General features: G+C 50.5%; 2 protein-coding genes across 3 annotated transcripts; one reads left to right on the forward strand and one right to left on the reverse strand.

Annotated features, from left to right (window-relative positions):
• The first annotated feature begins 15,673 nt into the window (after nt 1-15,673).
• Tmem106c (transmembrane protein 106C) lies at nt 15,674-21,590 on the forward strand. The gene is made up of 8 exons (XM_057792069.1): nt 15,674-15,778; nt 16,264-16,457; nt 17,885-17,948; nt 18,538-18,697; nt 18,788-18,928; nt 19,351-19,400; nt 19,857-19,910; nt 20,876-21,590. Exons 2-8 carry the CDS (start codon nt 16,274-16,276, stop codon nt 20,970-20,972), a joined length of 750 nt encoding a protein of 249 aa, XP_057648052.1. The 5' UTR covers nt 15,674-15,778; nt 16,264-16,273; the 3' UTR covers nt 20,973-21,590.
• Nucleotides 21,591-27,183: 5,593 nt separating this feature from the next.
• On the reverse strand, nt 27,184-56,199 carry Col2a1 (collagen type II alpha 1 chain). Of its 2 annotated transcripts, XM_057791539.1 has the most exons (54): nt 56,077-56,199; nt 52,177-52,380; nt 50,812-50,828; nt 50,406-50,438; nt 50,283-50,315; nt 50,126-50,179; nt 49,900-50,001; nt 48,903-48,980; nt 48,250-48,294; nt 48,094-48,147; nt 47,678-47,731; nt 46,945-46,998; nt 46,582-46,635; nt 46,403-46,456; nt 46,069-46,113; nt 45,456-45,509; nt 42,809-42,853; nt 42,373-42,426; nt 40,854-40,952; nt 40,509-40,553; nt 40,320-40,418; nt 40,111-40,164; nt 39,644-39,751; nt 39,224-39,277; nt 39,039-39,137; nt 38,834-38,887; nt 38,275-38,373; nt 37,852-37,905; nt 37,418-37,471; nt 37,071-37,124; nt 36,820-36,873; nt 36,567-36,611; nt 36,305-36,403; nt 35,904-36,011; nt 35,508-35,561; nt 35,008-35,061; nt 34,593-34,646; nt 34,222-34,275; nt 33,817-33,924; nt 33,305-33,358; nt 32,866-32,919; nt 32,087-32,248; nt 31,810-31,917; nt 31,459-31,566; nt 31,188-31,241; nt 30,951-31,058; nt 30,724-30,777; nt 30,511-30,618; nt 30,221-30,274; nt 29,672-29,779; nt 29,082-29,370; nt 28,546-28,733; nt 28,019-28,261; nt 27,184-27,582 (listed from the first exon to the last, which is right to left on the reverse strand). In XM_057791539.1, the coding sequence occupies exons 1-54, from the start codon at nt 56,159-56,161 to the stop codon at nt 27,436-27,438; spliced, it is 4,461 nt and encodes a 1,486-aa protein (XP_057647522.1). In that variant the 5' UTR covers nt 56,162-56,199; the 3' UTR covers nt 27,184-27,435. The 2 variants fall into 2 exon arrangements, with proteins under 2 accessions (XP_057647522.1, XP_057647523.1); XM_057791540.1 differs by lacking the exon at nt 52,177-52,380 and having other exon boundaries at nt 56,077-56,161.
• Nucleotides 56,200-69,654: the final 13,455 nt, after the last annotated feature.

A 69,654-nucleotide genomic window follows, 5' to 3' on the forward strand; every position in this document is an offset into this window, starting at 1 on the left:
GCGTTTTTTACATGTTGTTTAAGGGACTCTATTGCTTTCAAAAAGTCAGTCTTTTCCTCTTCTCCTGTGTTAGGGTGTTCAAGTCCTTGTGTTGTAAGATCATTGGGTTCTGGTGTTTTCATGTTGTTTTTCAGATTGTTGGGTGAATTCTTGCCTTGGCGTCTGCCCATCTCCTCTTACCGATGCTATCTATTGGGTTTGATTTAATTGTAGAGGGGCAATCTGCTCTCAGTGCAGGCTTCACTGTTTCTTGCCCGCACTATCCTGCATCCAGTGCCTCCGCTGCCCAGGCCTGCCTGCCGGTGCCTCCGCCGCCCGGAACTGTCTGTGCGCCGATGCTTCCGCCGCCTAGGCCTGCCTGCCGGTGCCTCCGCCACCTGGGCCTGCCTGCGCGCTGGAGCTTCCCCCGCCTAGGCCTGCCTGCCGGGCCTGCCTGCCGGTGCCTCCGCCACCCGGGCCCGCCTGCACGCCGGTGCCTCCGCCGCCCGGACTTGCCTGCGTGCTGGTGCCTCCGCCGCCCGGGCCTGCCTGCGCGCCAGTGCTTCTGCCGCCTAGGCCTGCCTGCCGGTGCCTCCGCCACCCGGGCCTGCCTGCCGGTGCCTCCGCCGCCCGGAACTGTCTGTGCGCCGGTGCTTCCGCCGCCTAGGCCTGCCTGCCGGTGCCTCCGCCACCTGGGCCTGCCTGCACACCGGAGCTTCCACCGCCTAGGCCTGCCTGCCGGGCCTTACTGCCGGTGCCTCCGCCACCCGGACTTCCTGATGGAGCTTTTATACTTCAGCATGGGAGACCCTAGGGAGGGTGAAAGAACCACGTGCCTCCCCTGAGGGTGCAGGCAACAGAAGAGGGACCTGGCCTTCCTGGAGTGGGAAGAAGTTGAGGATGACTCCAGAGATTGACAGGGAAAAGAGACTGCAGCCAGTTGTAGCCCAGGAGGCAGAAGGACAGAGCCCTTAGGGTGGAGAGCTGCTAGGCCACGGCTGCCATTTCACCAGTCCCGTCTCCCTCCAAGGCTGATACCTCCCGGAATAAAAGTCACCACAGAAAATGTTTATGCCAGATGTGTGCTGATGCCCTCACCTACCAAATGTCTGTGGAGCTCTGCCAGATGTGACTACAGTCTTTCCCCCATTTGGCCCCTCTGTCCCCACCAGGAAGGACAGTTGTGAGCCTAGGAACAAAAAGAGCTCGCCATCCCAGCTCTTCTGCTGGCTACCTGGGCAACCATTGCTAAGTTACAGCTCACCTGTGCATCCTGCTGACTACCTGGGCAACCATTGCTAAGTTACAGCTCACCTGTGCATCCATTTCCTTCTTTAGGGAATGTTGGTTATAATTTCTATCACAGGGTTGTTCTGGGGCTAATAGAGATTAAGTCATAGGAGGTACCCAGCTTTGTGTCTGGGGGGGGTCATAAAGTCAGTAATGGGGTCATGTCCAGAGCTCCAACACTGAACACTTGAGGACAAGTGACAAGTGTCACTCATCTCTGTACCAGTACGGTAGCATCACCCTGTAGTAGGGCCTCCAATAAGCCTGTTCTGAAATGAACTACACTTAATAGAAGACCATGGGAAGGTGACATCTGGCAGCTTCCTCTGTGACCTTACAAGAACAAGGTCCTTAGTTCCTAGCCCCAGGATTAAGCTTCCTGCTCCATACCCAGGTCTATGGACCTCAGAGCTTGCTTGTGTTAGTTCTCTTTGCTGTGACCAAATGCCTGTAAGGAATGGTTTAGGGAAGGGTGCGTTTATTTTGCCCCACAGTTCGAGGAGAGAGTCCAGTGTGGAGGGGAAGGAGAGGAGTGGGAGGCAGCTGGTCCCTTGTCTTCCTCCAATCCGGAAGCAGAGAGAGAGGTGTGGGGGAGGGGAGGGGATGGACACTAATGCTCAGCTGGCTTTCTCCTTTTAATTCAGTCCAGGACCTCAGCCCTTGGGATGGTACCGCTCACAGGCAGGTTGGTCCTCTCACTCAGTTAAATCCCTCTGGAAGCATCCTCACAGACACACGCCGAGGTGTCTCTCCCAGAGGATTTTAAATCCAGTCAAATTGACAATGAAGATGACCCATTTCTCTTCCCTCACTTCTCGTGGGCTGGACACATCCTCAGAGTGCCACGTTTAAGCTGGAGCAGAGAGCCAGGGGAGGAGGGACCTCAGAAGGGAGGATAGCTTGGAGCTGGGGAGGGGGTACCTCAGGGTGGGGGAGGAGGGTTAAGTGAGGCAGAGTGGTTTCTGGGAACAGAATCCAGCACCGGGTCTGGGGACAGATGGCTGAGAAAACAAAAACAAAACAAAACAAAACAAAAAAGCAGCCAGGACACTCTTCTTCATCAGGAGACAGCAGTAAATGTCCAGGGCAACAACACAGACAGGGCTGATGCAGGCCTTGGAGGGGGTGACTTTTAAGACAAAGGGTAGAGCTTGCTGCATGCTGCTAAAGATGGCTGGGAGGCAGCAGGATCGTGGTGACATAAAGGAGAACGGAGTTCACCCTCTCCCTTGCATGCTCTGCTCACCTTGGACCTGGACTAGGTCCCAGCCTTTGGTCCTGCCCCTCCCCAGACTGAATGGAGGGGAAGCACCAGGAGGGTGTGTGGAGGAGGAACCTGCCTTTGCTCTGGAAATAGAAAACCGGCACTGTAACTGAGTAACTTCTGGAGAAGAGGGCAAGGCATTGGCAGGATCTGCAGTAAGGAAAATAATCTATCCTGCTTGGGGAGAGAGGTAGATAGGAGGTGGGGGGTGGAGACCTGGTCTGCAGGGCCAAGCAGGGAGCTTCGCAGTCTCTCCCACCACTAGACAACAGCAATGATTCCCAGAAGATACATGGCATTGCCACAGGGAAGCAGGCACTCAGAGCCACAGACCTAGGTATGGAGCAGGGAGTTGGTCCTGGGGCTGGGAACTGAGGTCTCTGTCCTTGTAAGGTCACAGAGGAAGCTGCCAGACGCTATCTTCTCCATGACCTTCTGTTGAGTGTAGTTCATTTCGGCGTGGGCTTACTGGAGGCTCTACAACAGGCTGATGCCTGTGAGGTACAGGGACGAGGGAGACTTGTCACTGTCCTCAAGTGTTCAGTGTCGGAGCTCTGGACATGATCCCACCAAGGCCAGCAAGATCATAGCTGGTGCTTGCTCCAAACTGCAGCCAAGCCCACAACACACAGACAGGCAGGTGGCAGAATGGGGCCAGGCCCCAGCTAGCCTGAGAGAGACAGAGTAGGCCTGTACACCAAGATCCAGAAGGAACTTCCCAACTCCTAAACCCCATTTCCCTTCCAACTCTGACCACATACACCAGGCAGTCTCCCTCACTCCCAGCCTGCCCAGTAGGCCCTGGCTACCCCAGCTCCTCTAACTTCTCTCCCGAGGTTTGAAGGCTTGAAGCACACCGACCCCAACAGGCACACCCCACACTCTACATCGCAGGCCCCTCCGCCCTGAAATGTCAGTTTTCAGAATGTTTTTAAAAATACCTTATCCTATTATCATTGCACGTAAGTATGACACAGCCCACACATGAAGGTCAGAGGGCAGTTTGCAGGAAGTGACTTCTCTCTGCCTCTACCACGAAGGTTCCGGGAATCAACCTCTGGCTGTCAGCCTTGGCAGTAAGCACTTTTAACCAGTGAGCCTGAGTTCAATTTTCTCACAAAACTTAGAGTTTGAGTCATCGAATGAGCATTGCTAATTGTGCGTGTGGTGTGGAGGTGTGGATAGGAATTGAATCTAAGATCTCTGCTTGGCAAGTACTCTCTACCACTTAGTTTTTTTTTTTTCCTTTAACTTTATATTCCAAGACAACACAACGTCTCCCTGAGGTCCCAGGATAGCCTTGAACTAGCTCTACAGCTCTGGCTGGCCTTGAAGCCTGCAGTGCTCATGCTTCAGCCTCCTAAGTAGTACAGACGGCAGGGACCAGAGGCTCTACTCCAGCAAGTCTCTCCAGGATGCCAGGAGCCAGAGCAGGCCCTGTTCTGGGTTCAGTCCCAGCTGCACTTATGTCTTCTGGGCAGGGTTGTGAGGGAAAGAAGGTACCAGTCTGAAGGAGGGAAGAAAGGTGAGAGCTACTGACCCAAGAAGTTTCCATGAAAGTGGAACATGAAGGAGCAAACCGGTGAGAGGCAGAGGGAGTGAGTGCCCTCACAAAGCAGTTTCTTAGCCATGAACTCGAAATTAAATCCTGTGGTCAACAGAAGCCAGAACTGCCCAGAAGGAGGAGAAGGGCTGGGAACCTATTGTCACCAGGTGTTAGAGGGATAAGGCGGCAGCCCTGGTAACAAGGGGTCAACCCAGGGCACGAGAAGCCGGCTTGCCTAGGAAGGGCAGCCAGGACCGTACAGTACCCATCCCTGCTCCCAGGGCGTCTGGCACAGAAACACAGGCTGTTGGTAGGTGAACTGTATGCGTTGTGGATGTGTGAGAGAGAAGGGGTCATGCTGGTCCAAGGAAGTACCAAGTTCCTACACCAGCTGCCCACTCAGCCTCCTCCCTCCCTCCCTCTTCACTCCTCCCTCCCAAACCGATGGGAACAAAGATGCTGAGAAAGTTTCCAGCTATAAAAACTGGAGAGAACAATCAAGAACAAAGATCAAGGCTTCAGATTTTCCATGACATTGGCACAGGGGCGGGGACACCATGCCTACCTGGCACAGTCCCCACCCCCGGTGCCTTCTGGGAAACAGGAAACTGTCATGTGCACGTGGCCATGCCTGCCTCCCCGAGGACGACCTGGAAGGAAGTGTGTGCCCTAGACTTCTGAATGGATCTTCCTATTTCAAGGTCACTCAGCCCCAATTCCTTCTGTCTCTTTGAAGTCAGGTGCAGGGGCCAGGGAGCCCGCACAGAAGACCCCTAAAGGCAGTAGGGTGCAGAGGTCAAGAATCAAGAGGAGAGAAGGAAGGGAGCAGAAGACCCAGGACAGGGGGAGGAGGCATGGACTTTGGGTAGGTGGAGTTGTAAGAATATTAAGAAAGGCAGAACTGGACTCTGTAAGAGGTCAAAGGGCAGCTAGAACATGACTGCTTCTGGGGTGGGGTTGACACTCTGAAGTCAATCTATTGGTCCTCTCTCAGGCACGGGGAGGCGTACCCTCCGCCAAAAGCACACGGTGCCACATCCATTAGTGACACTTTTCAGCGTGAGACAAACACTTTTGTCAACAAGGTCTACCAATAGAAGAACACACAGTCTGGTGTGGTGGCGCAGGCCTTTAATTCCAGTACCCGGGAGGCAGAGGCAGGGCAATCTCTCTGAGTTCAAGTCCTGATCTGCAGAGTAAGTTCCAGGACAGCCATGGCTACACAGAGAATCTCTCTCTCTCTCTCTCACACACACACACACACACACACACACACCACAAATAACCCTAATTCTACTACATTTGGTTATATGTTCCCAAGCAATGTAACTATATCTCTAAATAACAGAGGAAGAAATGCAGAAAGATAAATGGTAAAGTCTTGTAGTGGAGACGCAGATTCAGATTAGAAGAGAGGATTTTATACTTGAATCTTTTATCAGCCCTAGGTGCTCAGTGCACACACAGCCCTGGGCGCTCAGTGCACACTCACAGCCCTGGGCGCTCAGTGCACACACGGGCGCTCAGTGCACACACACAGCCCCGAGCACTCAGTGCACACACACAGCCCTGGGCGCTCAGTGCACACACACAGCCCTGGGTGCTCAGTGCACACACAGCTCTGGGCACTCAGTGCACACTCACAGCCCTGGGTGCTCAGCACGCACGCACACAGCCCTGGGCGCTCAGTGCACACACACAGACCTGGGCACTCAGTGACACACACAGCCCCGGGTGCTCAGTGACCTGGGCGCTCAGTGCACACTCACAGCCCTGGGCGCTCAGTGGCCTGGGTGCTCAGTGCACACACAGAGCCCTGGGTGCTCAGCGCACATACACAGCCCCAGGCACCCAGTGCACACACACACAGCCCTGGACTTTCTTAGCTGTTTCAGCCTATACCCAAGCACTCTCAGGTACCAATCCCATTCCTGATCAACCCCAACTTCTCTTGTTTCCTAGCCTCCATTGTCTCTTCCCTAGGCCTCCACCCTTTCTTGCTAGGTGCTCACCAAGCAGGAGAGATGACAGTTTGGGGTTAAGGGTAATTGTGTCCAGAGCCCGGCCTGCACTGGAGCTAACTCTAGACTTTTGTTTGACAGACAAGGTGTCCTAGGTCACCAGTCAATGCTAACTATGACTCGCTCCTGCCACTTACTCGTTGGTTGGTCTTATTTTAATTTAAGCCCCAGTTTCCTCATCTATAAGATGGGAATAATAAGGCCATTGTGAAACCCAATTGTTGTAATAAGAGCGGCGGCGGGGCTGCGTCCCGCCACCCAGCTAGCTTTACCCGAAAATAATTACATGGAAACTATTCTTTTGATCACTGCCTGGCCCATTAGCTCCAGCCTCTTATTGGCTAGCTCTTACATATTGATCTAACCCATTTCTAATATTCTGTGTAGTACCACGAGCTGGCTTACCAGGAAAGATCTTAACCTGCGTCTGTCTGGAGTGGGAGAATCATGGCGACTCACTCACTCGGCTTCTTTCTCCCAGCATTCTCTTCTGTTTACTCCGCCTATCTAAATTCTACCCTATCAGAGGCCAAGCAGTTTCTTTATTAATTAACCAATGAAAGCAACAGATAAGATACAAGACCCACCTCCATCACCCAATGATGACAATATCTAAGAAACTCTAAATGTTTTGAAGGATAAACAAGGAAATGACAATCTCTAGTCAGCGTGTGCCTATGGGATAAGAGGAATGAAGACAAGGATTTCCGGGATGAGGTAATGGTTGATCTCGACCTGGGTGGTAGAGCATGGGTGTTTCATTTGTGATGTTCACTGTGAAAGCAGAGCACGTGTGTATGAAATATATATGTATAGTTTAAAAAGCAAGAAAACGTACTTTCTTTGGAAACTTCACACGTGAAGTCTAAGTGCAAAATAGTATCAGGAAGCAAAGAGTCCCTTGTTTGTTCCCTCTGGGAGTCTCTAGAATGCTTGATTTTTGCCCAGCTTCCCAGGGTGGAGAGTCGCAGGATTGTAGCCTGAATTAGCTGAGTAGCAAGGATCGGCTGAGTTAAGCTGTTTCAAATTCAAAGGCTGTTTTCCTTGCTGGGTCTTGCCTGGCAAGGTAGTAGGGCTTGAGGGGTGTAGACCTCTGAGACACTAAGAAGGCTGTCAATCCGCTCCAATTTGTGTCATTTTCCCCAGGGCTAGTCCCCAGGACAGACTGCTGGGCATCCCTCTTCCACCCTGACTGGCTGGCTGAGCTTGTCCTGCTGCCCACTGCCCACCACCCCAGATTTTCCAATAGCCCCTGCTCTGTCCTCAGGGTCAGCTGCCCCCGCTCTGTACACTTCTTGCTGCACTGTCCTCCCCTCTTTTTGCCAGGGGTCCTCAGACGAAGATCCCCAGCACCCCCATATTAGGTTGCCCTAGACTGTGAAGAACTCACGACTCACAGCGTCTCAAGGCTTCTGAAGTTTGGTTGTACAAGGTCCACACCCACTTTCTCCACCCTAGCCAACAGGCTTTCTCCAGCCAACGGAGGCTGTCCCTAGAAGACTCAAAATGTGGAGGGCAGGCCCTCCTGGCACCCTGGCCGGAGACCCCATGCTGGGTCCCCCACACTGGCACCAAAGAGCCCTCAGGGCTGAGCCCACCCTGCCATCAGAGGCCACAGGAATGTCCATGTGGGCCAGCCAGGGCCTGCTTGGTGACTGTCCTCTCCCTCCCCCACAGCTGACTCCCCCCTCTGTCTCTCCCTGACTCTGCTTCTGTTTGACTATGTGATTTGGTTTCTCTCCCATCCTGGGTTTTCTGTGGACCTCTGTGTCCACGGTCCATCCCAGCCATCCTCCTGTGGGGTGGCCAGAGATTCTGATCCAGGCCCTTGGCCTGGGTCCCTGCCGGTTCATTAAGTCTACCCCTTAGAAAGTGACTGAGGAGAAGGTTTCCTCAGACAACCCCAAAGTCCAGCGCTGTGATGAAGAGCAAGGGAAAGAGGGAAGAGGAAGCCAATGAACCTGAGGGAGGAGGATAGAGAACAGGGGAAGCTGAGGGGAAGTTTTACGCTGTTAGCTGCATGAAGAGCCACTGGGCCAGGTGGGGGTTGCCTGAGGCCTTACAGAATGAGAGTAGACAAGGAAGTTCTGGGGAAAGACAGGGTCTTGGTTAAATACCTGTGGTTTGAGGCCTAGATTCTGACAATCAGTTCTTCCCGGTGTCTAACCTCAGTCTCGTCTACCTTTTCCCTCATATACTCCAAGTGCAAGCACTTTGGTTCACAAGCAACCCCACAAAGTGCTTGCAGAGGCCCAGAGTCTTTCTCCTGTCCTAGGAAGTCAGTGTCCCTCTATCACCACCAGGGACCAAGCTGTGGGCAGAGACAGCTCGAGCCATGCAGACAACCTTCCTTTCACATGCTCATTTATGATTCTCTTCCCGCCTCTCCACCCCTTCCCCACCAGCTGCTTAAAATATTTCTCAAATAGAAAAATCTAACCGCAGCTGGAAACAAACCCCAAAGTTAGTCTGGAACGTGGGAGCTGGCAAGGCAAGTTGCCCTGGGCTTTAGCTGGCTGTGGGAGGAAGGGCCTCTGCCTTGGAGACAGGCCTCCTGTAGGGCTGGGCAGGTGGTACCCAGGCCAGAGAGGGCAAAAGACCCATCTCCACTTCCACAAACAGCCAGCAGAGACGCCAGGCGACAGGTCCTGTACCCGGCTGCAGAGGACACAGCTGGCTTCATAAAAGAGTAATGGGCATAACAAGGAGGTTAGGGCTTAGCTGCAGACTCTTCGATGGCAGCTGGCATTAGGGCTTGTTCACAACCCAGGAGACCTTGGTCTAAGCATTTCTAAATATAATGGTTCATTTTAAGTCCTAGCGTGGTAGAGACAGGCAAATCCTCGGAGCTCACTGGCCAGCCAATCCAGCCAATCAGTGAGCTGCAGGGTCAATGAAGTCTCTATCCTTAGAAATAAATACAGTATGGTAGAGAAGGATACCAATATTGACCTCTGTTGACCTCTGTCACTCACAGTTCACACCTACTCATGTGCTTGGACACTGACACATACAAGGAAATAACAAAACCTTATCTATGGCTGGTCGGATCCTCAAACCCACTGGACTTGAGGATCAAGCACATCTGAAACAAAGTTCTTGTTATTATTCCCCCAAGCAATACAGTATAACAATTACTTATACTGCACTATATATTATGTACAGTCTAGAGATAGTTACAAGTATGCATAGGATATACATGGGCTATATGCAATAACCATACCATTTTACATTTTACCTTTAGGACACGAGCATCCTCGGGTTTTGCTGCCTGCAATCCAGACACCACCCCTGAGCATGCCGAGGGCCTGCTGTACAAGCAGCCCGAAATCTCAGAGTGAAAGATCCCCAGGGAAGGTCTGTACCAGACTTTCTTTTGGGCCATCAACCAGCTCCCAATTCATGACATGGACACCTCTTTTTTTGTTTGTTTGTTGTTTTTGTTTTTATTTTCCAAAACAGGGTTTCTCTGTAGCTTTGGAGCCTATGCTGGAACTAGCTCTTGTAGACCAGGTTTGTTTTGAACTCACAGAGATCCATCTGCCTCTGCCTCCTGAGTGCTGGGATTAAAGGCGTGCACCACCACCACCTGGATCGACATGGAGACTTCTTATTAGTTTTGAATGCTCTGCCTAGCTTAGGCTCGTTTCTGGCTAGTTGTTTTTAACTTAAATTAACCTGTTTCTCTTTATCTATCTTCTGCCTCTGGGCTTTTTACCTTTCTTCTGTGTATCTTTCACGGCTTCTCTATGGCTGGCTGGCTGATGCTGACTACTTGCACTGGGCATGTCTCTCATTCTCTCCTCCTCCTCTTGTTCTTCCTTCCAACCCTAGATTTTTCCTTCTATTTATTCTCTCTGCCTACCAGTCTTGCCTATCCTTTCTTCTGCCTAGCTATTGACCATTCAGCTCTTTATTAGACCAATCAGCTGCCTTAGGCAGGCAAGGTGAAACAAATGCAAGACATTTTACATAATTAAACACACATCCTTGCATCGTTAAACAATCGCAGCCTAAACAAAAGTAACACGTCTTTACACAGTTAAAGTCATATTCTGCAGCATAAACAAATTTAACACATCTTTGCCCAATTAAAATAATATTCCACAATAAGGATCAGCATCTTTCCCTAGGTCTTCGTGGAGAAAATAACAGCTGCATCTGACCACACAGTGAGTCTTCTGAGCTCTACCCACAGGCAAATTTAGAGAGATGAAGCAGAGACAGGACCCAAAGTGCATCTTCCAATGTAAGGTGTCGGGCAATAGGAGCGCTATCCTCACAGTGCCCCAGGGCCCATATAGGATGCTGGTCCGAGGAAGATGCCCAGGCGAGTGGAGCCCCTGGGATTTGTACCTCCTTTCTCTGGTATCCCGGCCTTTTCTTGTCTTGTTTGGGATGGTTGGGCCAGCAGATTAGCCACACAGCTCTAAACCTCAGGACTCAGGAGAGAGTGTCCTGGGCCAGGAGATAGAGTCCATCCCCAACCCCGCAAGCATTCCTCTTCTGTCCCCCGTGACCTTTCTTGGGATCTCTAGAACCTCTGGACACATACCCTTTTAGATCTGAAACCTCCAGGAACTCTGGATGGGCAGTGTCCTGAGACACCTGGGAGCCAGCTGCAAGTGCTCTACCTGATGGATACCCAAGACTAACCCCCAAATTGTGGCAGAACTGTCAGGATGCTAGCCTGGCTGACTTTGTGGGTGCCTTAGATGCGAGTGTCTATGGACCTGTTGGTGGACAATTAACAGAGTGAAAATAGTTGCCCTTTCTTTCATGCCTACTGAGGGGCAGGCGCTGCTCTAAAAGCTTTTGTGGATTAATTTTTTATGGTTTCAACAACTGTCCCCAAGAGGATATCAAGATATGGAAAGGGTTCAGGACAGTGAGGGTCATGTAGCTGGTGGCTTGCTGGGCCAGCACTCACATCTAGGTCTCCAGGTCCACTTTTGACGCTGGCTGTCTGCTGCCTTTTTGTTGTTGTTGCTGTTTTTGCTTTGTTTTGTTTTCCAAGACAGGGTTTCCCAGTAGCTATGGAGCCAGTCCTATTTGGTTTTGGGGGGAGGGTTTGTTTCGGTTTTTTTGAGACAGGGTTTCTCTGTGTAACTGTACTCTGTGTAGCTATCCTGGAACTCGCTCTGTAAATCAGGCTGGCCTTGAACTCACAGAGATCCACCTTTCTCTGCCCGAATGCAGGGATTAAAGGTGTGTGCCATCACTGCCAGGCACGCCTGTTGCCTTTTGAGTGAGGTGCCTGGATGTGTCCTGTTCCTCACTGTGTCTCAGGGCCTAACCTAAGGCTGGTTCTCAGTATGAGAGCCAGAGCTCTCAGGCCCCTGGCAGACAGAGTTGACCTTGACTAGTTCAAGATAGAAGGTGTAAGCGGTAGGGGTGGATTTACAGAATTGCTCATGTCCAGGACTCTGTGCAAATAACCTCCCCATGGCTCATGACATCATGGGTAAAGGAATTCGAGCCGTTTTCCAGTTCTGGATTGACTAGATCCCAGCAGTAGCCTCCAGCTGCAAGAATCAACCTGTTTCAAGGTAGACTTGCCAGCGGCACCAAAATCCCTTCCTACCCCACTGTGCCAGACAGACGAAGCCAGCCTGCGACCTGCAGCTGCAGGCAAGTCTGTGTTGTGTGCTTCCTCAATCTGACTACGCTGCTTCCTTTCTGTGGAGGGGTACACTGCCAATCCTCTTGAGGATTTTGTGGGAGTCTCAAGGGGCAGTCTACTAGCCTCCTGCGCCCCCTGGTGGAAGGAACAAGGAACGACGGGTCCTCCTCTTCTCTGCAGTCTTGACTCCCTCTGCCTGCCCTCAATCCCATCTCTTTTTACTTCCATTCATTTACCCTTGATTCACTTCTTGTTCAGTGGCTTCCAAGAACACAAATGCGACAGGGATGCTGTGTGTAAGCGTGACACTGTCCATGTTCCAAGATTCTCTCTCTTACATGCATACACATGCACACGCACACACATGCACACAAACACACACACACACACTGACTTATTCATTCCTATTCTTTGCCTCACTCTACAGGAGATTCAAGGGCCATCATCCCAGGCCTTAAAGACATACAGTCTGGCTGATTAACAGGATGCCACAGAGCTAGAGTTCCTAGAGGGCCAGGATCAACGCAGACTGACCAGATGTCACAACAGCAACCCTGGACAGAAAGCTCAGTGTGCCCCAGGCTAAACAAGAGGGGTCTTTCTATAGCCTGCCTCCTGGGGTCTAAAAAAAAGGCCCAGAATTTGAGTGACCTTGGGAAAGGAGAGTTGACCTCAAATAATCAAGGAGTTTTAAACTCCAAGCTACACTTGGGGGTGGTTCTGAATTGGGCTTCTAGTTAAATACGATTTCTGCTGGGTTCCCAAGGTTGGGGAGGGATTTCTAACACCCCTTGTAGCTAGGATACTCATGGGACACCCCTGAGCTAGATCTGTGACGGCATTTGCAAGTGGGGCCTCCTTCTTAGTACTGATAGCTCTCTCGAGGCTGCGGAAGCTGGCAGCAGACTGACTGAGCTTGGCTTAGGTGGGGGCTTGGATGTGTTATCAGTTCCTTGATAGCGTTCCTTCCTTTCCTACCACCACAGCTGGGGCGTCAGCTTCCCTGTTCCCCAGCTGCTTCCCACCCCATGTCTAAGGCTGCAGAGTTCTTAAGTACAAAGGATTCTCTCCTTTCTTCATGTGCGCTCTCTCTCTCCCTTGCCTTAACAAACTGCCCTTGGCCTTCACTATGGAGACACATGAGCCCAGGCCTCAGAGCTCTGGCTCACGTGAGGAAAATGACAGCACAGACAACTGAAAAGGATTTACGTGCCGCTTTAGTCTGTGTGTGCCACAGTGGCTTCAGCAGAGGCGCTAAGGCTGCCAAGTAGGCAGGCCCCTCAGTAAAGCCCACCCGCGAGGAAGCAGTGGGCCTATTGTTTCCTCTGACTGCCATTTAATCTTCCACAGGTTTCCCATCTATGGATAAACAAGAGGGGCAGAATGAAGTACCCTGAAGGATGCTTCTGAGTGAAAGTCCTTAGCTTCCATCAGTGCAGGGGGACATTAACAGCATCTTGCTTGAGTAGTGGGGGTGGGGGAGATGGGGGGGTCAGGGCTGTGCCCTCCCTCTTCTAGGGCCTCTAGAAAGAGCAGCATTATGGACTCTTGCTATCCTCAGTCTGTAGGGCTAGGTCCCATCATGGTTGTGGAGAAACTGGGAAGGCTGGGAGCTCAGAGATGCTCGGGTGGCCCCACTCAGCCCTGGCTACCCGAGAGCCCCAGTGAGCTCACGTCTACAGCGACTCCGCTACTCATAAATCGATCGGATGGTGAGACAGATCTGGAAGCTAGACACAGGTGAGAAGCGATGGCTGTCTCCTGAGGAATGTGCTGGCCAATTAAGACTTCCACAGAGGGCTCAAGAAGATACAGGGACTACTCCCTCAGGCCACGCTGGCCAGCCTCCAGGCTGGGTAGTTGTGCGAGGATTTACTAAGGGCCTACTGCACACCTGGATTCCAGGTGTGAGTTACCATTGACCCAGGTGTGTGGTATGTCTGCCCAAGCCACACTTTTAGTAGCAGACCATCAAAGAGCCTTGGGGTTCTACTGGTGATTCCCCAAACTACCTTTCTTGCCCACTAATCCAAGCCCTGCCTCTTCCTGACCATAGGTTTTGTGCTGTCAGCCTTTCTCCCCATTGTGGAGCAGCCCCAGGTCTCAGTGTCCTAGGTCTTCTTCCTCTCTAGCTGGCAGGTCCAGCTGCTACCGTCTGCTTCTCCCCGTTCTCACCATAATTCCCGTCCGTGGTGTGGACGTCAGGTTTGTCTGCAAGTTAGCACCAGCAGGGTGTCCAGTAGAGGCTACACATGGGGACACCTTTGTGAGGATGGGCTTCTTAGAGGTATCATTTGATCTCTTGGTAGAGAATACGGTTATTCTACAGTGAATTACTTACCAGAGTCTTCTTGTAGGAAAGCCTAGGCCAGGCAGGGTTGGAATCCTCTCTCTTGAAGGGCAGGTGTTCTAAGAGCCAAAGGGGACAGAGCTTAGGAACTATGTGGTCTGGCCTACACTGTGTGGCTAAGGCAGTCTGTACATACCCCGTCTTTGGCTGGGTATGGTGACACATACCTTTAACCCCAGCACTAGGGAGGCAGAGGCAGGAGGATCTCTAAGTTTGAGGCCAGTCTGGTCTACAGAGCAAGTTCCAGGACAGCCAGAGGTACAAGAGAAGTCCTGTCTGGAAAAACAAAACAGCAAACAAAACAGAATAGAACAAAACAAACGAACAAAAAACCTGAAAACCAAAACCAGTCATCCAAACAAACCAAGACTTTGCTCTTTATTTGCAAAGTTTCTGCATTTGTTAGGATTCTGTCCCACTGTGAAGACATGAAGACCCAGGAGCCAGGTATTCTTTCAGGGACTAGACTTCTTTTGTCCTTCTGTCTGACACTCCTCATGGCCTCATGGTCACAATACAGCTGCTCTAATCTCTAATATCAAGCTCCAAGTGCAAGTAGGAACTGTCAGAGGATCCCTTGAGTCTCCACCTCCTTTAAGGGTGTCTCCTAAATTCTATACTCTTACCCCTCATTGGCCAGAACAGCAATACACGATCAGCCAACTGCAAATGGGAACTGAGCTGTGTGTTCATTTCTCCCAACATCATCAGACTTACTGAAGAAACATATAGTGGCATAAAAATTTCAAAGAAAGAGCTGTGTAAAGACATTTCAGAGAATGGCTGAGGACCAAAGGTAGAAGTGGGGTGGTGGCTGTTGCTTTCACACTACAGGCTCATACTAACGGTGGTCAACAGATAAGGTCTAGACAGTTACAGGAACCACCCACAATTCCTGCAGTGACATAAGGAGGTATGGGAGACGGGGTCTCTCACTCATCCACTTTTAGGACATCAAAACAAGTCTTCTCTTTCTATGTTTTGGTTTAAAAGGGGTCTCACTTTACTGTGTGACCTCAAACTGCGGCAAGCTAGTCTTGAACTTGTGGCGATCCTGCCTCATCTTTAGCCCTCTTCACCTGTTTCATTCGCTGTTATGGCCCTTTAGCTTTGGGAGGCTCTCTCGAACCCTTTATGTCCATCACACCTTTTTTTGTGGATGGTAGTCCTGAAATCGGACCAGCTTGCAATACTGAGCTTTGGGCTTCATTCCCGTGACTAGCTAGCAAGACTCTGGTGAAAGCTTCCATGGGTCTGCATATGCTCTTAGGCATTGAGATCCTCGCCAGAACCTACTCGGAGAGTAGGTTTCTTTACTCTCCGAGTCCCTGTGCTGTGGGAATGGCTTCGGCCACAGGAGACGCCGTCCTCCGCCTGCACAGAAGCGCTCGGATCCTGAAGCTCTAGCGAGCTTTCCCTAGCGTTTCTCGGGCGCAGAGGAGCATCGCCCCTCCCCCACCCGCCCACGAGCAACTCCACTGCTCTCTGCCGTTCTCTATCGGCAGCTAGCTGCACTGCAGCTGCGCGGCAGGAGGGGGCGCACCAGAGCTCAGAGCGCAGGCGCAGGCGCTCGGCCGCGTCCTCCTGCGACCAGCTTTGCCATTGTGCGCCTGCGCACCGGGAGGCGTGCGGAAGAGTTGCTGGAGCGGGCAGGTGGAGGGAGGAGTGGTCCCAACAGTAACTGGCCGGAGTTGGTGCGCCTCAGGTTCGGGGGCACCCGCGTTCCCCCGGCCCGGGAGACGTGAACGCGTTCGGAACGTGGCTTTTTACGGGGGGCGTGACCTGAGCCTGCCTCCCCAGTTGGGAGTGGAGGAGAGGGATCGCTGGGGCCTTTTATTAATTTGGTGCCTGTTTGTTTATCCGGAATGTAGCCTGTTCGCCCTTCAGAGTTTGCAAACAGGGAGGAAGGCGGCGAGGCTGGACCACTGGGGAGCTGGGTTTCCCAGGCAGTGAGGGGTGGCCTGATCCAGTGAGGGCCGGTCCCAGTTCCTTGCTACCTGCGGGGGGAGGAGGGTGGACGGCACGGGACACTTGCAAAATGAGGGCCGCAGTAGAAATTACAGGCCACATTTAGAATAGCAACTTGTCACTTAGTATTTTACATTTCTTGTAGAAGTGATTTTTTTTTTCCTATAGTGGCCGGTATAGACACTAACACGCGCTCATTTACTGCTCCCCCTTTCCATGTAGGAAATGACACATGGGGTCTCAGCATTCCTCTTCTGCCCATACATTTTGTCACCGAAAGAAGGCTGGCAATCCGGAGGACTTGCAGGCTGAGAGAGAGCAGGAGGAAGCCATCGCTCAGTTCCCCTATGTGGAATTCACTGGGAGAAATAGCGTCACCTGTCACACCTGCCAAGGAGCGGGCTACGTCCCAGCAGGTGAGAACTGTCAACTATCCTGGAGAGCTCTGGTGTCTGCTTCCGCCAGCCCTCCCTCTGTAGTCACAAGACTGCCCTGAATTGTCGCCAGCCAGCCCGACTGACCTGATACTCTTGGGCAGATTGCAGGCTTCTCTTGATCATATATTTGGAACATTCGTCACTTCTACTATATAATTGCTTCCTTGGTTTCTTTTCCAGTAACTGTGATAAAATGCCCTGACGGAGCAGTGTAGAAGAGGAAGGGTTTTTTTTTCTGCTTCACAGCTCCAGGTCATAGTTCATTACGGAGGGGAAGTCAGGACAGCGGAATTTAAGATTGCCGGCCACATTGTAGTCATAGGAAGCCGAGAACAAGGGATGCTTGTACTCAGTTTCCCCCTTCCTTTTCATCCAATGGAAGATCCAGCCTATGAAAGGGGTGCCACCCACATTTAAGGAGGGTCCTTCCAATTTCGGTAACCCCGTTAAGAAAATCACTCACAGACGTGCCTGCTGGCCAACCTGATCTAATCTAGGCAGTGCCTCACTGAGACTTCCCAGGTTCCTAACACAGATCAGCACTATCATCCTGGCCCCTCTCTGGTTTCAAACATTTACTTCTCTGCTGTGGGATTTGTCGACAAGGCTGTTTTTCTATTGCTCTTGTTCATAAGGAGTGGCACAGCATTGTAGAGGAACAGTCCTAGAAGCTTCTTTACAAAAAAAGGCACCGGTCGCTCAGTAGCCTGAGGTCAACAGAATACCAGGAGGTGGGGAGAGAGGACAGGCTCAGGAGTGGAGCCTGGGTTATCTCTAGGAACAGCTGTTACTAAATTGACCCAGGGGTTGGGAGTCCCAGAGTTAGAGTTATTAAGAACCTTGGAAGCCGTGTACTCCAGGGTGCCAAATGAAAAGTGAAGAAATGGCCGGGCGGTGGTGGCGCACGCCTTTAATCCCAGCACTCAGGAGGCAGAGGCAGGCGGATCTCTGTGAGTTCGAGACCAGCGTGGTCTACAAGAGCTAGTTCCAGGACAGGCTCCAAAGCCACAGAGAAACCCTGTCGCAAAAAACCAAAAAAAAAAAAAAAAAAAAAAAAGTGAAGAAATGGCAGTTTAGGACATTCTGTGACTGCCGAAGACAGAATACGTAAGGTCAGAATATGATCCAGGTTTCCCGACATCAGTGCCGCAGCCCTGGCAGCACTGATTAAAGTGTTATAATTTGTACCGTTACCTATAGGTTTATGTTTATTTTTCCCCAGCATTCTTTTCTTTTTCCTTTTTTTTTTTTATTTCTACATTTATCATTTTCTTGTTCCTGCCATCAAAAATGTACTTTTTAGTGTCGGGTCCCAGATGAGCCTTTGCTGTGGCCGTTTGAAGCAATTGTGAGGAAGGGCTTCCACTATGTGGAGTTCTCAGAACGAGTCTTTGCTCCTTTTCTAGAGCAACTCAATGAGCTGGTGGCTCTGATCCCCCACAGTGACCAGAGGCTGCGTCCTCAGAGAACGTGAGTTGACCTGCTCTCGTCCACTAGCACCTCCTTCTGTCCCTGACTCCTTTTTAGGAAAGGCTACCAGCTAATTATTTGAAAAAGATGTCTGTCCTTATATCATCTGCTTGTTTACTGTTACTACTTATGTGTGTGTGCACGCATCATGCTGGGACTTGAATCCAGACTGGCTTGCTAGACGAGCAGTCTTCCTCTGCACTGTACCCTAGCGGCCAGTGCCCCCTTCCCCCCATTTCCTTTGGTGCTTTTGCTTAAGTGAAATGTCCCTGTCTCTGTTACAGTCTGGGGAAAGAAATGTGAGTCTAGAAATACGTTGAAGGTCAAATGGAAGGGGGGGATTGGAAGGAATCAGGGAAGCAGGGTGTCCTGGGAGAGGAGCTTTAGGAAGTAAAAGGACCCGTTCCTCTTCTCAGAGTAAACGGTGTTGAAATGGGTTTAAAGTCTTCTCCAGCACCCTTCTTTCTTGCCTAGTGAGTGGTTCTGGGTTCTTTGTGCTTCCCCTTCACCCCCTCTGTTTTGCATTAATTATGACCATTTAGAGTTTGATGTCCGACTGTCCAACATTGCCCTGTGCTATCATTTACAGTAAACAGTATGTCCTCCTGTCGGTCCTGCTCTGTCTGCTGGCATCTGGCTTGGTCTCTTTCTTCCTGTTTCCACATTCAGTCCTCGTGGATGATAATGGCATCAAAGTGGTGAAGGTCACATTTAATAAGCAGGAGTCCCTGGTAGTGCTCGATATCACGGTAAGACGTCAGGCCTCACTTCCTGGGTTGTGCATTCGCCAGCCTCGAGACCAGGAAGCTCAACATTCATCTCCTCTCTTGCCCCTCCAGGCCACCCTGAAAATCAGAAACTCCAACTTCTACTCCGTGGCAGTGACCAACCTGTTCAGCCAGGTTCAATACATGAAAGCCGTGGCTGGCACATACATGACCACGAATGTGTCGGTCATTCCCCCTCGGAGTGAGCACCTGGTACGTCGTTCTTCAAGGGCCTCTGCTCACATACCACAGAGGAGAGTAGGTGCTGTGGGAACACTGTGAGAATTATGGGCTCCTTTTCCTCTCCTCTCGTTTCCACCCGAGGGAGGCCTGGTGGGATCTAGAATGATGAACAATCGGAAAGAGACAGAAACAGCTAGCATTTAAGTACGCGGGCAGTAAAGTAATTGATGAGAGAGAGACAGTTACCAAGTCAAGAAAAGGTGGAATTACAGCCTGAAGCCCAGAGGCTTGGAAAGGGATGGGGTCGGAAGTACTTCCTCGGGCTCCCTGTCTAGGGAAGGTTCTTTGGATGTGGTGGAAGAATGGTCCAGCGTCTGTAGGTCGCTAGCAGTGATGCTGTGATGTCAAGCTTTCTTATCCCAGACTGATGCCAGGTCTTGTCTCATTTTCAGGTGAATTTTACAGTGAAGGCTGAGGTGGGAGGACCATCTTCGTACTTGTAGTAAGGACAGAGTTCTCTACTGTGCTGTCTGCCTGGAGGGATGCGGAGTCATCCTTGATTGGCTCTTTCCCTGGCTCTGCCTTAAGCCCCAGTTTTGCCCTGCAAACCCCTGAGCTCCAGCTTTCTGGAGAGCTTGGGGGAGGAGATATCAGTTGATGTGTGACTGAAGGGCTGGGATTTCTAAAGAGAAACATTAGCAACTCTAGCATTTAAATACGCGATAGCTTCAGAAAACAAGGAGCACCATCTGGGACATTGGGAGTGACACTTGGAGGGTCTCAGGACTCGTGGTACTGTGCAGTACTTCGGTTTGAAGGGGAAGCCTAGGGAAGAGAAGGTACCCCAAATGGTTTGACAGTGTCACTCCACACTGTCCTGCTGGCTCTCCTGGGAGATTGTGTTGCTCCTGATTGACTGTTTCCAGCCAAGTGACCGTGTCCATATTTGTGGTTGCAGCTTCTTCTGCACGGTTCCTGCCATCCTGGTGCACAACATCATGATCTTCATGAGGTATGTCCCCTTTCCTCTCTCCTGCTAGCTTGGTGTCACCAAGCCTCCTGGGAGCTTCCAGCACTCACTAGAGGCACATGGCTGAGAGAGCTGTCACCCGCCTCGCAGCACAGACCCAGCAGACACTGATGTCCTCTAGAGGTAGAGTCCAGAACCTCCGCACAGGTTGCCAGGTTCCTGGCCAATAGTTAAACATAATGTGCTGGACTGGAGAGACGGCTCAGCTGTCGAGCTCTGGCTGTTCTTCCAGAGGATACAAGTTTGATTCCCAGGGTCCACATGGCGGCTCACAACTGTCTGTGTCTCCAGTTTCAGGGGACCCGATATGCTCTTCTAGCCTCTATGGGCACCACACATACATGTAGTGCACAGACATACATGTAGGCAAAACACCTATATACATAAAATAAGAAATTTTTTAAAAATTAAAAGAAATGTTTCCTGAAATGGGGTCCCGTTTCACTAAGTGTGTGGTCCTGTCAGAATCCTCGAGAGTAAAGAACAGACCAGATTTCTCAAAGTGTGAGTGCTAAGAGTTACCAGTCTTGAAACTGTCACTGTTAAATGTAACGGTGACAGACATCTGAAATCCGGGGATTTGAGGGAGGTTTCTCAGCTTTGGGACAGTTGACATTTGGGCCGGGTAGTTCTTCGTTATCAGTGACTGTGGGTGCTAGGCAGTGACATCCCTGTCTCTATGTGCTGCTGGGAGCGCTCACCCCCTCCATCTCACTCAGCTGTAACTACCCAGAAATACCCAGATGTTGCCAAAAGCTCCGTGGGGTAAGATCATCCCCGGTTAATAGCTGCTGATCTGGAAAGTGACCTCGTGACACCGCATATTTGGACATAGGTCCGCTGGCCTCCTCGTTACATAACCATGGAAATAGTGCCTGGGACCCAGATGACTTGGAAGAAAAGTTTTTCCTGTTTAGTCAGTCTCTTCATGGTTTTCTTCTTGCTAGGACTTCTGTGCAGATTTCATACATTGGCCACACGTCCCAGAGCGCCGTGGAAACACAGCACTATGTGGACTGTGGGGCGAATTCCACGGTTGTTTAGAGCCTGCCGTTGGTTCTCCTGTGGCTGCACCTGTAGAAGGAAGCTAACATCTGTCCTCACAGCCCAGCGTCCGTCTGAGCTTGACCCTGCATGGTGTCAGCGGAGGGAGCGGTTCTCTTAAACCACAGAAAGCATCCTTCCGTACTTAGGGAAGCAGCACCATGAGCTTCTCTTGGAATCAGCAAAATCACTGCCCAGTGCCTACTCAGTGCCTAGCAAATGGCGCTCAATTACAGTTTGAAGAATTGAATACAGATATTTTTGGCTTTTACTGAGTCTTTATAAGTTGGGATGAGCCAGGTTTCTAGCTGTTGAGACCAGAGTGACATGAACGTAGGGTGTTGGCGCAGCGGTAGATGCCACCTTCATGTGCACAGAAGCACCAGCAAGAGGGGCGTCCTGAGGACCTTCAAGGAGCCCCTTGACAGCTGCATTTATTTCTATCTGCTCCCTAAGGCCCAGGGGCTTTGCAGAAAGGTTTTAGTGGTTTCACCCTTTCCCTGACAAAGTTTTTATGTCCCCACCCTGGTCTATTTTAGGGGCTTGATGTACCTTTGATCCACTGGCTGGACATGGATTGGGGATTTGATAGAAAAATAAACCATGCTTTTGATTGATGTGCACTGTCTCTGATTGCCTGTGAGCCTTTGCAGGCTCCCAGGAGAGAAACGTGGAAGAGTTGTTTCCTGAGGGGACACCACAGGGTTTCCTGAGGGCAGGAAAGAGAAGGCACCTCAACTGTGTGTCCTCCTTGACCCCAGGAGTGCCTGCAGAGCAACCTCGCCATTCTGTGTGCAGAGGGGCAGGTTGCACTTCCAGATCAGAGCACACAGCGCCCTCTGGAGGTCGGAAGTGACAGGCAGTGATGCCTGAAGAATGAAGCTGTTGGGGGGGGGGCTCGGAGGCGGGACATGGGGGGTGCTTTTCCAGACTCCTCGGGCCTAGTATGAAGACCTGGTTTGAGGTTGGAGGATTCTCCATCTAGTCCCAGAAGGTAATGGCCTGGATAGCTTGGGGCAGGAGGTGGCCAGGCCCGAAGCTCAGCTAAGGTGAACTCCAGCCTCCCACTGCACGCCAGCTAAGCAGCAGAGGGCGACGGGGCTTCATACTAGGTTCTGCCCCCCTTCTCTTGGCTTCATTTTCAGCTAATTACCCTCACCTTTGAATCTTCAGACTACGCTACATAGTTTTCTAATAGCCATGATGGAGTGAACAAATGCAGGGTTTAGCCCTGCAATTGTGCTAGTTAGGTTGCCGGCATGTCCACGGTGCTGGTGACAGTGACCTAAAGAGTGAGCACACTTTTCAAAACCCAATGCCCTCAAAATGACACCCTTAAACAGAACGCACCTCGTGTATAAGAAAATGTTCATGCCATTTCCCTTTCTAGATTACGTGCGTCTCTCTGTCTGTCTGTCTGTACGTGTGTGTGTGTGTGTGTAGAGGCCAAAGGATGTCAGGTGCCTTTCTCAGTTGCTTTCTACCTTATTTTTTGGGACAGGGTTTCTCACTGACTCTGGAAATCACAGTTGCCTAGACTGCCTGGCCAGAAAGCCCCAGGCGTCCACCTGCCTCTGCATCCTAGTGCTGGGTTATAGTGGGCCCACTCCACCGTGACCGAAGGTCAGAGATTCAAGCCTGTTTCTGCTCCTTCAAGGATAAGACAGGAGGTTTGACCCAGGGAGTAACTGCCTACAAAATGCTTGGTCTAAGGTGTGGTCGTTTCATGTCCTGCCTAAACAGGACACCTAGCTGAAGTATATACTTGCTTGATGCTTCAGGTATCAAAGAGGTAGTTGCTCTGTTTGTCCCTCGTGTCATGGTAAAGCAGTCTGTTGCCTCGCCCCCCCCCCCTTTTGGATTGGGGTGTATAAGCACATGGAGAATAAACGCAGGCAGATTCAGTATTCACTGGACAGCCCTCCTGGTTCTGTCCTATGCCTCTGCACTTCTTTTGCCTCTCTGCTCCTCCTACCTGGTTTTTCTAATCCACACACACCTGCCCTGGATTGTGCAAACCCCGTCGAGGCTGGACCCCAACAGATGTGGCCCGAATGTGTGGCTACAACCATAGATGAGCACCACCGTGCCCAGTTTTTACGTGGGTGATGTGGACCTGAACTCAGGTTCTCGTGCTTCTGTGATAGGCACTTTACCAGTTGAGCCATCTACACACTCCTTGATTTTTGTTTGTTTCCATTTAGAAAAATAGCCTCCTGAAATGTTCTCTATACAGTTTTTAAAAGGCTACTCATTTTGGTACTTAGTATGATCATGTGCCTTAGTAGCATCTGCTGCTTGATATTACTATAAAATCTAGTTAGTAGCAAATAAGAGCAATTGAAGTTTTTAAACAGGCACATTTGATTCTGGTCTCCCAATGCTGCATATTCTCAGCATCCTAAGATTCACATTAGGATACCTGCATGGTTTAGCATGCTGTTGTCAATTGTATGTGCATACATGTATGTTCATGCAGTGGAGGCCAGAGGCCAAACTCAGGTGTTCTTCGGGCACCATCCTTGTATTTTTGAGGCATGGTCTCATGGTGTTCATGAAGTGGGACAGGCTGGGTGACCAGTGGGCCCTGGATCAGCCTGTCTCCTCCAGCATGATTATACCAGGGCTTTGGGCGCCATTAGTAACAGGAACCGGGCCTGGCTTGCTTGTTGGGGTTTCTGTCCTGCTCAGTACCCCATAGCCAGCAAGCCCCAAAGAAAATCACACAGAAGATTCCATAAGATTATAAACTGATGCCGGGCAGTCGTGGCGCACGCCTTTAATCCCAGCACTCGGGAGGCAGAGGCAGGCGGATCTCTGTGAGTTTGAGACCAGCCTGGTCTACAAGAGCTAGTTCCAGGACAGGCTCCAAAACCACAGAGAAACCCTGTCTTGAAAAAAACAAAACAAAACAAAAGATTATAAACTGATTGGCCCATTAGCTCAGGCTTCGTGTTAGTTTTTATGACTTATATTAACCCATTATTCTGATCTATTTTTGCCATATGGCTGGGTACCTTTTTTTAGCTGGCAGGTCACATCCTGTTACCTTGGTGGTCTACACAGGACTGGGAGGAATCAACTTTCTCCTTTCCAGAATTTTCCTGTTCTCAATGTATCATTTTTACTTTCTGTCTGGTTTTCCTGCCTATACTTCCTGCCTGGCCAATCAGTGTTTATTTAAAACATGATTGACAGAATATAGACAATTCTTCCGCACCACCAGGGCTTTATTATTTTTTATGTGCATGTGAATTTGTCTGCCACCTGTATGCACTGCCCTGGAGGGTCCCCTATGACTGGTGTTACAGATGATTATGAACTGCTGTGTGGTTGCTGGGACTTGAATCTGCATGAGTCCTCTGGAACTGAGCCATCTCTCTGGCCTGGTAAGGTTTTAATTGTGGCTTCTGGGGTTGAAATCTTGGCCCTTGCAGGCCAAGGACCTTACTCCCTGTAGCTCATCTCAGCCTTCACTATCCTCTCCCTTGACCTCATACTATTGATGAAACCATCTGAGGACCCACTGCATATGGAAGTCTCCATTTATTATATATCCACACATTCTCCCAAAGTGTTGAGGGCTGCTGTATGCATGGCTTGCAATTTCTGACACATTTTACCAACCACAGATAGGAATTTCTAACTACCGCAGATCATTTATGCTCACCAGGCCCCATATAGGCCACAGTTTATCTCCAGGAGTTATTCTGCCATCCTAGTTCGCCCACCATAGGACCTTCAAGATCTCTGTCAACAACCCGGAGGATTCTAGGGCCAAGTATGTAATCGAGCATTACAAGAATCTGCCTGCCTACTTGTTAAGAATCAACAAGCCACAGGTTGTTTCCCCCGCGACAGAATAATCTCTCTTTCTCTTTATAAATGAAACTCTTCTCTACTTTGAAGATACCGTGTTCCTTTGGTTATCTAGAGGGGAAACTCTCCAGGAAGTAAGAACTGAGGAACTTAAAGTAGCTCCAAAGTCTTCTAATGGCAGGTGCTTCCAGAGAGAACTGCAAGATGGAAAAATAACCCGATGGAGCTCTGGTCACAGTAGCTCACTCTGCCCAGCCCTGCTGGCTAGGGGATTTACTTGGTGCATTATTCTGTCTGGAGAGACCTCCTGCTTTCCCTGGGGGCATCAGGGACCCAGGACTTAATAATAAGCCCACTTGTCCTCTCTTTCCTCCCTGGGCCAGACTGGGATGCAGAACAAGGCCAAGCAGGGCCTTTTCACTTGGCTTTTGATCCTCACTCCGCTCCCCACCTAGCCCCTAGCTGCTTCTCTCCATTCCTGGGGAGCAGTTGTATTTATGTCTGAGTTTTCCTGGGCTACAATGACTGACCCAGGTACTCCACGGCTTCCCCTAGAGCTTTAAGCCAGCCATCAGGGTCTGCTGGACATTTTATTCAAAGTGGTCACTGTTGAGGGTAGTGGAGTAAGCCCGGAAGTTCTGATTCTCAACTCAGGGCAGCTCTTCACCGCCACCTGCTGTCGGAGACAAGTTTCACATGTGCCCAGTAGCCGTCACTAGCTTTTCATTGATGGGAGTTGCTAATTTTTCCTTATGAAGGAGTTTAATTACATGGGAGGGTGTGCATGACATTGGGACTCAAACCCAGGCAGGTTTGCATCATGCTAGGGAAACATTCTACCCCAGAGTTACACTCCCAGCACCAATCGTGTGTTTTTAAATAAGTTGTCATTTTGCTTCCTTGGTTGCCATGAGTTAGCCCTGTACACAAGTTATGCCACAAGTTGGATATTAATGCAAATAATTCCCTCCCCTATTCTCTGATTTATTTTTCTTATTTCTCTAAAACAACAACAACAACAAAAAAGCTGCCAAAGGGACCAAGATGGGTAAAAGGGTCAGAGAACAGCATGGCTGTGGTGTTTATGAGATGTTTTGAAATTTGTTTCACAAATCCTGCTGTCATAGAATTTATCTCCTGCCCACTTCACCCATGGCCACCATCACGGCCCTCTAGTGGAGGGAAACAGTGTGCTCATTGCTGCTGTGCATGCCCAAGGCATTGGAAAGCAAACGATGCCCGGCCTGTAGGGCAAGGCTCTCCCTTCCTCATCTGGAACTCAGAGATCTGTAGACGCTTCAGTGCAGGTCTGGAGAATGGAGAATGGGGACGGAGTGAGGGGGATGGGGACAGAGAACTGTATTTTCCGCTCAACTTGCCCCAGAATCTTACAGACAGATGCAGGTAGCCATCCAGACCATTTGCATCAGTGGCCCCGGGGATTTGCCCTCCTGCCTACTGTTCCCCCTGTCCACCCTACTTCCCAGGCCTCCCATCCAGCAGGTGTAACCACGCCCACTAAGATGCCAGCGCACGGTAGCTTCGCTCCAGCATGCTGGAGAGATGTGGCCCATGTTTAATAACAAGGTCATCCCTCTGGTTCCCCAAACTTCCCAACAGTGGATCTAAAGATCGAGTACAGTGTCCCTAGAGTTGTGTGTGCTGAGTTTTGGTCCTCAGGGTGGTGCTCTTGGGTGGAACCTTGAGAAGTAAGGGTCCTCAGGTCACTGGGTACAGCCTCTCAAAGGGCTCTGTGGGACCTCTTTTCCTCACTCTGCTTCCTGGCTGAAAGCATGAGTAATGGCTTTGATTGTGCCCTGCAATGACACTCTGCCAAAATCAATATGATTACCTGATTTTGTAAACAAACCTAACAAGTGAATCATTTTCTAATCCTACTTTGTATTTTTATCATTTTGAGCCTCAAAACTGTGAACCAAAATGAACCTTGCTTTATTTCTTGGGCAGTCCATGTTAATTTTGTTTCAGTAGCATGGGGCTAACTAATTCAATTTCATCTCTGGTCTCAGGCCACCCTGGATTCCACAAAGTGCCAAAGTTTACAAAAGAGGTGTGTGTGTTCACAAACCACACAGTGTGGCGTCAGCGACCCGTATTGAAAGGCCAACAGGCGATCCCGGGACTATATTTCTGCATGCCTGCCGGACCAAGGATTAATAGAAACAAACAGAAGAACAAAACACAAGTCAATGTGTCCTTTCCAATAATTTTTTGGTTTTTTAATATCAATTGATGTTTTAAAAAATACAGAGGTGTTTGACACAGAATAGCACCATTGTGTAGGACGCACAGTTCCTACGCCCAGCACCTGTGGGGAGTCTTCTGGCTGGGCTGGGGCAGTCACTCAGGGGGCGTTTGACTCACACCAGTTAGTTCCCTGCCTCTGCCTTGACCCAAAGGTCTTACAGGAAGACAATAAATAAATAGAACACCGAGATTTTATTTTGCAGTCTGCCCAGTTCGGGTCTCTCAGAAAGGGGAAAACAGTCCGAGCTGCGAGGGTCGGATGAATGGACGTCAGGTCAGGTCAGCCATTCAGTGCAGATTCTAGAGTGACTGGGGTTGGAAGGTCCTTGGGTCCTTTGGGTTCGCAATGGATTGTGTTGTTTTTGGGTTCAGGGTTTTACAAGAAGCAGACAGGCCCTATGTCCACACCAAACTCCTGCTCAGGGCCTCCTATGTCCATAGGTGCAATGTCAACAATGGGAAGGCGTGAGGTCTTCTGTGACCGGTACTCGATGACAGTCTTGCCCCACTTACCGGTGTGTTTCTAGGGAGGAAGAGGGGAGATGTTATTCAGTGGATGTCTTGCAACCAAGGCCAGTTGCCCAATACCCCCAAACCAAACAACCACAAAGCGTGAACCATGCTAGGGGGCTCCTTAAGACTTATCCTGGTTGCCCAAGCATTTAAGTTCTTTCCTTAATGGGAGAGCCCTCCTCTACCTTCTTGCCCCCCTGTCTCCCATTTCCACAGAGAGTTTCCCACCTGCGATAGCCTCTTCCCTCTTGCTGGTACTCTCATACACTTTTTAGAAATACTTTGGTAAGTGTCCCTGAGCATGCGAGTCTTGATTCCCTCTGAACGAGGAAGTGGACAAGCTGATACAATATAGACCTCTCCCTCATCTGCCACTCAGCGTGTCCCCTCACATGTCCCCTCGACTCAAGCCTCTGCTGACCCATCCCTCTGGGAACATGACTCACCGTGCAGCCGTCCTTCAGGGCCGTGTACGTGAACCTGCTGTTGCCCTCAGCCCTCATCTCCACATCATTGGAGCCCTGGATGAGCAGGGCCTTCTTGAGGTTGCCGGCGGCTTCATCCAGGTAGGCAATGCTGTTCTTACAGTGGTAAGTGATGTTCTGAGAGCCCTCGGTGGACAGTAGACGAAGGAAGGTCATCTGGACGTTAGCAGTGTTGGGAGCCAGGTTGCCATCACCATAGCTGAACTGTAGTAGGCAGAGGGGTCCGGGTATGAGATATGAGGGCTGGCATTTGCTGGGATCGGGAGCTAATGAGACTCCAACTGTTGGGGGTGCTAGGGTGGTGTGGAGGACTCTAGCTCAGAGGGCTTCTTCTCCAGCTACAATGGGGGAATGCTCTCCCCCCCCCTCTTTCCTCTAAAGCCCAGAGAACACTGGTGGAGAATGTGGGGAAGGGGCTAAAAGGTCTGAGGAGAAAGAAGAGCAAAGGTGAGGGAAGGCCAGCCGGGCCTAGAGCACTGGGCACTCACGTGGAAGCCGCCGTTCATGGTTTCTCCAAACCAGACATGCTTCTTCTCCTTGCCCTTGCTGCTCCACCAGTTCTTCTTAGGCACCGTGGCTGGGTTGGGGTAGACGCAAGTCTCGCCTGTCTCCATGTTGCAGAACACTCTCATAGCGTCCAAGGTGCAGCCCTGGTTAGGGTCAATCCAGTAGTCTCCTGCGGCAAAGGAGGCGGCACCCATCAGGCAACTCAAAGCTGAGGGCCAGGCTGGCTGCTAACAGCAGGGAGCCTACTGGGAAGCTAGGTCAGGGGAGACGGAAGGACCAGGCACAAATCCGCATGGGGAACCTAGTGCCAAAGAGAGGGCCAAGAAACGGGGGCAGAAGCAGTGTTCGCCTGGAGTCACTTCTGTCGCGGTCATTCAGCAGAACCTTCCAGATCCGATCCTGCCCCGCACTAAGATACAGTGAATTGGGTCTGTCTGGCTACCGAAGGTAGCCCTACTGGTGAGCTATGTATGTAACTCCCTGCTCTCTGGGGCAGGGGACTGTGCTCCAGGCTCACCGCTCTTCCACTCTGGATGGCACAGTTTCAGGTCCTGGCAGGTTCGAGCAGGATTCTTGCGGGAGCCGTCAGGGCTGCGGATGCTCTCAATCTGGTTATTGAGTGACTTGAGGGTGGCATCCACCTCCACGTCATGCTGTCGCAGAGAGCTGGCTGCCTCGTCGGCCCGCATGTACTGCAGGGGATCAGGGCCCTTCTCTCTCTGGCCTAAGCCAGCAAAGGCTGACATGTCGATGCCAGGACCAGGAGGACCTGGAGGGCCAGGGGGACCAGGGTTTCCAGGAGGACCCTGCAGCAGGAAACAGAGACATAAGCACAGAACCGTGAGGAGAGGGCTTCCTGCGTATCCGACTTTGTGGTGGGGACAAAGGGCAGCAGGACCAAGAAACCCACAGCAGCTTCCCCTTTCCTCCCTGGCCCTTCTTTCCTACTTCCCAGAATCCATCATGAGCCGTGTGACCCTCTAAAGGACCCCCAGCCTCCAGGACGCCATCACTACTAGCTGCTTGCTGATGCCTCAAAGGTGTCCTAAGCACCTGTAACAAGCTAGGAATACTTCCAGTGGCAGTGGGAGGGGTCAGGAAACTTACAGCAGGGCCTGTTTCGCCTGAACGTCCACGGGGACCAGGAGGCCCAATGGGGCCAGGGATTCCATTAGAGCCATCTTTGCCGGAGGGACCAACGGGGCCAGGTGGACCCTGCAGTCCAGGGAAGAGGAGACCGTGAGAAAACCGCCCATCCCAGGAACAGTCGCAGACCAGCCACGACTATAGAGGTGGCCATCGAGCAACACTGGTCATGCCACTCTGCTGGGGTCCTGTGAAAGGCTCGGCCACGCGCCCTAAATCCATCTCCATTGCCAAGAAACAGCAGGCATCTCCATGTTTCTCTGACCCTCCTAAGTCAGGTTTATGAGATTTTTTTTTTTATCAGTTTGTCTTCCGGTCACTTGTGACTTCAGGTGCTTGTGTTCATGGTCATCCTAAGAAAGTCCTCCTTTTCTCAGGGTACCTCCTGAGTGAGGACGACTCAGTCCAAGACTCCCCATAGAAGCAATGGCCACCCCATCCATCCCCTGACCAAGGCCTTGACCCGCCAGCAGAAAGGCTTACTCCACCCCCCAGAAGCATCTCACTTACTCTAGGGCCAGAGGGACCAGCTGGGCCAGAAGCACCTTGATCTCCAGAGGGACCCTGTGGATAAGAACGGAGTCGATGTCAACACAGCTGGATATAGAAATCTGTCTCCTTCAGCATGGGAAGCAAGCATGTGCCCCTGCCCCCCTCTCCCACCCCTCCCACCTGACAGAGCCCAGGGGCTTCTGAGGAAGACCCCAAGCCTTCTTAGTAACAAGGGAGGCTCAATAGACCTGAAAAATGGGAGGCCTTGGGCCGTGCCCTCAGGGACAATGACATGTAGTGATACCCACCGGAGGGCCAGGCAGACCCTGAAGTCCAGTGAAGCCCCGGTGTCCTTTCAATCCCCTCTCGCCAGGCTCTCCAGATTCTCCTTTGTCACCTCGGGGGCCTTGAGGGCCCTATGAACAAGGAAAACATGGATTCAGTCAAGTCTGGGCTCGTGTGTATCTCACCTAGTGTCCCTTCTCTGCAGGGACTCAGTTCAAGATTGCTCCAATACTCACTGGGATTCCGCGGGCTCCAGCAGGTCCTGAGGGCCCCATAGGACCTTGTGCACCCTGTGAGGGGAGAGTGCAGACAACATCAGGGAAAGACCAGGACATGAAGGCTCTTCTTCACACCTGCCTAGGGGCTCCGAGGCCCCCAGAGCCAGGCGCTACCTCTAGGTGCTCAACATGGGGGAAAGCAAACATGATACACCCTCTTCTGCCTCTGAACTCTGTATACTCACAGACTCTCCTCTGTCTCCTTGTTTGCCAGTTGGGCCAGCAGGGCCAGGAGAACCTGGGGGCCCGGGAGCTCCAGGAGCGCCCAGTGCACCAGTCTCTCCGCGATCACCCTGTAGGAGCAAGGTATCAGGTTGAGCCAAGAAGATTTCAGAAGAGGTGGGGGGAGTTCCATTATTACTCAGACTGGCACGTTAGCACAGTCCCCAGCTCCCCTCCCAGGATAGACACCTGTCACTCACCTTGACTCCAGCTGCACCATCTCTGCCAGGGGGTCCATCAGCACCAGGGCTGCCCTGGACAAGGGACGTAAGAATTCACTTAGACCTTCTCCCTGTTTGCTCTCTCACTCTGATCTGAAGCCTAGGCCTATTCACGTCTGCCCAGCTAAGGCTTTGGGGCTCACTCATCCTCTGTGAGCTTCCACTCCCTTCTCCTTGTACACTTCCTAGTCTCTGCGTGTGTCCTTCCCTCCAGATCCTCCCACCGGTGACACCAAGCTCTGGGGCTCACCTCTCGTCCAGGTTCACCTGCAGGACCTGTCAGGCCAGGAGGCCCCACGGGGCCAGGAGGACCTCTGTCTCCAGACGCACCAGGTGCACCCTGCTTGCCAGGCTCACCCTGAAAGGATATAGACAAGGACCATGAGTGTCCATGCAGGCACCCCTGCCAAGACTCTACCATCCCCTTCAGAGGGTACAGCTGACAGAGGGATGTTTCCAAGGTTACTGAGTCGGAGGCAGATGGAGGAAGACATAGGGTACCACTATGTCAAGAACACTTAGTTAAGAGCTTTGGGACTGAGCCTGAGCCTGAACCAGGCCTGGCCTAGCAGGGCTGAAGGGGAAAGTGTTCTTCACTCACCGATGGGCCGGGAAGGCCAGGGAATCCTCTCTCACCACGCTGTCCAGGAAGACCAACAATGCCCCTCTGACCAGCCAGCCCCTGGGGACCTGGAGGACCGTCAGAACCCTAGAAGAAGAAGAAAGAACTGACACAGAGGCTTGCCCTGGCCCTGACCCTTCCCACCCTCTGTGTGGATTCTGTGTGGCTCCCTTCCCACAATTCCCACAGCACCCCACCTTCCTCCTCCTGTTTAAAGGAGCTCAGGTGCCTCTCATGGGCCCGGTAGGGTACTTACAGGGGGACCGTCGTCTCCAGGTTCTCCTTTCTCGCCAGAAGGTCCTGCGGGGCCTTGAAGTCCAGGGTCACCAGCTCGGCCAGGGGAACCTGTGTCTCCTCGAGCACCTTTGGGGCCATCTTTTCCAGAAGGACCAGGGGGACCGGGGGGTCCAGGGTTGCCCTAGGACGAGCAGATATAGAAGGTGGTGACTTGTCACCATCCTCATTCAAGCTATGGAAGCCATGTGGCTCGGGGGCCAGGCATTCCAAACTGCCTGCTTATGCTTTTCTCTCCCCTGTGACAGATCTGGGCAGGCAACTGTGGCTCCGACACCCTGCTTTGCCTTTGCTCACCCATGTGGAGTTCCTCCAGAAACAGCTCCAACATTGCCCCTCTGACCCTAGCCTCCTGCTCGCCCAGCACCCCTTCCTCTATGCCCAGTGATGGCGAATGGAGTTTTTCCTTATCTCCCCCCTCACTAAAGACCCCCCCCCATCCCCAAGTATCTGGTCTGGGGCTCATGGGCTTCTTTACAGAATGTGGATCGAACACGCTTAGGACATGTGTCCCAAATGAAAAAAAGGCATCGTGCCAACCCTCCCAACATGCCAAGTGGTCCCCCCATTGCTCCCAGCTGCCAAGGGTCAGTCAGCTGTGCCTCCCATTGGCAAGAATGGAGGAGTCAGGGCTATAGGCTTCTGACGCCTGTGTTTGGTGGACTACTCCAGACGGTGCTGATCCTAGCCGGGCCTCCCATGCCAGGAGGAAGATAGATCTAAACCAGGAATGGCACTTACATTAGAGCCTGGCGGTCCAACGCGGCCAGCAGCTCCAGGGAATCCAGTGGCTCCCTGTGGGCATGGAGGGGTGGGGAGGCTCTCAGCAAGGAGGAGAATCAAGTTGGTAGGGCTGGAGCATATGTCTCAGGTAGGGAGTCAAGGAAGGATCAGGGGCTACAAAGTAGCAAGTGAGTAGCTAGAGGGAAAAGGGGCGCCATTGCACCTGGCCACATAATCAGGCCTGGGCTGAAGCCGTCCAGCCTTCAGGGAGCTGAGTGTCAGAGCTGAGAGCTGGGGACTTTGGGAGGACTAAGCACACAGCAGAGTGAGATGCCCTCTCCTGCCAGGCTTAGATTCAGGGCCTGGTTAGGGCTGGGGAGGGAGGATATGGAGGTTCCTGAAGCTAACCCACTGCAGAAATCATGGGTCAGAACTCTTTTACAGGGGATTCACTCACTGGGGGGCCTTGTGCGCCTCGGGCTCCCTTCGGACCAGTCACTCCAGTAGGACCCTGGGAAGAAAAGAAGGCAATGGTGAACTTTAATACAGGACTCCTGAGAGCCAGGCTGTCAGAGTTCAGCTTCTCGACACTAGGATCCCAGTCTACAAAAGCTATCATAGGCAGTTCTGTGTGCCACAGCACCGGGAGACTCCAGGGCCTGACTCGGCAAGGCTCTTAGAGACAGCCCCGGAGCTCCAGCCCCTGGGAAACCTGCTCTCTGCTCCCCCAGGGAAGCAGCTGCTTTGTCGCCTGTGGTTAGGGGACACAGCCTATACTTGGTGCTGGTGACCCAATACCCCACCTGTGTGCCTCCCACCCCGCACCTAACCTAACAAAAGCCCCTCCCTACACAGCTGGCTTCCTCCAGGCTCCCAGTGCTCTCCCAGCTCCAGATTCTGCTTGCCCCATCTACCAGGGCCCTTCTCCTGGCCTGGCAGCCTCTGCTTCATGAACTCAGTAATACTCACCTGTGGCCCAGGAGCTCCAGAGGGGCCTTGGGGGCCAGGGGCACCAGCATCTCCTTTCTGTCCGGCCTCTCCTTGATCACCCTTGGCACCAGGCTGGCCATCAGCACCCTGTAATAGGAATAAGGGATAGATGAAGGAGAGGCAAGCTGACTGATCCAGGTTCTGCCACAGGTTAGACAGGACGTGTGCATGCACCTACCTAGCAGGGGCCTGAAAACTGGGTTTAAGATGGTGTTGTTATGTTGCCAAGGAAATGTGAAGGGAGGAGAAGAAAAAGTCCATTGCTTCCTCTATTACCTTCTTAACCTCCCTTCCTCTCTCCCTCATCAGAAGATGCCCCTGATTTCTGGCATAGAGCCAGACTGTATGCAGTCAGTAGGGAGTAGGGTAGACAGAGGTACTCACAGGAGGCCCAGCGAATCCAGCAGGTCCAGGTGGCCCAGTTTCTCCACGTTCACCCTGTGAGGGGACCAGGAGGTGTCAGGTCCTGTTGCCCTGCCCCTGTGCTCTTCTTAGAGCCAGAGCCCACTGCACAGCCCAGCTTCATGGCCAGCCTCTCCCAGACAGAGGTGTCTGAGGCCCAGGGACCCAGAACAGGAAGTCTCTCTTGGCTCAAAGGTCCTGAGAACTGGCTGTGCCTTGGCCTCTGTGACTTTCCCTTTGGTCTCTTTTCTCCTCTCACTCCTAACCCCACAGCACAGGGCCAGGTGGCAGGGCATGGCTGACTTCCTCACTGCTGGGGCCAGGGAAAGCCTGATCGAGAGGGACATGCTCACCGGAGCGCCGCGAGCACCAGTACTTCCTGAAGGGCCAGGAGGTCCGACTTCTCCCTAGGAGTTGAGAAGGCAAAGGTCAGGGTGGGCCTCGAGGTGCCAAGCGCACTGAGGAAGCCCTGATGTTGAGACGGGCACTCTGGGTTCCTAGAACCCTTCCCCCTCATCCAGCTCTCTTCTGGGCTCAGCTGCCCCATCTGCCTCTTCAAGGCCTTGGCTGAGGGTACTTTTCTACCAGGCTGGCCCCCCCATGTTAAAGACCACACAAGTCATACGCTAACAGGACTCCCCACTCCCACTTCACTCCATTGAGGAAGGTGATGGTTGATGAGGAAGACTTGACTGTGTCTGGGAGGAGGTAAGAAGAAGGTCCGAAAGAGGTGGAGAGAGGGAGGAAGGAAGGTCAATCACAACTCACCTTCTCGCCATTGGCACCTGCCGGGCCTGGGGGCCCGATGGGCCCAGTCAGACCCTGGAGAGAGAAAGAAGGAGGTAAGGGAGGCAGGCAGGGTCAGGCCAGTATCATGAGGTTCCTCAAGAATTCTGGAGACCCCGTACCCAACAGACTTTGGTGGACCTTCCCATGGTCTCAGAGCCTCCCACTCTCTGCCTGGTCCCCAACACTAGAAGGAAAAGGAAGTCTCCATGGTTTCCCAGAACCCCTTTTTTGAGTGCTAGAGACTGATGGGAATGCCTGTATCGGTCCCCATGCCTGCTCCCAAGTCCCCATGCTGACTCCTAGGTCCCCATGCTGACTCCTAGGTCCCCATGCTGGCTCCTAGGTCCCCATACCGGCTCCTAGGTCCCCATGCCGGCTCCTAGGTCCCCATGCCGGCTCCTAGGTCCCCATGCTGGCTCCTAAGCCCCCATGCCGGCTCCTAAGTCCCCATGCCGGCTCCTAATCCAGCATTTACTTACTCGTGCACCGTCCTTTCCAGGAGCCCCCTCTGGGCCTTTCTCACCAACGTCGCCCTGTGGGAGAGAAAATCAAGTATTTTAGGGGGCCCTTTGGGACCAGCTGCCAGTTCAGCCCTACCTGGCTGAGGTTCTGGAACCCAGTCTTTGCCTAAGAGTTGTTTTTTGTGGCCTTAGGGCTGGTGACAAAGTAACAAGTAGTGAAAGAACACAGAAAGGGCTGTCTTTGTGTGTGTGTGTGACTTCTAATTTCTCAATGAGCAGCCAGGACCCTCGTCTTCAGAAGGACAAGGAATGAGTGTGGGAGCAGAAGTGTGACTCTTGTCTTCAGAAGGACAGGGAATGAGTGTGAGGGGCAGAAGTGTGGCAATGTGGCTTTGGGTAAGCCCCAGTACTTACTCTGTCTCCCTTGGGCCCAGAAATACCAGCTGCTCCCCTTTCGCCAGGCATTCCTTGTAGACCTGGAGGACCCTGAGCCCCAGGGGGGCCATCTGGGCCAGGTGCACCCTAGAGTGGAAGACAAGAGGAGTCTGTAGTGACCAGTACCTCTCTCATGGCCCCACTGTGCACAGCCTAGGAAACCAGTGTCCCAAACGCCTTTCCCTTTCTTCCGTCTCCTTCTCAGCATCACCTCCCTCAAATCCCTCCTGTTCCTCCTTCCTTCTGTGCTCCCTATCCTTCCTCCCTCCCTCCCTCCCTCCCTCCCTCCCTCCCTCCCTCCCTCCCTCCCTCCCTCTCTCCTCTCAGCATGTCTCCCCAGGGCTGGATGGAAGACCCCTGCAGGACTTGGCATCACTTACTTTGGGACCATCAGTACCAGGAGTACCAGGGAGACCACGAGCACCCTGGAGGCCTTGTGCACCAGGAGATCCACGTTCACCTGGGAAACCTCGTTCACCCTGTGAGAGGGACACAGGGCAGCACTCAGGCCAAAGCGGTGGGGAAGATGAGATGGGGAGGGGTTCATATCCCCCAAAACCTTAGGCAGGCTGCAGAGCTAAGAGGCAAGGGCAACTGAATGGGGGAGAAGGCACACCCAGCAATGGGTGGCAGGACACTCACCCTGGGACCCACAAGGCCAGGAGCTCCAGCTTCACCAGGAATACCCTAGAGAACAAAAAAGTGTGGAAGAGTGAAGACCGCCTGCCCCAGACCCCAGAACAGCCCTTCCACAGTGGCTGCAATAGCTCAGACGGTTGTTGGGAGAGCCGGGAACCAGGCCTGGGACACTCCCAGACTTAGTGGGGCTCTTCATGCACCCGTTCCCTTGGTTCCTGGATGTCAGCTAAACAAATTCAAAGAGCTTCACACTCACCTGGTCACCTTGTTTTCCACCTTCACCTGGGGGACCGGGAGGGCCAGGAAGTCCCTGGAAGCCAAAGTGACATGGATTAGCAAAGAGTTAAGTTTGCTGCTTCAGCCTCCAGGGAGGCGCAGCATGGGACAAACCGTAAGGAGATAGCAATGAGGGCCAGGCAGGGGAACGGGCTTGCTACCCACAATGCATGCCCAGAGAGCTCTAGACATGGGGATGGATTACATAGAAAGTCTGGTCCAGCCACCTACCTGGAATCCTGATGGCCCAGGAGCACCCTGCTCGCCTCGTTCACCAGCAGGTCCCTGCAGAAAGAAAGAAAAGGAGCCAAGTCAGGAGTCTGGAGAACCTCAGGCCCTGGGGAGTAGATTAGAGAAGTCTTCCTGGACTGACCAGCCAAAATGTGGCTGGTCACTTCACCTCCCTTGTCTACCCCCTGCCCTCTTCTTGGCAGGCCCCACTGCCTCTAGGACATCCTCTCTCATCTGGGGATGATTCAGCCCAGGTCCATATCTGTCACCTCCATTACTCAATGGATGTTAGGTTCTCTGTTTTAGCTCCCAACAAAGACACCGGGAGAAACTGGGTAGGTACTTACAGCAGGGCCAGGGGGTCCTGCGGCACCTGTCTCACCATCTTTGCCAGGCAGACCCTACAGAGCAGAGGAAAAGGAATTGTAATGACTTCTTTTCCTGTGATGTCATCTAAGACCAGCAGATGTGCTTTTGGGTTAAGGTCCCCGATGAAACTCCACTTGACCCCCACTCTCTGTACCTCTTGCTGCATCCGCCACTTCCCTTGCCTTTCTCTACACAGACATTGACTTCTGTGCCTGAGCCTTGCTTCTGTAAGTACTCAGCAGCCATTAGTTTCTCTGGGTGGATCCCAGAAGGCATAACCTAGCACATGCTCAGCCATGGGAATCAACTCTTGATAACCAAGGCTCTGAGGACCATGTCTGGGGCTCACACCTCCCATTCCTGATAGGTATCCCACCAAGACCAAGCCATAAGCAGTAAGGAGAACACTTACTCTCAGACCAGGAGCACCAGCCAGTCCCTTCTCACCGGCTTTGCCAGGCTCTCCCTAAAAGAAGGGGAGGAAAAAATGTGAGGTGGACGGTTAAGGGTGGAGTGAGGCATAGAGAAGACCGAGGAGCCTGGGGTCTGAAGCCTCATCCCAGTGCCGCACAGAAGGAACATCAAACATCAGCCCCTTCTCTTATATTCAGAGGCATCCAGGCCACCAGGTTTTATGACATAATGTCAGAGAGATGATGTCCTGAGGTTCTAAGGCACACAACTCTCTCCCAGATCACATGCATCCATGGTAGGGCATGGAGGACAGAGCTGTCCATGACACCGAGAGCCCTGTCCTGGGTTAACTGTTCAGAAACCAGCCCTTTCTCCAAAGGACAGAGAAGACAAGGGGACGACAGAGAAAACTGTCACTTACATTGGCACCTTTGGGGCCAGGGAAACCCATGACACCAGGCTGCCCACGAGCTCCCTGAGGACCAGGAGGTCCAGGACGACCGTCTTCACCAGGGGCTCCCTGAAAGACAGGATGCCATTCTCTGAACATTGTCCCTCCAATCATCTTTCCCCATCAGTATCTAAGTGCCTGCTGGGTGGCAGACATGGAACAAAGTACTAGCTATGTACATACATCTAGGGTTGACCAACCCCACACAGATGGACCCATCTACTGGAAGGTGCTCAAGCTCAGAAGTCTTCCTTGAATCTCTAATCTTTGTCCCCACTCTTCCTCCTAGAAGATGCTCAAATGCATTGTGTGTGCATGCATGCGTGTGTGTGTGTATGTGTGTGTGTGTGTGTGTGATTTTCAGAGCTCACAGTACAAATCACATCTGGCCATAAAACCTATCATCACTCTCATGCTATTCTCAAAATGTACTGAATCCTAGCTGCCTTCCCCCGACTCCTTTCTTTCCATCGTCTCCTGAAGGATATCCCTTATTCTCCCAGGAACCCCACTCAGATGATTGACTTACAGAAGGACCGACTTTGCCTTGAGGACCAGCATCGCCAGGACGACCCGTAAGACCCTTCATATGGGAGAGAGAAGAGACTGATATAAGTCAGGGGCAGATCCCAAATCTCCAATTCCAGCAGCACGACTTAGATGATGTGGGTGGGAAGGGTATGAGGGTCTGTGTAGCATCCGAAGTCAAGGACACAGCAGTGTCCTCCTCTTACCCGGGCTCCAGGAAGGCCAGGTTCTCCAGGACGACCAGGGTCACCATTGGCTCCCTTGGGACCAGCCAAGCCACTAGGCCCTCGTTCTCCAGGGGCACCCTACACAAGAAGAGGGAGAAAGTCAATGGAATGCTTCATAACCAGGGAAATGGGGAGAGACCAAGCCCCCCTCTCTCTCTACTCACCTTGGGACCTGCCAGACCATCTTGACCGGGGAAACCACGGTTGCCAGGGGCACCCTAGGGAGAAGTAGGCAAGAGGCAGAGTGTGAGGATGGCAGCTCACCAGCATGCCTGAAAGGTGTCCCACCAGGCTCCAAGGGGCCATCCATCCACCTCCTGCCACGGTATCTGTGGGCAGTAGCCATAGCCTGCAAGACCCTGAGAGCCTAACCTACTATCTAGAATCTGTTCCTGCCTCTCTAGGAAGAAGCTCACTGCTTTATGCCACCCTCAGGACAGGGGGCGCAGACAGGTTAAAGATGCCTGTGCCTCCGGCATTGGAAGGAGCAGAGAAGAGAACATTATCCAGAGAAGTCATTGGGCATGGCCAAATCAGAGAGCCCCAGGACTGGACTTGTGAACCCGGGACCCCAGCTTACTTACTCTTTCTCCAGGGGGACCGATGGGCCCAGCACCGCCAGGTTCTCCTCGAGCACCTCTTTTACCTTCCTCACCAGCAGGACCAGGGGCTCCCTGGGGCCCAGCAGGACCCTGATAACAAACACAAGAGAAACAGGGTAAGGTTTTCGCCTTACCTTGAGAAAAGCACTGGCCCAGTGTGCAGAGGAAGTGGCCTTGGGATTGTTCTTTTGGTGCGGGGAAGGGCTTGAGCAAAGAGGGGCCAGATAGGATCAGCCACGGAGGAGCAGAAGTCCCAAGAGGAACTCAAGCTAGTCAAACTGGGAGAGGAAGCCACAGCAAGGTCTCCTCTACTGTATTTTGCTCCCTTCTCCAGGAATACCAGTAGAAGGCCTAGGATGGGGAATGGCTTGGGGCAAGGGGCAGTGGGCCAAAAGCGTGATCTGTGGGGCAGAACTACAGTGAGGACAGGCTTGAAGGCAGGTACTCACGGTTTCTCCCTTGGGGCCTGGTTCACCTTTGAAACCAGCAATGCCAGGCTCACCCTAAATGAGAGAAAGAAAAGCGCTCACACTGGGTTCTCTCCAAAGAGCTGGCCCTACTCCCCCTGCCCCCGGAATCTACTGTGGTGAGCCTGGGCAGGAGGGCACAGAAAAGAGGGACCTGTGGGTAGGATATGGGGATCATTTCAGGCTCTTACCATCTGACCTTTGGGGCCCAGAGGACCAGTTGCACCTTGGGGACCAGGAGGACCACGGGGCCCTGGGAAACCAGGGGCACCAGCAATTCCAGGAGCGCCCTATCAGTATGAGCAGAAGAGAGGAGCGTGAGGAGAGAGGATGAGGAGGACCTGAGCATCCTGAGGACTCAGCCTAGGGGCAGTACTTACAGCAGATCCTTTGGCTCCGGGGATGCCATCCGTTCCTGGGTTACCCTGGTGAAGAGACGGTATTGCCATAAAATAAACAGCCAAGAACCAACCCAACCATCCCACCCACCAGGCCAGCCGCAATCTCGGTGTCAGGGACAAGCGCTGTCACTACGCAGCATTCCTGCTGCGTGTCTCAGCAGGTGGACTTTGGGTGGAAGGAGACAGATCTAGGGGTCAATGGGAGGGGCCTTGCCAGCATGAAGGTTTAGCAGTTGGGCCCCAGGACCCCTTCAAGGGACACACGCACTTAAGACGGCCAGAGTCACAGATGCCAGGCCTTCCGGGCTAAAGAGATGAACTTACAGAAGCACCTGCGGGCCCAGGGGACCCAGGGTTGCCAGGTTCGCCACGAGGACCTTGAGCACCTTCAGGACCACGAGCACCAGTGGGGCCAGCTTCTCCCTGGGAAGAGTGGGAGGGTGAAGGGAGGGAGGGGCAGCAGTAGTTCACGGCCAAGTGTGTGCATGACTCTTGCACGTGGTCACACACCTGCTCGCCTGGGAGTCTGTCATTTCTGCTCCCACCCGGCCCAGCAGCATGAGATGACACCCCACACCTGCCTTCTCTACTCTGCCCCTCACCTCTGCCCTGTGAGCCCCACGCAACTACGCAGATGCCTAGTGCAACAGGCAACTTGTTGGTCCTGTCAGCCTCTGTCGAGAAGCCTGGGTTAGGGGATGTTAGGGCCATGGGATGACGGACAGATGGGAAGTCCCTTCCCTGCTCCCTTTGTGTTTTCTCTCTGATGGAAGAACAGAAGCCAGAGGGCAATTCCCAGGCCTTCTGTTTCCTTCGGCATCTCAGCTCAGAAGTGGCTTCATTTCTGTCTGACCAGGGAGATCAGGGCTGCTCCAGGATTCGGCCTCGGCTTGTTTGAAGTGCCAGTAAGGCAGGGCAGAAGCAAGCTGGGGCAGATTCCCTGGTTCCACTTTTCTCTAAGTTAACTGGCAGGCCTCTCCCATATAAAACCTCTCTTTTTATTTTAATTTTTTCCTAAAAGTCACAGTGTGCTACGATCTGTTCTCTGGACTGGAGTCCCTGGGGAGGGCTGCTGACCTGGAGAGAGGTCAGAAACTCCTCAGGTTTCTGCACACAGCATTCCTGCTTCACTTTGGTTATTATTATTTTCTAAAGGTCAGGCCCTCTCACCTTCCGCTGTCCCTCCTCACAATGGGTCTCCTTCACTCGGCTCCCAGAGGCCTCAGACACTGTCTGGTTGCCATGGAAACCCCCAGGAGTGGAAAAGCAACCTGATGCCAGTGACACAGGGAGGCTCCTTATTTATTCCCAGGAACATTCACACTGGAATCCCTCCTGGGCCACGGGGGCATTCCCCTGAACTGGCTGGCCTCCCACTGGCCTCTATTAATCCTTAGAAGAGCCATATTAACAAGGGCCCAGAACCCAAGTGAAGTAGAAATAGGAAGGGGATAGAGTGCACAGAACTGAACTGTCCCTTGCCTCTGTCCCTCCTCTCTCCCTCAAGCTCCCTCTGGGTTTGTCAGCTTTGGACATTTGGACACTCCAGGCTCATTTTTTTTCTTTCCTTTCCTCCCCAGTCTTCTCCCGCAGATACCTAGGTTCCCCGCTTTCTCTACAAGGCAGACCTCCAGCCTCTATTGTCAAACCTTTCTCTGTCATTGAGAGAGAGAGACAGAGACAGAGAGAGACACTCTGGAAATAGCCACAGAGGCTAGGAAGGAGGTGTGACAAGGGACCTTAGCAAGGGCTATGGGTGAGAAAGTGCCTTGACTCTCTGAGATTTTCAGTTTGACAAGCACATTGCACACTCACTCAACCATGTATGCATGCACGCACGCACCTTAGCACCAGGAGCTCCAGGGAAGCCGGGACCACCTGCAGGACCGACAGGACCCTGGAGAGAAGAAGGGGATAAAGGGTGAACGCTGTCCAGACCTCAAAGAGAGACACCCCATCTCACATTCCTTCCTCGCTTTGAATTAATTTAATTTTTGCTCTCGCCCATTGTGACTAGAAGAAACTGTCCCAGCTGCTGCCCCCAGGGAACTCCAGAGAGAGGCTTAGCTTTGCCTGGCAAGTTTCTCAGTCTACATATCATAAGAAGCCACAAGGCTTTAACCTCTTCACAGAAGAGACTGCTGAGGGCAGCTGGGGATGCAAGTTGCTTGTGGTCTTTCCAAAACTCTTAAGGGATGGGCCACCTCCTTCCTGACAAGTACAGGCTGCTCCTTGGGCTACACAGATACTGTCACCTGCTAAGGATGAGGGGAACTTACCGGAGGCCCAGCAGGACCTGGCTGGCCATCGTTGCCCCGAGCACCCTGTGTATGAGAAAAAAGGAGCCAATGGAAGAGGTGCCCACAGATCCAGCTGTGCCCACTTCAGTCCACCTTCACATAAAATGTGAGAACATGGTGTTGGGGTGCCCCGGGCTGAGCACAAGCAAGGTGTGTGTCTGCAGCAGGGGACTCCCTATGGGACAGCCACATGACTTGGTGAACAGAGGACAATAGGGGGCTTGTTCTTGGGGGAATGAAGCTTGGGCAACTTCCCGGTAGCCCCGTCACTTCTAAAACTACAGCTAGGTCCCAAGTGTCCCTGACTTGAAGCTGAGTGACCATTCAGAAAGTCATGAACTGAGTAAAAGGAAAACATCAGAGGTAAGCAGCAACCCCCTCTGTGCTTGTAGCCTGGGTTCAGGCTAAGGCAAAGCCTCCTCTCCATGAACTCCAGGGTGACCTCTGGCCCCTTTCAGACAACTGCAGTTCAGGACAGTAGCCACACCCACAGGTGCCTACTCCTGGCCTAGAAGCCTGCTCCCTGATGAGGACAGGCCACTAACCCAGACAGACAGCCACACCTAGCTCTTATCTCTGAGAGACTTGACTTTGCCAAGCAATCAAAGCTGTTCCTTCTCGGCAGAACTTGGGCTTTGAGAGTTCTACTAGTTTGAGAGCCAGGAATTCTACTCTAACTCCAGGAGCCATTACATTGGGTACAGCCAGGCCTAGGACCTGACAGGGGACCCAGAAGGCTAAGGCAGTGGATCTCAACCTTCCTGATGCTGCGACTGTTCAGTACAGTTTCTCATGTTGTGCTGACCCCCAACCATAAAATTATTTTCGTTGCTACTTCATAACTGTAATGTTGCTACTGTTATGAATCATAACAGCTTTTAGAAATAGAAATTTGTCAGGGGTCGTGGCCCACAGGTTGAGAACCACTGGGCTAAGGGGGAGCCTTTCTGCAAGCCTGTTTCTCCTCAGAAGCTTGAGGGAAGGATGCTCTGTGGGACTCAGCCTCCTTCCTGGTGTGGGCTGCCTCTCCTCACAGAGCCTCCAGCCTGGAAGTCAGGGGAAGGGGGCAGGAAAGCAAGACTCAGTGGACAAAATGGCAGAGGGACGGCAGAGTCTGCTCTCCAGCAGCGCTTCCTGGCTGAGCCAACTGCCTGGCAACCTTAGAGTACCTTCCCTCAGGAGTCAGGCAGCAAGGCCTGCAGGATCACCTAGGCTCATAAGGCCCCTGGAGAGACCAAGGCAGAGTGAGGAGGGCCAGAGAAAGCGTCAGCACAATGCAGAGAATGTTCTAAACCGAATCTCATAATCACACTGCAAGCATGACCGCTGTGTGGACAAGAACCACCAAAGAAAACCAAGACCGGGACCTGCTGTGTCAGGTGAGAAGGAAGGGTACTGCGAGAGGCGGCGGGCTCTCTTGACCCCTTCATAAGGGAGCCCCTCTAGTTTTGAGTCTCATCAGAAGCCCCAGGCTAGAGACTCTGCAGAAGCAACAGGCATATAAAATGACCCTGGGGCGAGGGCCTTGGGCAGCTCTTGTTGACAGCAGGGGTCACAGCTGCTCAGTTCACAGACCTGCTACTGAGAGATGCCTCTCTGGAAAGCAGCAGCAAGCAAATGAAGCTGATTTATTTCAGCTGCCCTGCAAGGACCTAGGAGGAGGGGCCTCTGAGCTTGGTTGACTGGGGCGCAGACCAACAGAAAACCGAAATCTTTCCTCAACACGCTTTTCATCACATCACTCGCCTGACCAAGCACCCACAAGGCCTCTCTATTGCCTGGAGATCCAAGCTAACTGCTTCATCTGGCACCTATACCCGCCATCGCCTGCCAGTCCCCTAGCCCATGATTTCCCACATTAACTAGAGGTAGCAGAGACTGGGCCCTCAGTGTGAACTGCTTATTCTTTCTGGGCCTCGATTCCCTCTTCTCTAAAATGAGACTAACAGATCCTACATCACAGGAAGAGGGGAAGATTAGACAAAGAAAAGCACGCCAGGTCCTCAACCAAGGAAGGGCCACGAGGTGGAGGCCACTGGTGTTGTATCACGACACATCTCAGGGCAACAGGGTGGAGGCCTGTGAGCCAAGGCTAGCCTCTTTTCTCTTTTTCTAGGGTACTGTCATGCAAATCAAGAGAAAGGGCAGAATCCATAGCTTAGACAGCTACCATGATCTAAGCCTAAGCCTGTTCCTGAACTCTAGCTGCACGGATTGGGAAGGGATAAAGGCTACTAAAGGGGATGACCTGAAGAATCCAGACTGCTGAAGAGAACCTTACTCTTACACCCCACCCCTCCTTCTGCTCTGCAGGCCCCACCCCACCTGAAGCTCGAGAGTGGGAAGACTTGGGATGGAAACTCCTGGTATAACAATGCTCACTATATCACACCAAGCGGGATTTTCTTTGTTAGTAGTTGGGGAGGGTTGAGAAAGGTCTCACTGAGTAGCCCAAGCTGGCCTCAAACTTGCGATTCTCCTGCCTTGGTTTCTCAGGTACTAGGATCATAGGTCTGTACCTCCTAGCCCAACTTATCACAGAGTTGTTCTGAGAGTCAAGAGAAATCTACTGGTAAACTGTAAAGTGTTCAACATATGGTGGCAGCTGACTTTGGAGGTTACTCACGGCAGCACCAGCAGGACCAGTCCGTCCTCTCTCACCAGGCAGGCCTCGGGGACCCTGCAAACCAACATGGTTCCAGCATTAGTTGACACAATGGTGGGCTGTGTGATGACTTCGACAGGATGGTCCTTCCCACCCACAAGGGCCCTGCCTGCTGCACCAGGAAGCAAAGCTGAGCAACCTTGGTGGTACTGTCCTGCCCCTGGGTCCTGTTCCCAGGGCACAGCAAAGCACAGAGCTTCCTACAGGCAGACCCATGTGTGTTCCTGTTGCTAACTGGGCTCATTTCTTGAGACAGATGAGTGCCCCAAAACACTGAAGACAAACAGATTTAAAAAAAAACAAAAACAAAACAAACAAACAAAAAAAAAACTGAAATATACTTTAAGTGTGTCTAACAGCTCCTGTTTCAAGGAAGTGCAGGCAGGTGAAATTCTGAACAACCTGTCTCCTGCATGGTGGTTTTGCTCATGATCAGATAAATCTGCAAAGCCCTGTATCTGCTCTGCACGAATGCATGAAGGTATGGATGCTATGGTTTGCGATGTGGCCCTTTGACAGCTGTTGGGGGTGTGAAGAGCTTGTGGCGGCTTTCCCACGGGCGACTCAGACTCACCATTGGGCCGGGGGAGCCATTCTCACCGGGAGAACCACTCTCGCCCTGGGGAAAAAACACACACATAGGGTCAATGCTTGAAGTCACAGTTCCCAGAAACTTCCCAGTAAATCATTGAGAGATCTGCGTGATTCGGTGAGGGCTGAAACATGCCAGTTTCAACTCTAGGGGAGTCAACCCCCCCAGGCTCCAAGGCCGCTGCTCATCTATCACGATGTAGACTTGGGTGTTCCCAATTACGTTCCAACTGCCTAAGCCCTTCGGCATCTCCTCGACTGGACAGAACGTCTCCTGTCCTTCAACGCCAACCCCTGTGTGTCTCCTGGTTCTTTACCTTCACACCTGGAGCACCAGCTTCTCCCTTAGCACCATCGAGCCCTGGGTAACCCTGGGAAACAAGAGAAAGCTTCCATCACACATCTGGGAACCCACACAGAAAATAGCATGCATACCCCCAAATGTTTCCTCTTCAGGCAGCCCCTGCTCTCCAACACCCTTACCCCTGATACTTACTCTGTGACCTTTGACACCAGGAAGGCCTGGGGTTCCGGGGAATCCGCGAGCACCCTGCAATGCAAAGGGGAAATACTCAGGGGAAAGAAGAAACCGGGCGGCGAAGGCTGCTGTTGGCTGCTGGAGAGCCCACAGGTGCAGCTCCCTCAAGCCACCAGTAAGAAGCAGGCATTTATCTCCACAGCTTCCTCAGCCAAACCCAGACCATCACCTTGTGCTCACACAAATATGATCGCCAACTTGAAGGCAGGATATACGAAGGAAACATTAGCACCCAGTTTCACACTGGTGTAGTTAATCAAGCTAAGTGAGCTGTATGGTCACTGTATGGAGGGAGGCTGGAAATGCCTGGTGGAGCTTTACCTGAGGGCCAGGAAGACCTCTTTCCCCAGCTTTTCCAGGTTTCCCAGCTTCACCCTGCACAGAAAGAGATCTCGTTTTTCTTGATAGTTCCATGGGCATAACTGGTGTGTTCCACGGCTGTGCGTCCGCCCACCTCCTGCAGGTGCCCCCTCCCTGGATGCCTGTCCCCGGTCACGGCTTATTCTCTGGCACATTCCTAGGTCTTCCCAAGTCTCCAACTTCTCCAGCAAGCTTTTGCTCTCCTGCCCAGAGCTCTGGAGGGCTAGCCTGTATGTCCTGACCGCAGGAGGTTTTACTGTGCGATGCCAGTCATGAAAAGAGTTCAAGAAAGCCGGTTCCCGTCTCTGCACTTTTTTCATCCTCTGTAGACATCTTGGCTCAGGCTGAGCTTTCCTACCTCATTACCAATTGAGATGATGTGCGGGTGTTTGGTGAACGACTCTTTCTTTGTTTTTCTACTCTACAGCTTTGTACCTTTAAGCCTTACATTTTCCTGTCCCTTCTCTGACTTCTCAATTTCTCTTCTTGAAGTTAATGATGTTTTAATTATTCTTCTTTTCATAAGATCTGAAACAGTCCCCAGAGACCTGGCAAGCTAAATTACAAGCGGGTGTGTGGGTGGTAGACAGCTGAAATTTAGGACTGGCCAGCCTTGCTCCTCAGGAAGTCTCTCTACCCAGAAGCCTCAGCACACACTCTCCCTGAGGTATGGGGGCTTCTCAGGCCTACTCACATCATCGCCAGGTTTTCCAGCAGGGCCTGGAGGACCACGGGGACCCATGGGACCCTGCAAACAGAGAATTTAAGAGATAGTTGGAAGGGAAACACAAGGAAAAAAAAATCAGGATGGTAGTTTTGGAAGCTAGTTATCCTACGAGGAAGAAAGGCAAAAAAATCAGGACAAAATTGTAAAGGAGATCATGGTGGAGGGAGGGGACAGCACAGGCTGGTGGTCCCCAAAGGGGGAAGTGTCATGATGGAGTTCCTGCCACACTGGTTCTCTAGAAGGGTGCTCCGTAGGTGGGGAGTAACATCTACATCTGGATTTTCTATGACCCTCCAATCGTGGGAAGGAGCTGGCAGAGCGTGGAAGTGGGTTGGTAGACCGTCCCCAGAAGCCCCTGAGAGAGGGCAGCCTATGGTACTCACAGAGACACCAGGCTCGCCAGGTTCACCAGGATTGCCTTGAAATCCTTGAGGGCCCTAGAAGGGAAAGTAATGACATCGTGTTGACACCCCAAACTGTGCCGTTGAAGCTTGATGGGCATCTGTAATGATGCCAAGAGGAAAAGAATGAACACTTACAGGGGCACCGGCAGGGCCTGGGGGTCCTCGAGGTCCCATGGGGCCCTGCATTGGAACAGAAAAACGGGAGACTTACTGAGTCTGCGGTATCAACAGCTTTAGGATCGCTCTTCTCCCACCCAGCAGCCAGACAAAGGACTAGAAGACGCTTGTGGGGGCAGGGGCCAAAGGCCTCCATGGCTGCTCCCTCTTCTTTCCCACTCCCCACTCAAACATCTATTTTTTATTTATAGGCATCATTTGAACTGAGAAGCTGGCCTTGCTTTCTCCTGGATGGCAGCCATGTTTACTAAAGTCTGAATTTCATTTAGCATGTGCCAAGCCAGCGCCGCAGGGTGAGAGTTCCCGCTGGAAGCCTTGTGGATGCTGGAGAACAGTAGCTGCTGTCTGCATTCTTCAGTTCTCATTCCAAAAGCAATAGCAACTGGCCTTCTACTACATCAGCTCTACGCATCTCTCCATCCTCATCCTTCCTACTCACTCCAGAGCGTCCTTCAAACCGGCATCCATCACCATTAAAAACCGGCGAACTCCTCGGCTAACTAGATGAGAGGTCTTACAGAACCGATGGAGATGCTCTGGACAGTTATCCACCAGGCAGAGGACCAAGGATGACCTCCTCCCGTCTGGGCAGCTGAGAACGGCTGTCTTACCATCGGACCTTGCATCACTCCCATCTGGGCACCTCCAGCCTTCTCATCAAAGCCTCCAGCCATCTGGGCGGCGAAGTTCTGCAAACCAACACAACAGTGTTAGGAGGCTGTGGGGCCCCGGGGTCAGTCTTGCTTGCCAGGGAGCTTTATGTGGAGAGAAAGAATTCAACATCGTCTCTAGTTATCAGAGACCAGCTGCGCATTGATCAGAATTACCCAAGAGACACTGACAAGGTTTCAGGACCGCGTTCTCGCCACTTCCCCGGAGAATCAAGTGTTATCTGTAGTAGTCCCAGACCATCACACTCTGTAAACTTTTATATTCTAAAATGCTACATAAATAAAACATCAATTTTAAAAGGCATTCTTTGTTCTCCAAAATGTTGATGTCTGGCAAAGGCCTGAAACCTGGTCTTGAAATATTTCAGGAGGGGCTATAGTAGGCGTCTGTGAGCCCACTTAGACTGAAGAATTTAAAACTTAGCAAACTTCCAAATGGCACACCTACAAAAGCTGGGCAGTCCTATAATTTGTTGATTGGTGTGATTCCAAACACGACAGTAGCCACACACCTTCACTCAGTGGGGCTCTTTCATGAGAATGAATAGTTGCTTGGAATGTACTTGGCAAGGACCATGGACAAATGTCTTCCAAGGACAGTGGTCACTGCTCTTCCAGAGAAATACAAGTACCCAGTCATTCTTTTCCCACACCCCTACACCCACTCCCAAGACTCAACCGCATGATGGGTGCCAGGAAGCCAGGTAGCTGAAGGCCTTCTTTACAGAAACCCAATGAGAAGAAAAGCTAGCCTTTAGCACCACAGCCTCAAGCCTCATGTGTGATCGCACTCAATTACGGGCCTGAGGCAAAGCCTATGAACAGAGTATGTACATACTGCTGACAGCCTGGGGCCAGTCAGGTAAGCGAAAGTAGCAATTTAGAAGCCACAGTTCTGGAGAGACTGCCAGGAGAAAGGAGAAATAAGGACACTTACTCCAGTAAGGCCAGGGGGACCAGGGGGGCCTGGAGGGCCAGGGGGACCGGGATTTCCAGGGGTGCCAGGCTCTCCATCTCGGCCACGAGGTCCAGGTGCACCCTTGCCAGGAAGAGAAAAAGGCGTCAGTGGAAGGATGTTTTTAGAACCATGCTCCCCAGGCACCTCCCACGAGGCCATCAGGGAATACAGAAGGAACGTTTGTTTCATCACGGCAACAACTCACCTTTTCTCCCTTGTCACCACGATCACCTCTGGGTCCTTGTTCACCAGCAGGTCCCTGAAGGTGAGGAGGAGCACGGTGTGATGCCATGAGGCCAGAGACCATGATGGCTCAGTTGCAGTAAGGGAAGAATGGAGCAAGGGATCTTCCCCTTTCTTACCTGAGGGCCAGGCGGTCCTTTGGGTCCTACGATCTGTGTGAGGGAGAGCCACAGACTGTTGGTTAGAGGGGTACATTTCAGACAGCAGATGCATGGGTTGTGGTGGGGATAATGTATACTTACATCCTTGATGTCTCCAGGTTCTCCTTTCTGGCCCTGCAACACACAACGTTGACAGGAGTAAGCTGAGTGGAACCGATTTGCCCCAACAAAAACCCCACCCTGCCACCGGAGCCTGCTCTTGTCCTCTAGACTGATATCTTCTGAGGTCTAAAGAGCCACAGACCAGATTGGCATCTTTGTTTCTGAAGAACATGGGAAAGCAAAACACAGAGCCAGTGAAATGGCCCAGTGGCTACAAGCTCTTGCAGCTCCAGCCTGATGACCGATGGTGGAAGGAGAGAACCAGCTCCTTGGGGTTATCCTCCTGCCGCCACGCGTGCACCATAGCACAACTGTGGCCACACTCACATATATCATACGGGGGAGGGGGATGTAATTAAATTGAATTAAAAACAGTGTGCCTTACCTTTGGCCCCAGTTGTCCTGCAAGGGAAAACAGAGGAGAAGGTGAGACAGGAACCATTTCTATCATTCAAACTCTCTTTGGAGGATCAAACAAAGGAAAGGACCACAACCAAAAAAGGGAGCAGATTCCTCTGCCGCTCCCCCAGTCCCTCTGTGGGGGGCTTAGGGTCCCAGAGCCCTTTTGTTGCTGAGGACTCACAAGGAATGGAGGTGTCTCTAACTTTATTAGTCAAAAAGCATGCATAGTTTCGAGGAATGGTTGAGAGCAAGAAAGAGACCACGGGGGGGGGGGGGGGGGGGGCAGAGGAGACCCGGAAGTTAAGCCCCTTCCCAACCCACGCCCTCCCAAAGAAGAGTTACAGCTGAGGAAGCCTTACATTAGCGTGGAGTCTCCTGAAGCAAGCACAAAAAAGAGCAGGACACAGAAGTTACAAAGAGCATTGCAGCCAGGGCCATCCCAAACTAACAAGTCCCTACCCCACCTTAGCAGCAAAGGCCTATGGGCCATCACCACTGTACTGGCATGGGCCCCTCAGACACTTGAGGGTGTCTGAGAGTCTGTAGCCATATAAGGCATCAGTGTTGGGGAAGCATTCAGGAAAGGCAACTTCTCTGATTCTCTGTTCAACTCTCCTCTACTTGAGTAGGAAGGGAACAACAATGAGCCATCCAAAAGGCTTATGCTTATGTTCCCAGCTTCCCTGTAGGGGGCTGGGACGATGTGTGAGGGCTGGGAAGCAGTCATCTGTGCTCCCAGTCAGCACTGGTTCTAGCTGGGAGTTAAGAAGGGTCACTAGCTTAAGAATCAACTCCCAGAGCCCAGGGGGCTCCTTCAGTTTTTCTGCTTCTTAAATGGTGGTCAACACCAAGCGGAGGTCAGTGCATAGAGGGAATACCACCATTTTACTCTACTCCAAAGTAGGAGCCCACTCTGTGTGCCTGCTTCCTGACAGAGGTTTCTCCACATTGACAACCATGTCCTTGAAGGTTTTCTATAGAGAAGACAGGATGTGGATGACACTGGATGAATTAACTCGTGCTGTAGCTAGACAGAGCCTGATTCCGCCCTGTGGGTCTGGTAATGAGCAGGCTTGACTCATTAGGGGAAACTTTTGTGGAACCGTATCTGTAATTCCATAAAGTGTAAGAGACATACTCCTGAGGTGGTAGGTGCGGGAGGGTCTCTCTCTCTGGTGACTTAGTCTCACCAGGTTTCGGCCTGCAATCGAGAAGCGGCCTTGCCTTCCTGCCCCGGCTGATGGGATCAGATGGATGGGCAGCTTCTCAAGAGAAGACCACCATCCATGGAAAGCTAGCTGCTGCGAGTAATTTATTTATGTTGAATAATAAATAAATAAATTACGACCACTGGCAGGGGTGAGGTCAGCCGGGCAGATGGGGCAGCACTCTCCGAAGGGGACCTCGGCGTCGAGGCAGTCCTTTTCTTCACAGTGAATGTCGTCGCAGAGGATTGCCCCAGTGTCGCACACACAGATGCGGCAGGGTGTGGGCTTCCATACATCCTTATCTTTATACATTTGCCCATTCTGAAAGCAGCTGCCAGCATCCTCTGCACCAGGAGGGGTGGGAGTGGGGAGCGCCAGAGCAGGGAGGGAGTGGAGCCAGGGAGAAAGAGAGAGAGGTTGCCGTCAACTTGACATGATTCAGACGCTAAGGGATGGTGGCAGTCAGATCACACCAGACAGGCTAAACTTACACATTGGTTTTGGAAAACGTAATTCACATTTCTGCGTGTTCCAGGATATCTCTTGTGTGTCTTGTACTGTGCAAGATGGGTATGTTTGGGGGCGGGGTGGGAATCATGACCCACCAATAAAGGAGGGCTGTTACTCTATCATACTATCTTCATCTGGCCAGCATGGGAGGAGGGGGGCTGGAGATAGAGAGGGTGAGTTGGAAGGTGAAAGTGGGGTGGTAGGAGGAGGTGAGCAGGAACCTGGGGGCAGTAAAGATCGAGAGAAAAAAGGGGGAAACACTCAGGCAGAAGAAGAAAAAGTCATATCTTTTTTTTTTTTGTCGTCTTCTAGGGATAATGAGATTTTCTAAATACAGTTGGCAGTTAAAACGCAGAGGAAGTGCATGAAAATTCTACCCACAAACTTTGGGAGACATGAACAGTATATAAATAATATCTTAAAAGGCAAACTGGGCCCTCCTGCAGTGACACTCCTGCCTGAAGTCTAGCCTCAGTCTGAAGATGGCAACTCAAATACGAGGGGCAGGAGGCTCTAAATGCCTGGCCTTGGCTAAGAGCGACCAGTCTAGACCTGCGTCCTTCAAGAATGCAAAGGAACAGCTCAAACTGGACCCTCTCCACCAGTGCCCTGCCGTCTGGAATTCGCCCTGCACTTGTAAACTCTGCTGACAAGCAAGAGAGCTTCTCAGAGAACCAGGGCCTGAAGAGCCCGCACCACGTGCTAGGCAGCGCCTAGCGCTGTTTTTCTCATTAAAATCTCAAAAGCAATGGCAAAAGCTGAGGATGAATAATAGCAAAGAGCCACAAACCCAAGGGGCGTGGAGAGAAACGGGCCTGCCTTCTGCTCTTCAGGAGAGCGACGATTCAAAGATCAAAGTCTCCCTTTTCTTTTCCACTGGAGGAAACCCTTCTAACCTTTAGACAAGACAATCAAGGAGAAGGTGAGGGGGATCCCAGGAAAAAAAAATGTCGAAGCTGATAGATTACCCCGCCCCCTCCCCAGCAGGCACTAAAATAGCTGGAAGCGACGAGTGCGTAGAGTCGGCTAATGATGTCCAGTCCTGACTAAGAAAAAGCACTGTATCGCCCAAGACTGCCTAGAGGAGCCCGAGGAAGCCAGGGGGAGGGTGCGTCGTGAAAGCTGATCGTGTTCCCCAGGAAGGGCACCCCGGGGCCGCGCTGGGTGTGAGAGCCGCTGGCTGACTCTTTGTGGCTGGGGTTCGGGACACTGCCCTTCGGCAGACAGACACCCGGAGAGTAAAAAGTGGGATTAAATGACTGCCCCCAGAAAGGAGCCAACACCGTAACCAGATCCCCTAGGTGCGGTTGGAGGAAGCCAGCACCACCCTAATTGTGGCACGAAAGCGACTACAGATAGCATCCTGGCCGCCCGATCGGGTTCCCCTAGTTACCGCCGTGCGGCACAAGTGATTCTTTGTGGCTGGCCAATTAAAAAGCTACCTCTTTCGGGGAACTGTTTTTGCTTCGTCGCCGCTGCGCGCGCGGGGCCGGAGCCCGGGAGGTGGCGGCAGGCGGGCACAGGGGGGCATTGTGGGAGAGGGGGTCGGGGAGTGCGGGGGGTGGGGGGTGGGGAGCCACCGGGCCTCGCCTCTCATGAATGGGGCTTTTCTCGAGCGCGTACAGAGCCCGATTCACAGGTCTCCGCGAGGAACCAGTTTAAATAAATACGGGCAGGGTTTCAGCCCATCTGGAAGCCATCTCTGCCAATCCCTCAACGCAAACACGCTTCACAAAGGAGGACTGAGGTCTCCCCCCCCCCCCCCAGCCAGCAGCACTTTTGGAAGCTAGGGCCGAGAAATGCAGATGTGGGTCAAAATCTCCGCGGCCAAAAAGTTTCCCAAACTCGTGGAAAGATGGAGAGGAGGAGCGTGGTGGACTCTAGGTTTCTGACATTGCTGACGTCCATGCAGGCTACGCCTTTCCCCACATCAGGTCCTGTGAAACCGTGGTGTGTGGGGGTATTTGCATAGATGGGACAACCTGGGGTGCAAAATCAACCGGTCAGATGCAGAATCTATTTCTCCTAGAAGGAGGAGACTGGAAGTTTTAGATCCCCTCCAAAGCTGCAGAATCCACTCTGCCAAGAAGGATGCGCCGGAGAGAGCTCTTCGTCACTAAAGCGAGAACCTTTGCTATCCCGCTGGAGAATTAGGGAAGTAGTTTAGACAGCTCGCTCCATTGCTCGCTATAGAGAACACCAGTCAATACCACAACTTTGTGGATGTGTGCTTTTACATTTAGAACAAAAATATAGTCAAGCAGAGCGAACGAACATTCGGCATTTCCCTAGAGCTCCAGCGCACGACCCCGGCTTCGCTCGCCACTCTGAGCAGCGGCGGGGCCGGAAAGTGCTATCCTGGGGCTCCACATTGCTGCGCTCTCGGATCCAGCCCTGTCCCCGCTGCGCCCGCCGGGCTAAGAAGAAGAAAGTCCGCCAGGGCCCGCCGCCTTCCAAAGCATCCCTCGAGACAGCCTAGTGGCAGGGAAAGCGCACAGTCTCAGAGGCAGAAGGTCTTTGATACCCACCCACTACCCAGTTTCACCTGCAATTGATTTACAGTCTGTAACATAAAAAGACAAGGCTGGAATCCTAGCCGTCGGAAACGTGCCCAAACACGTGGAAGAAAATTCTCTCTACCTAATACACTTTCCAGGCTTCGTTTGTCCTGAATATAATCCCAGACAGTGGATCTTACCCAGGGAGGAGGTGGAAAGGTGCGGGGAACCGCCCTTGGACCAGGGCTGTAATGCTGCAGCTATAGCCATAAGCAGCTCTTTGACCTCACCACCCTCCATCCGCTGCTACACACACAGTAAAGTAACTCGTTGTAGACCCTCAGGAGGTAGGGGTTAGACAGTGGAGGGGGTGCTTTTGGGGGGCCATTTGGAAAGCAGGTCTGGTTGGAGTGTCAACGTTTTTCGGAGTCTCAACGTTTTTCAGACGTCAAGTTCCTGCAGCCCAAGGGAAGCGAGGGGAGAGCGTAGTTTTAGAGAAAGGCCGGCTGGTGGCACTTTACCCTGGGCCAGCCTGGAGGGGGAGGGAACTGAGAGCGGCGCTGAGGTCGCCGAGAACCTCTTTTCCTTTGTGGCCTCAGATTTCAACCCACCAGTGTCAGAGTTAGTCCTTTGTCTAGCGCCTCTTTGAGCCCCGCAACCTCTAACCCCTAGACTAGGCTGGGAAGTCAACCCGTAGGCGTCTCACGGTCTCTCTCCTCCTGTTAAGTATGGGGCTTCTTTTGCCTCCTGATCAAGGCTGGTGGAAGGGGTCGCGTTTACATCTGTGTTTAAACCTGTCGCATTCAACACTTTGCAAGTTCATATCCTTCCTTAACGCAGGGACCTGCAAATGTCTCCACTCACAACTTTCACGGAGGATGCTGCGACAGTTTCTCACTCGCAGAATTCGGCTCAGTGGACTCCTGTGTATTGTGCGCCTGGGTCTCGGCGCCCTAACCCGGACCGGCGCTGGGAAGGAGGAGGAGAAGGGACACACGTCAGGGAAACAGGTAGGGGACGTGGGCGACTTACCGGCGTCCTGGCCTTGACACCGAAGGACCGCGGCGATGAGCAGCGTCAGCAGTACCAGCGACTGGTGAGCCCGGAGGCGGATCATGGCTCACCGCGGGGCCTGGCAGAGCCTGGCCCGGGCGAAGCGCAACGAGGCGGCAGAGCACTGAGCGGGTCCGGGTCTCTACCGTGCCCTCATGCAGGAGGCCCTAGGTTCAGGAGGAAGAGGCAGGAGACCCGGCAGCCCAGCAGCTCTCTGCGTCTTCTCCCTGCAGAGCCTCCGGTTATATGCGCCCGGTCGCTCCTAATGCTGGCAAACTGGCCCAAACCGCGGGCCGCCCCCAGCCCCCCGCGGGGCTGTAACCTGAGTCCCCGCCCCCGGAGCCCGCCCAGGCGGGACTAGAGCCCACACCTGCCAAGACCAGACTCCCCTCTCGTGAGCCCAGTTTCCCGCCCCCCATGTGCCCAGTGGCCTGATCGGGCGGGGCACCGAGACCGTATGGTCGCCCCCATTGGGACTGCTGGACAGCCCCCTCCAGCCACAGGCGGGAAGGGGGGCCTCCGGCCCCTCCCCTCGAAGCTCTGCTGGGGTTACAGGGGAGGGGGTTGTTTGCAGAGGCTGGAGCTCTAGACCTGGGTCTGCAAAGACCGTAGAAAGACGGGGAGAGAGAAAGGGGCAAGGAAGGTGGGGATGGAAAGTTTAGGGGACAGGGAAGTGAGTCGGGGGATCCTAGAATGAGCCGTGAAGGTTGTTCGGAAGGAATCCTAAATCTGAGGAACGGTTGTCCAGATCTGCCTTCTAGCCCCTTTGCAGTGTACCTGACCCTGTTACTCCCACCTGGAGGCTCACAACGACATCTTTCCTCACCCATTCCCCCCCCCCCCATTCCAGTAGCCATGAAAGGGCCTCCTCTGTAGCCTAAGCAGACGCCGGGCTGAGAGGGTGACTAGGACAGGGTCTGGTGTATTCCTGCACAGAGGGAGACCTGTGTGGAGGGGGGAGGAGGACGGAGAAGGCCAGGGAAGGGACTTAAGGAACCGCAGAGAACCAAGGCAGCAGGGACAAAACGGTGCACGCAACGGGATTGGAGACACTGTCTAGGTCGGCTCTTTCTGGCCCAGATCCAGGAGTCTCTGGGGAAGTGGGCGCTCATAGCCTAGATGGAGGAGCTCTGGCCAGGGACTGTTGGCAACTCTGAGGCGGTAGCCAAGAGTCTGGAAGCTGCTCCAGCTGGACTCGGTTTAGTGAGGGGCAGAGAACGCGCCAGAGTTTCCTAGTTGTCCCATCTCACTCACTCCCCACGTAGTGCCCCCCACCCCCACCCCTGGGCTTCCAGCCTCACTCACCTTCCCTCCCCGCCCCCTCCCCCACCTTAGCCCGAACTGCCAGGGTCCTAAGCTCAACCCAGTCATTTCCTTTTGTATAATTTTCATTTTCTCCCTTATACCCACTGAATTTGCTTCACCGAGTAGCCCGGGAGGTCTGAGAACACAACTGGACCGAGCACAATTTTCTGCACAAAGGAGACAATTTTGGTGAGCTCTTGCGGACTACATTGCTTAGTTAAAAACACAGACTTTATTTTACATGTTTATTTTTCGTGTGTGCACATACTGGTTCTCTCCTTCTAACTAAAACATGAGCTCCGAGGATGGAAGGTGGGAAGTGTCCTTATGCCTGAGCAATCTCACCAGCCCCTGCAAAACAGAATTTTACGATAGAGTAACACACAGTAAAGGTGGCCATTCAAATAACTATGCACATGATCAAGAAAACTCGACAGTAAAGTTCTGAAGAAAATGCTAAAGCAGACGAAGAAAACGGAAACCTATACGAAAACGAACTAGGTCAGTAAGAAAGAAAAGTAGGATATTCTTGATTTCTCCTCTAACTCTGATTCATTCTGACCAAAAGGCAGCATCTATGTAATAAGAACTCTGGATCAAGTTCTCTGTTCCCTTTAATTAAAAACAGAATTATCAGAGATGGGAACTGATTAGAGTAAAATCAAGTTAAAGTTTAAATTGACAAAGCCAAAATAAGTGCAAATTATTTAAATTCCACAGCCAACTATAGAATCTCATTATACAGAGGATAGCAAGGGGACCGAAAAGAATGGAAATGCAAACATCTAAGTAGGAGGAAGTTATGCATCCTTCTTACTGGGTGTCTATCGGTTCACGTTAACATATTGCATATATGTTATCATTGTTAACATATTGGTGACTGTCACCTGACCTCACCAATTTGATACACACAAATAAACTCTTTCTAGACAACACAGTGAATACAGCAGGAGAGTTGGGAATGTGGTTCAGAGGTAGAGTCTGCCTAGCATACATGAGGTCCTGAGTTCTATCCCTAGCACTAGAAGGTGGAAAGAACCATTGTTGATAAAAAACAAACAAACAAAAACACTTAGCAAATGGAGCTGAGACAAGACAGAGAAGCAATATGACATTGACAAGGAGATTACAAAAGATGAATGCCTAGGACCGGCAAGGAAGAGGGTCCATAGAGCGACAGTGGCAAAGGCTCTAGAGAAATCCTGATGTATAGCCTCCTGCATTTTTTCATGGTGGAGACTGACCTTAAAGCCTCATTCCTGAGGGCTAGTTTTCATGGTAACAGAAGGCACAGGGCAAGTTTCCAGATAAGAGAGCAATCAAGAGTCCTGAACACAGCTATGATGGCTATGAACACAACGACCAGTTGGCATGATAACCCTAAGGGTACAATATGGCAAGAACACCTTGGCAGTCAGTAACCAGCCACTAAGTGGATTTAAGACCTTCTTAAAAAGAGGGAAATCATGCCTGGTACTGGAAACTTAGCTAACTACCTAGGGCTAATGAAATCATGGATCTCGGAGGAGAGCCTACAATCACCACTTCACTAAACCAGCCTAATTCCTAACTACATTCTAAATATTTGTCCTTATACCCACAGATAAGTGCAGTGCCCACCCCTCATCGAGGACAGAGACCATTACAGAAAACCACAATCAATCAAAGGGCAGACCTGTAGAGCCCAGTCCCAATGGACACATCTACTACACAGCTTCCCTAAGACTAAACTCACCTAAGACTCACCTAAGATCACTGCAGAAGAGGAGGCCTGAAAGACCGTAAGACTCAGAGGACTAGGGAGTTGACTGTGAGACTGTGTCCTGAGAATGTCAGAAGCTAAGCTCAAAAAGTCTCACCTGATGGAGGAAGGTCATTGGTTAAAAAAATAAAGAAACTGTCTTGGCCCATCTGATAGGGCAGAATTTAGATAGGCGGAGTAAACAGAACAGAATGCTGGGAGGAAGAGGAAGTGAGCTCAGATGCAGAGCAGCTCCTCTCGGGGCAGACGCCATTTCCTCTCCTTTCGGGGGAGGGGGGGCAGATGAGATGCAGGGCAGCTCCCCTCAGAGCCAGATGCCATGAAGCAAGCTGCCAGGTCAGACATGCTGAATCTTTCCCGGTAAGACTAGTGCTACACAGATTATTAGAGATGGGTTGATCGGGATATGAGAATTAGCCAGTAAGGGCTAGAGCTAATGGGCCAAGCAGTGTTTAAAAGAATATAGTTTGTGTGTTGTTATTTCGGGGCATAAGCTAGCCAGGCTACCAGGAGCTGGGGCGGCAGGAACACACCCCGCAGCTCACACTACACTCACCAACATGACGAACTCAAGTTGAGCTGAAAGAGAACAATGATGGCCAGGCTAAGAAGAGTGTGGGGGTAGGGTGAGGGTGGGTGGGTGAGTGGAGCAGAACCCAGGAAGCTTCAACCCCCCCACAAAAAAAACTACAGAACAATAAGGAATCTTGAGAGTGGGAGAAATAGTCTTCCCCAGAGAACACACAAATGGTTATTCAATCAAATAGCCAGTCCTAAAAACATAACAAGCAAGTAACGTTATACAGACTAAGCAAGTTATAATTATGTATTTCTAATACATACACACACTATATGTTTGTTTGTTTTTCGAGGCAGGGTTTCTCTGTGTAGCCCTGGCTGTCCTGCAACTCACTCTGTAGACCAGGCTAGCTTCAAACTCATAGCAATCCACCTGCCTCTGCCTCCGGAGTACTGAAATTAAGGGTGTGTGCCACCACCACCCAATTTACACACATTTTCTTAATATGAAAAACTTTTATGCCAACATCCGATAGATGAGGAGACGTCACGATCTCTAGATGGAGCTGGAATAAAGAATTTCTGTCTTTTCCATCCGGGAGGTAAAAGGACCTGATTGTCAGAGAGTGAGGGCTCCATGTGACGTCATCAATTGCTCTCACCTTTAGGAGGAGTACACACAATAGGAGTCCGGAAGTTAAAGAGTAAACAGACACAGTATCTCCCCTAACTCAGACAACCCAACAGAGTAGATACTCAAGTTGGTGGCTTTGCGTTGCATAGACAAAATAAGCAGCTATTTTTTATTTCTTTTATGAGGATATTAATTTAGACTTTTCTGTGGTGCTGGCGATTGAACTTGGGGCCTCACACGTACTAGACAAGCATGCTACCACTCAGCTATATTCTTCTACCAAATTTAGACTTATATAGACACCTTATTGGGAGAGATATTAATAGGAATACTGTAAAGAAAAGATCTCTTTCTCTTTCTCTACCTAAATCCACTTAAAAATAGTGATAAAGTAAGGAAGGGCCCACATTCCACAGAGGTAAGCCCGCCCCAAATATGGCAGGTGGTGAATGACAGGCTTCACACTGCCTTGGAGGAGGAGTGGGCCTGGCTCCCCCGACACTCAGCCTCTGTTGGTTGGGCTCTGTTCAGACAGCCTTTCAAGGCGTGTTTATGTTTTCCTTTGGCATTTTTGGGCCAGTGTAACAGGATCATGACTGTCCAGGATAGGGTTTTTCCAGATTTATGGCGAACATTCCATTCCATAGGAGCATAAATGAGCTACTATGTGTTCTCGGATGTAAATAGCATTAAGAATCCCACCCAAATTCAGGTCTGTCCCGGTGCCACACAAATCCAGCTGAGTACTGACACTAGACCTCTATTTCTCCACAACACAGAGAGGCAGAGTAAATTTAGATGCTACCTCTGAATCCAAGGGGACACAGGAGAAATAAGATGATTAAAAATATAGAAAAAAGGTCTGTGTCAAAGGGAGGGGAGGGGGTGAGGAACACTGTTGCCAAGGCAGTGAGAAGTGGAGGGGTGGCAAATGAGGGGGTCAAAGGAAGGGAAGTATTGCAGGAAACAAAGAATAAGCAGAAGCCAGTTTCCTGGGGGAAGTAAGCTTGAGGATACCTGGGCTTGGAGATGCAGGTGTTGGATGAGAGCACAGTACAGTCCTGTGTGGAAGTACAGAAGGATGGGGGAGCCAGAGGACACGGCAGGGGGACCAGAACAGCGTAAACTACAAAGGACAGGATGGGGGATAAGACAAAGAAATAAGGGAGGAAATTCTATTTTACCCACTTCTATTTATTTCACGAGAGCCAGACCTTTGGATGGGGTTGAGAGAATAAAGATGGGGAAATAAAGATGTCTGGTATATTAGACTTCCTTTTTTTTCAGGGGGGGAGGCCATTTTGGCACCTTTTTTATCTGTAAGGATTTTCCAGTGCTATTCATTTACTTATTTTTATTTATTTTAAACAAAACCCTTCCACATCAAACCTTGCACTTTCTTGAAGTAGGTGGCCTTCTGGCTTTAGTAATATGTATCTCTCATTGACTCTCAGTGGTTCTAGGGGTACAAGGAAAAGTGCAAAAGCCTCAAAGAGGAGACTCCCAACAAAAGCTGGACATGAAGGAATTGGTTCTGCATAAAATTCGGTTGGTTCCTAGAGTCAGACAGCATCAAGCAACCACATAGCATGGTGAATCCAGGACACACCTCTGAAGGGACTAAATAGGCATCTACTTCCCTCTCTCCAGCTCCTTTGAACTCTTCATGACTTGTGCAGAGCAAGCACCATGGTGCTGTGCCTTAGTCTGCCTCTTTCCCTCTGCTCAGGTTAGTAAAATGCTTGCTACACAGCATGAAGACCTGAGCTCAGTGCTCTGCACCCATGTAAAAGCTGGGTTGGCAGCTGAGCAGTGGTGGCACACACCTTTAAACCCAGCGCTCAGGAGGCAGAGGCAGGTGAATCTCCGTGAGTTCGAGGCCAGCCTAGTCTACAAGAGCTAGTTCCAGGATAGGCTCCAAAGCTACAGAGAAACCCTGTCTCAAAAAAATCATGCACATACACACACCACACCACACCACACACATACACACAAAGCTGGGTTGGGCGGCAGCAGTGTCTATAATCCCAGTACCGAACCTGGTGAGATTCAAGTTCAACGAGCAACCCTGCCTCAAACAATAAGATGGAGAAAGATCAGTGATTAAGGAAAGAGCTTGACATTAACCTCTGGCTTTCACACACATGCTTACACTCTTTATAGGCACATCTGCACACTCACACATGCATGCACACACACACACACACACACCAACACCACGAGAAATAAATCCTGGAGGATAGGTAGCTATGTGTAGCCCTGGAAACAGAGAAGATATGGTCAGGATGGCCAGCGTTATAGATCCCTGGGTTCATGCATCCTAGATGCAGAACGGTCAGAGGGTAAGCGTGGGAGCTGAGCTAACAGTGCAGAGAGGAGCTTGGGAGAGTGCTGTGGTTTGAATATGACTTCTCATGGAGTCCGCCCTTGCGGCAGTGTTTGGAAATGGGGTGACCCCTTAGGACATGGTAATGGTATGGGTTTGTTCTCCCAGGAGTAAGGCATCACAAAGAGAGGATGCCTGTCATGTTCTGTCTCCCATACAGCCTGCTTGTCTCCCCCTTCTCTGCTAAGCAGTCATAGGAAGCCCTTGATGGTACCACACACTAACTTCCCAGTCTTCAGAGCTGTGAGCCAAAACAGCTTTCCTGGGAACATCTCAAAAATTTGTTACAGCAACAGAAAACGAATGGACAGAGAGTGTTGAAGACAAGGCTCATTTCGGAGGCGTGGCTGTGACACCTCTCACGACATTCCCTCCTTTACAAGTAGGTGACAGGTCATTTCCATGCTCCATTTCTTCAGTGGGAAAGGGGAGGTCAAGGCTGGGAGAGAAACTGTCACAGAATGAGGCCTTGACTTGTGTATTCCTCAGTGTCATGGAAGAAGGAGGAAGAGACAAGATTCCCCTGCAGTACCCCCTTCCCACTGTGGCCAGCTCCCCACAAATCATGTTCATCCTACTCCAGGGTGGGGTTGGCCTTCCAGGAAGTCCCTAAAAATCTCAAGGGAACATTTGGTAAATGTCTAGTAGATTCTGTTGCCAAAAACAACATAGAAAGGAAACAGAAGGACACAGTGTCACAAACTGGGGAGGGGCCCTTGCCTGTTGTTACCTGTTTGGGGCAGTCAATGTGTCCTCTATGCCCCCACACCCCCACACCCCATGCTGGTGCTCACCACCCCCGCTGTTCTGAGCCTGTCTCTCCTTGACTGTGTCTCTCACTCTGCCTTCTTTCCTGCCACCCCTCCCCCATACACACCAGGCTTCATTGTACAAGAGTATTAGCCATATGGCAGAAGTGATCTGTTACAAGTGGATCCTTCCCGGAAGCAGGAGAGGGCAGAGAGTCACATGAGTCGAACTCGGTGGCGAACGAGTTGTAATGTACCTTTCTGTGAGGCGGCGGATGTAGTCTGTGAGGCAGCGGATGTAGTCTGTGAGGTCGCGGATATAGTCTGTGAGGCCGCGGATGTAGTCTGTGAGGTGGTGAATGTAGTCTTTGAGGCGGCAGGATGCAGTCTGTGAGGCGGCAGGATGCAGTCAACTTTGCTATGGAAAAGCATGGGTGTCATTCACAGACGGCCTGTTTGCCTCTGGGAGCTGAACCGTTCTCTTCCTCACACAACTTTTTTGCATTTGTCCTCTGAAAGAACCGATATCTAAAACCTTCAGAGACTTGCTTCTCAGCATGCTGCCCACTGGGTGCAATATTGGGGTACCAACAAGGCCCCCTTGGTGGCTTTTGCTCCAGATCTCTTGGGGGATTGGACCTTACGCTGTAATGTTCATCCAGTTGTATCAGGACTGCATTCTCATGAGGCTGAGGGCCAAGCACACTGTGCATCATGCTTCTCTCCCCTGACAGTGTGTGATCGGTGCAGAAGCAACAGCTGGGATGTTTTCACCCGGGGCTGTACCCAGGAGGCTCAGAGTCATCAGAACCCCATTCTTTGGTCAGTACTCCAACACGACCCCCCCAGGAAGGATAACAACCTTTAAGATTGTCCAGCAGCCTAGAAGATCAAAACAGCAATTGATGACTGTCAGACTGAAACAAGATGGATAAAACCCGGACGGTTCATAGTGGGGAAGAGCTACCTGCACGGTCTTTTGTTTGGTGAGAGACTCTGGAAGACCCAATTCAACGGGGGGGGGGGGGGGGGGAGAGAACACTCGCACTGTCCCTGTAATCTTGGTCAACCTGCCTTCTTCTAGGGCTCAGATTCTCCATGAATAGAAGAGGTGGCTGGGGGCGGGGGTCAGGCAGGTTGCGTGTGTGTGTGTGTGTGTGTGTGTGTGTGATGAGAGGCCCTGTACAAGGCTTTTGTTTTGAGACACCAACCAGCTCCCAAATTTTGAAATTTGAAATTAAGAACAGAACAGAACAGCCACACCAGTCAGCCGTAGAGGCCATGCAGTGGTGGCACACACCTTTAATCCCAGCAGCCACAATAGTTAGCCATGAAGACCAGGTAGTGGTGTTGTATGCCTTTAATCCCAGGACTACAGAGGAATATAAGATGGGATAAGAGAGGGACTTGCTCTCTCTTTCAATCTGAAATTTCATAGAGGCAAGAACTCTCTCTAGTGGCTTGGTTGCTTTTCTGATCTTCAGGTTGAACCTCAATATCTGTGTCTGGGTTTTATTATTTGTTCTATAATAGGCACCCAACGTTTGGGGTACAAATTCACAAAAAAAGCCATTTGCCTGTGGCTTTTTAGCCACCAGCCCAGGTCAGAATCTTGGCATCCAAATTGGCCTCTTCAGGATGTAAATATTCAGTTTTTAGGGATCAGAACTTTATTTCAGGTAAAGCAGATCATGAGATGGGTCAAATATATAAGGCCAGAAGGACAGAGAGGAATATTAAAACCACATGTGGCTAACATAGCAATGAATTTATGGGGATGTGATTTGATGCAGCAATAAAATACTCAGATTAACATTCCCCCAATCTTAGAAATGAACCACAAATTAACATATGTTTCTGGGAAAAATATTACAAGATATTATAAAGAATAATCACCAGCCATTCAAGTTATACAAGATCAGGGCACTACAGCTTCTGATCTTCAAAAGGCACCAACAGCCCTATCTTTAAAATGGTTGACAAACCTGTATGGGCTGTGCAATGACCTTTTACAACAGAGAAACTGCAGGCTTTAGAACAGCTGGTATAGGAGCAACTAGATACTCAGCATATTGAAGAGTCAACCAGACCTTGGAATTCTCCTGTATTGTTAAAAAGAAATCTGGAAAATGGAAAATGGTAACAGACCTAAAAGCTGTTAATAAGGTTATTCAGCCAATGGGCTCTCTACAGTCTGGAATTCCTTTGTCTTCCCTGTTGCCTAAAGGATGTTCTCTTATAGTAATTGATTCAAAAAATTGTTTCTTCACTATACCTTTACAAGAAAAAGAAAGAGAAAAATTTTCCTTCACAGTGCCTACTTAATATTATCAGCCTACTAAGAAATATCAGTGGAAGATTCTCCCACAGGGAATGTTAAATAGCCCCACCCTGTGCCAATATTTTGTAAATCAGCCCTTGAAAATGATATGTAAACAATTTCCTGAATCTGTAGTTTACTATTATATGGATGACATTTGACTATCTGATTCAAATGTAGATACTTTAGAAAGAATGTAAATGAAGAAGAAAATTTTGCCCTGTCGGGGATTACAAATTGCTCCTGAAAGAATACAAAGAGGAGATTCTTTAATTATTTAGGCTATAAAATAGATTTACAAAAAATTAGACCCCAAAAGGTGCAAATTAAAAGAGATCAATTGCAGATGGGGCTTAATGATTTCCAAAGATTGCTAGGAAACATTTCCCACCTATGGCACACAATTGGGATAGGTCCTGATGACTTAATTAATTTGTATAAAACCTTAGATGGCAACAATGACTAAATAGTCCCAGGGAATTATCAACTGAAGCTGAGAGAGAATTGGTGTTGATTGAAGAGAAATTACAGAAGACACATGTGGATTGTATGGATCTGAATCTTAACTACATTCTGGTCATCTTACCCTCCAAACATTCCCCTAAAGAAATTTTAATGCAAAAGAAAGATGTTATTTTAGAATGGATCTTTTTACCACTTAAACCAAATTAAAAAAATAAAAACTTATGTGGAAAAGGTCTCTGGTTAATTGTAAACGGAAAAGTGAGACTTCATCAATTAGCAGAAATTATAGTATTTTTTTAAATAATGATGAGATTGACAAATTATGGGCAGAAAGTGAACTCTGGCAAAGAGCTTGTAGTAATTTTTTTGGAAGAGATTAGTAACAACTATCCCAAAAGCAAGAGAATTCAACTTATAAAAAGAACTAGCTGGATCCTTCCTCTCATTGTATGGAACACACCAATTACAAATAAATCAGAAAAGGCAGGTTACAAATCAGAAAATTAAAGTGAATCAACACCCTTATGATTCTGTCCAAAAGTCAGAATTATATGCTATTCTCATGGTACTAAGGGATTTTAAAGAACCTCTCAACATAGTTACCAATTTGCAATATGCAAAAAAAAAGTTGTTTTGAATATTGAAACCACTGAATTTATACCAGATAATACAGAATTGACTTTGTTATTTATTCAGTTACAAGATACAATCAGGAATAGGAATCATCCCATATACATAACACACATCAAATCCCATAGGGGTCTGTCAGGTCCTCTAGCACAAGGTAATGCAGAAATTGATCAATTATTGATTGAAAATGTGCTGAAGGCCTCAGAATTTTATTTAAAAAATCATCTCAATAGCAAAAGTTAAACAAAAGACTTTTCTATCACTTAGCAACAAGCGAAAGATATTCTAAGGAAATGACCTAATATATATATAACCAAACTCCACTGCCTGCAGGAAGTAACCCAAAGGGTACTCAAAGAAATGAAATCTGGCAGACAAATGTGTTCCATTTTGTAGAATTTGGAAAACTAAAATATTTACACCACATCATTAATACCTATTCAGGTTTTCAATGGGGAACTGCTTTGAGTTTGGGAAAGGCTGATTTGGTACACACATTTGCCAGAAGTTATGGCCATCATGGGTATACCTGCACAAATAAAGACAGACAATGTCTAGCATATGTCTCTAAGAAAATAGAACAGTTTTTTAAATTATTATAATATAAAGCATATTACAGGTATACCACACAGTCCTATAGGACAGGCAGTTATAGAATGATCAAATCAAACTCTAAAGGATATGTTAAATATACAGAAAGAGATGATAAATACCTCCAGAAATAGATTGCACAATACTTTATTAACTTTGAATTTTCTAAATGCTAATGAGAAAGGAACAACAGCTGTGGAAAAATATTGGATAGTAGAAAAAAACTACAGAATTAAATCAGCTGATATACTTTAAAGATGTGCTTACCTCAGAATGGAAACCAGGACATGTATTCATTAGGGAAAGAGTTCACTTTTGTTTTCATAGGAGAAGAAAAGCTATGGATACCATCAAAATTAATAAAGATTCAATTTAAACAAGAGACATCTCTTAATTAGAAGAGATCATAGTTCATCAAACAGCATGGCTATTTAATATAAACTAACCTATAAAACTAACAAATGTTTATCATTTGATCAGATATAACTTGCCAAAAGAGAATATCCCCAAAATTAGGGTTGGGAAAAGGTTTTGTTTCTGTCTTCTTAGGAGAATCAAGGTATCCAGCTAAGGAGTCTGAAGACTACTGGACAGACAAATGAGACATCTGAAGAAAAAGGACAAATCATCCAGAAAGAATGTCTCAAGAAAAGGAGTAAATTGACCTATTGATGTATCACATTTCCAACAGGATAAAATTCCATAAATCTTCCCAAATGTTTGTTTCTGCTGTTCTCTCCAGACATACAATGAAATGGTCTTTTTATAGTCTCAGTCCAATTAAAGTTTAAAGTTGACTTTGGAGTTGGAGTGTGGCTCTCTCCTTCTCTAAATCCAAGCATGTTTATTAAATTAAATCCAAAATCTCTGTCTCATATCAGAAGAGCCACCTGACATGGGACAGAAGAAAAACAAATATTTAAGAACTTTTATATTGCCATTAATTTCATAATCCTTTGGTTTTATATCGACTATCAGCTTTTATTAAGGTATAAGACTTATAAAATTAGTATATATACTAAACTTTTTTGTCATGATAATAATGGTCATATAGAGTATTAACTAATTCTATAAAAATGTTTCATCTACCTTCCTGTACATGATTTTGGGTTTGAGTCTCTATCAGTTTTTTGCAGTGAACCACTAGCCTAACAATGACCTTTGAAGTCTCCAAAAGGAGGATGGGGACCCACAACAATGATTCCCCCAGGACTATGATAAACCATTAAGCTGAAAAACACCACCTAAAGATTGGTTTTGGACTATAAAATGTTCAGAATAATTTTGAGGTGATCTAAAGACTACTCTAGCCAGGACTCAAGCCCTGTAGTTTCCCATTACTCAGAGACTGGAAAGCAAATGATATAGCTACCTCTCCCAGGACTTGATAATTAACTAAAAAAATTTTTTTCAGGATTTTCTAAAGATACCATCACCCCTAGACAGCAGGAAGTAATTTAAGAATATAATGTCCACATTCCCAAGAGGTGGGGTGGGTGGTTTTTGGTTGTTCAATGGGTTATAGATATTTGTCATTGTTTAGAGGGGCTGGTTACAAGTTGTTATTGGTTATAGTCAGGAGGAAAAGAAGAAAGGGGGATATAGATATGATAGAATAAAAGAATAGATTATTAAATCTACTCTGAAAAGTAAACAGGGAGGATATAGATATGATAAAATAAAGTTAGATTATTGAATCTACTTTTAAAAGGCAACTACTAGTTTTAAATGTTTTATGTTGGATTGGAATTTTATATAGTGTATACAAATTTTGTATATTGATATAAATTTGAGATTAATTTTGTTAGAACATCTTGTACATACATTTCTACTCTTGTTTGATGTATTGTACCTATAAAGTTCATTTAACAATGTGATGAAAATTTCTAGTCCTTGAAAATTATTATTATCAACTCTTTAGGATAATAAGGAATTGCAGGTTGGTAGTTAATCACTTATTATAATTGAACTTATAGTTTCATTAGGTATGTTTTCAAGGTCAAACAAAGATATATTTTAGATAGTCAGGTCATCTTCAAACACTTCAAAGATCTACAGAATATGTCATTTAAGATGTTTTAGTGATATAGGTTCTTTTTTATTTGTTATGACAGTGAGACAAGTCTGCTCTTGGCAGTACCAATCTTCTTCAGAGAAGATGATGGGCATCAGAAAGGGAAAAGTAAGCCACTGGGA

This window comes from Chionomys nivalis, chromosome 17 (assembly GCF_950005125.1).
Source record: "Chionomys nivalis chromosome 17, mChiNiv1.1, whole genome shotgun sequence".
Lineage (NCBI taxonomy): Eukaryota > Metazoa > Chordata > Mammalia > Rodentia > Cricetidae > Chionomys > Chionomys nivalis.

What these genes read in the sequence shown, in the direction of transcription:
- Tmem106c (XM_057792069.1), top strand. Translation starts at nt 16,274, where the DNA reads ATGGGGTCTCAGCATTCCTCTTCTGCCCATACATTTTGTCACCGAAAG. An exon ending in TGGTAGTGCTCGATATCACG is followed by an intron (nt 18,698 to 18,787) that starts GTAAGACGTCAG and finishes TTGCCCCTCCAG; the next exon opens with GCCACCCTGAAAATCAGAAA. An exon ending in GGACCATCTTCGTACTTGTA is followed by an intron (nt 19,401 to 19,856) that starts GTAAGGACAGAG and finishes TTGTGGTTGCAG; the next exon opens with CTTCTTCTGCACGGTTCCTG.
- Col2a1 (XM_057791539.1), bottom strand. Translation starts at nt 56,161, where the DNA reads ATGATCCGCCTCCGGGCTCACCAGTCGCTGGTACTGCTGACGCTGCTC. An exon ending in CTGGAGCTCCTGGTGCTAAG is followed by an intron (nt 40,953 to 42,372) that starts GTGCGTGCGTGC and finishes CACTCTTCCCAG; the next exon opens with GGAGAAGCTGGCCCCACTGG. An exon ending in CTGGTCCCTCTGGCCCTAGA is followed by an intron (nt 29,780 to 30,220) that starts GTAAGTGAGATG and finishes CCTGGACTGCAG; the next exon opens with GGTCCACCTGGCCCCGTTGG.